At 43.8% G+C, this 71334-nt stretch overlaps 2 protein-coding genes and 1 non-coding gene across 7 annotated transcripts in view; 2 read left to right on the top strand and 1 right to left on the bottom strand.

Annotated features, from left to right (window-relative positions):
* CUEDC1 (CUE domain containing 1) overlaps positions 1–154 on the top strand; it is a 304599-nt gene extending 304445 nt beyond the window's left edge. For all 4 annotated transcript variants that reach the window (XM_060203804.1, XM_060203803.1, XM_060203805.1 and 1 more), the window contains one exon: positions 1–154. This exon is cut by the window's left edge and continues 1242 nt beyond it. The gene's annotated coding sequence lies outside the window, so the exon portion shown is untranslated.
* Positions 155–4692: 4538 nt separating this feature from the next.
* On the bottom strand, positions 4693–4748 carry LOC132542348 (small nucleolar RNA U83B). The gene has a single exon (XR_009553430.1). It is a non-coding gene; the product is annotated as a small nucleolar RNA U83B (small nucleolar RNA).
* Positions 4749–17061: 12313 nt separating this feature from the next.
* MRPS23 (mitochondrial ribosomal protein S23) lies at positions 17062–23991 on the top strand. 2 transcript variants are annotated; one of them, XM_060203789.1, is made up of 5 exons: positions 17062–17213; positions 17604–17774; positions 21641–21718; positions 22437–22563; positions 23612–23991. In XM_060203789.1, the coding sequence occupies exons 1-5, from the start codon at positions 17170–17172 to the stop codon at positions 23756–23758; spliced, it is 567 nt and encodes a 188-aa protein (XP_060059772.1). In that variant the 5' UTR covers positions 17062–17169; the 3' UTR covers positions 23759–23991. The 2 variants fall into 2 exon arrangements, with proteins under 2 accessions (XP_060059772.1, XP_007537388.1); XM_007537326.3 differs by having other exon boundaries at positions 23606–23991.
* Positions 23992–71334: the final 47343 nt, after the last annotated feature.

The raw sequence follows: 71334 nt of genomic DNA, 5'->3' as shown, positions 1-71334 counted from the left end.
TTCCAGAGCCAGAAGAGGGGCCTCTGGGCCTTTACCCTGACTCCTCCCCCACTTCTGTGTGTGTTTGGATTGTTTTTCTTCCCGTTCTGTGTGTGGGGTTATTCTTGGCGCTGTTTCAGAGGAAGTGCTGTAATAAAGACTTGGTGTTCTCTTGGTGCTCTGATGTGCCCGGCGGCGTGGGCTGGACCCACCCTCGCCCCCCCCCCCCGCTCCCGCAGTGCACTAGTGAGGTGACACCTGCTGCCCCTGCCCCCCCCGGGGGGGCAACCTCGAGACCTGACCTCCTGCTGGCCTTGCCCCGTGCGGGCCTTCCTGCTGGCGTTGGGAAAGTAAACCGCTTGCTGCTAGATAAAGGAAGCAGCCAGTGGGTTGCGAAAGCCCAGTCGATCATCTCCCTAAATAAACAAAGCTTATGGAGTGACAGCGGGGCGGCGGGGCTGGAGGCCGCAGCACTGTGACATCTCAGACTTCAAAGGGTCTGCAGAGGTCTTCCCGTTCAAATATGGCGAGTTTCCCCCTGCTGCCCCGCTCAGCTGGGCTGCCTCCCACACCAGCCAGCTCACGCCAAAAGGGAAATCATGCCATTTCCAGACAGGGCCCATGCCAAGAATGAAAAGTTTTTTCGTGTGGAGCCCAAAAGGTCTTGTAGTTCTGTCCCCCTATCTGGTTTCCGGGATCAGAGTCGCTCAGGCCAAAGCCACAGCTCGTCACTGTCCCGGGGAGATGTGTTCCAGCTCAGAGATCCGACTCTGCTCCAGGGTCAACAGTTAACACTCTTCACCGGTCCTACAGAGAGTCTCCTCGAACAGGGTCTGTCCCCACCCGTGGGGGAAGAAGGCGGGGGTGGGGGGGAGGGATAGGGGTATTGTAAAGCGTTCCAGACTGGCTGCTCTAAACTTGGGCCAATCTGGGCTGGCCTCTAGCCTTGGTTTCCTGGGGTTCTTAAATGGTCACTGTGGACCAGTATAAACCCCAAACTGGTCCTACAGCCCCACCCATAGTTCCCAAGTCAGAAACTAGGGTTGTAGCCCACTTTTTTTTTTCTTTTCTTCATTTTTCTTTTTTTCTCACCAGAGCAATACTCAGCTCTGGCTTATGGCAGTGTAGAGACATGAACCTGGCTGGGATCTTTGGTGCCTGAGGCATGAAAGTCTTTTTGCACGAGCATTAAGCTATCTCCTCAGCCCTACAGCCCAGTTGTATGTGAATCTAATATTCACTAAAGTCTGGGAGCACAGTACCTGCCTAGCCTTAACTTGACAATAGAATTATTCAGACACTGGGGGGAGGGGGAGGACGGTGGCAGAAAGAATACTTATTCTCCCCCACCCCAGCCAATTAAATCAACAACAGTGGGGTGGCTTTTTTTTTTTTTAAAGCTTAGGTAATTAAAGTTAACAACTGAATACTAAAGAAGCAGCACACTAAGCAATCTGTTAAGGTGTTTCATATCAGCTCACTTAATCTTATTTAATAATGGTTACTTTACATATGATGAAATAACATCAAAGAGAGCAAATCATTTACCCATGATCATAGAGGTATGATGCCAGAGCACAGGGGCTGGGGCTGTCTGACCCCAGTCTTTTTGCTGCTGCAGCTGAACTGCTATCCATGTGCTCTGTGGACAGGCCAGCAGCTTGGGTGCCAACTGGGAGGTTGTAAGGCACAGTATCGTGGTTCAGGAGGTGGCAGAGTGGATAAAGCATTGGATTCTCAACCATGAGACCCTGAGTTTGATCCCCGGCAGCACATGTACCAGAGTGATGTCTGGTTCTTTCTCCTCCTATCTTTCTCATGAATAAATAAATAAATTCTTTAAAAAGAAAGAAAGAGAGAAAGGCACATTATCAGGCTCCTCTTTGGTTCCTTTGAATCACAGCATGGGTGTGTATGAACAGCCTTCCAGAAGATTCTAATACATGCTCACATTTGAAGACTGCAGTTCCCCAGCTTGTCATGGGCCAGCAGCATCAATATCAACTGGGAACTTACTAGAAATGCAGAATCCCTGGGCCGTGGTTCACCCGCTAGAGCGTAATTGTTACCATGTACAAGGGCCTGGGTTTAACCCTTGGTCTCTGCCTGCAGGGTGGGTAGTTTTATGATCAGTGCTATAGGTGTCTCTCCTCTCTGTGTGTGTGTGTGTGTGTCTCTCTCTCTGTATTTTGGTTTCTCACTTACTAGAAAAAAAAAGGAAGAAAAAAAAAAGGCTGCTGGAAATGGAGTTGTGTAAGTACAAGTCCCAATGATAGCCCTAGTGGCAAGAGAGAAATACATATATACATAAACAAATAAATAAAGGCTGGGGTATGTAGCACAATGGTTATGCAAAGAGATTCTCATACCTAAGGCTCCAAAGTCCCAGGTTCAATCCCCTGTACCACCCAGTGCTTTTAGTTAGCAACATAAACAAATGCAGAATCTCAGGCTCTGCCTCGGACTCTCAAAATCTAGCTGAGCCAGAACATATACACTAACAAATCCCTCTGGGGACTGACATTCACATTAAAGCTTGAGAAACCCTCGTTCTCAAACTTGCTGTATACTGGAATCACTCCTCATGCTTGGATCCTATTCTCAGAGATTCTGGTTTAATTGGCTTGGGATTCAGCCTGGGAATATGGAAAAACTCCTTGGGGATTCTAATATGTTGCAACATTCTGAGAACCACACACCATTTTGCCTGTCCATGTGGATGAGAATAAAAGTGCTTAGTCAGAAAGGTGGCATGGGGAAAAGCAAAGGAAGATTATCAGGTCCAATAGGAATGCAGGAGATAAAACCCTTGCTTTTAAATGAATCCCTCTTGGTAGAACTGATAAGACCTGGAATGAGGGGCCAGGCCATGGCACACCCAGTTACGTGCACATAATACTAAGTGCAAAGACCTGCACAAGGATTCGGGTTGGAGTTCCCGCTCTCATCTGTGTGTGTGTGTGTGTGTGTGGGGGTGCTTCACAAGCAACGAAACTGGTCTACAGGTGTCAGTCTTTCTCCCCACCCCCTCCCTCTCCTTTCTCAATTTCTTTCTGTTCTATCCAATAAAATGGGGAAAAAATGGCTGCCAGGAGCAGTGGATTCTTAGTGCCAGCACCGAGCCTCATTGATAACCCTGGAGGCAAAAAGAAGGGGGGGGGGAGAAGAGAAGGAGAAGAGGAGGAGAAGAGGAAGAAGAGAAGACCTGAGAGACTCAAGCTGGAGCAGAGGACCATTTTAGTCGTTTGTCTTCACCCTCTGCTCACCTGCAGATCCTTGTTTTCAGCAGGTGATACAAGACTGACTCCTACAGAAATACTGGTCCAGGCTACCTGCATCTAATCCTGACATCTAGCCTCTGTCGGTATTTCTACCTGCATCTAGCCTCTGTCGGTATTCCTCTTCCTGGGGAGATTATGGGTCTGCCCAGAAGAGCAGGCCTAGTTATTACTATGCTAGGGTGTCAATTCTCACTCTGGCCTCTGAAACACTTGGTTGGGAAGCGGGAGTTGATTTGAAGAAGGCAGATGAGGTACAGAGTGATAAAGATGGTAGAGTGCTTTATTATTATTTTTTTTGTTTGTTTTTGTTTACCAGAGCACTGCTCAGCTCTCACTTATGGTGGTGCGGGGATTGAACCTGGGACTTTGGAGCCGGAGGCATGAGAGTTTCTTTGCATAACCATTATACTATCTACTCTCATGATAAGGTGCTTTACAAACATTATTTTATGGGAGTTGGAAGGCAGCACAGCGGGTTAAGTGCACGTGGTGCAAAGTGCAAGGACAGGAGTAAGGATCCCTGTTCGACCCCCCTGGGTCCCCCTTAAGGGGGCTCACTTCATGGGCGGTGAAGCAGGTCTGCAGGTGTTCATCTCTGTCTCCCCTCCTCTCTCGATTTCTCTCTGTCCTATCCAACAACAACAGCAGCAACAACAACAATAATAATAATGACAACAATGGTAGCAACAAAATGGGAGAAATGGCCTCCACGAGCAGTGAATTCATAGTGAAGGCACCAAGCCCCAGCAATAATCCTGGAGGCAAAAAAAAAAAAAAAAAACATTATTTTGCCTAGCCTCCACAACTCTTACATGAGACCAGTATTTACTACTGCCATGTCACAGATCAGGGAACTGAGACACAGAGAGGCTAGCTAGGCCCTTGCTCTATCTACATCACCCTCAAACTCCAGAGCTGGTTCCTAGATGCAAAGCTATGTATTGGAATGAGGGCAATAAGGGATAAAACCTAGAACGCTTGCATGGGCACAATTTGTGGAGCACAGAAAAGCCCACTTAAAAAACAGTTTCATTGGGAGTCGGGCGGTAGCGCAGCAGGTTAAGCACACCTGGCACGAAGCACAAGGACCGGAGTAAGGATCCCGGTTCAAGCCCCCAGCTCCCCACCTGCAGGGGAGTCGCTTCACAGGCAGTGAAGCAGGTCTGCAGGTGTCTGTCTTTCTCTCCCCCTTTCTGTCTTCTCCTCCTCTCTCCATTTCTCTCTGTCCTATCTAACAACAGTGACATCAATAACAACAATAATAATAACTACAAAAATAAAACAACAAAGGCAACAAAAGGGAAAATAGATAGATAAATAAATAAATAAATTTTTTTAAAAAACAGTTCCATTGTGGTATATAAGTCTACCTGTGCCTGGGATACACCTATCAGTGTTCTTTTATTTTTTTATTTATTTATTTATTTTTTGTTCTCAGAAGGAAGGCAGCAAGGAATATTTCCGCAGTCTGACTCGGGCGCTGTGCCCTCAGTGTTCTTTTAAAATCCTGCTCTTAGCATTGCCATTAAAATGTTTTTGAAAGAGAAGCACATGAACTCTTTCTGCTCTCTATCATAAGTGTAGTTCAATTTGTTGGGTTACCTGACTGGGCCAGTTAGAGGAAAATTTCTAACTCTGTGGAGATGGGTGTGGGGAGGGGGGGAGAGTGGGGAGGAGTGTATAATTAAAGGGTTGTGGAAATCTACTGCCACCTGGTGCCATTTTTCAGAAATGACAGTCACTGGTCATTGCAATACCAAAATACAAACAGAGGAAAACTTCCTCTTTTTATATAGTGATATGTTTTGTAACTTTTGCAAAACAAACATCTATTTTTTTTTGCCTCCAGGGTTATTGCTGGGGCTCGGTGCCTGCACTATGAAGCCACTGCGCCTGGAGACTTTTTCCCCCCTTTTGTTGCCCTTGTTGTAGCTTTGTTGTGGTTATCGTTGTTGATGTCGTTCATTGTTGGATAGGACAGAGAGAAATGGAGAGAGGAGGGGAAGACAGAGAGGGGGAGAGAAAGACACCTGCAGACCTGCTTCACCGCCTGTGAAGCGACTCCTCTGCAGGTGGGGAGCCAGGGCTCGAACAGGGATCCTCACGCCAGTCCTTGCGCTTGCGCTTTGCGCCACGTGCGCTTAACCCAGTGCACTACCGCCCGACCCCCAAAGATCTATTTTTTAATCTTTATTTATTTACATATTGGATAGAGACAGAAGTTGAGAGGGGAGAGGGAGATATAAAGGGAAAGAGACAGAGACACCTGCAGACTTGCTTCACCACTTGTGAAGCTTTCTCCCTGCAGGTGGGGAGCCTAGGTCCTTACACACTGATTGCAATGTGCGCACTTAACCAGGTGTGCAACTGCCTGGCCACAAGAGTCACAGTTCCTTTTCAGGTCAAGAATATCACTCCAAGGAGGCTGCAGTGAAGAATTGTGAAACTTCTTCAGCACAAGCGGCCTTGCCATGTCCTTGTTTTTCAAAGGGCAGGGTGACCACTATCCGGCTTTCCCAGGACAGAATGGTTCTCCTGGATATAGGACTTTTAGTACAAGAGAGGAGCTGGGTGGTGGTGCATCTGCTAAAATGCACGTTATCATGCTCGCCACCTGCAAGGGGGATGCTTCATGAGCGGAATGGCGAAGCAGGTGTGCAGATGTCTATCTTTCTCTCTCCCTGTCTATCTTCCACCCTTCCTCTCCTCTCAGTTTCTATCTGTCCTATCAAATAGAAATAGAAGGAAAAAAAAAAAAGGAAAAAAGTGGCTGCCGGGAACAGTGGATTCATGCACCAAGACTACCTCCTTGGACACCTGTCTTTATGTTCCCCCACTTCTCTGGTCTTAAGACAGCAGATTGCAAGTAGAGTCTTGCCTTCTTTTGACAAGTTGTACTTAACGTCCTCCTGATCCTGGATCTCTGCCAAAGGTGAGTAACAGGACTAAAGATTTCATCAGTAGGCTGGGATTTTCACTTTTCACTTTTCAAAGCTGTTCCGCTACTGGCGATGCTCTTCCTTTTTAAAAAAAAAAATATCTTATTGAGGTTGGGGAAACAGCACAATGATTATGTAAAAGACTTTCATGCCTGAGGCTCTGAGGTCCCAGGTTCAATCCCCAGCATCACGACAAGCCACAGGTTTATGCTCTGATCTCTCTCTCTGCATCTTCCTCTTTGAATCTCTCTTTCATAAATATTAAAAATTGGGTTGGAGTAGATATCATAACGGTTGTGCAAAGACACTCTCATGCCTGAAGCTCCAAAGTCCCAGTTCAATCCCCTGCACCACTATAAGTCAGAGCTGAGCAGTGCTCTGGTAATAAATAAATAAATAAATAAGACTTTATTTATTTATTTATTTTGCATAGAGACAAAGAAATTGAGAGGGAAGGGGGAGATAGGGAAAGGAAAGAGTCACCTGCAGCACTGCTTCACCATTGATGAAGCTCCCCCCTCCCCGCCTTGCAAGTAGGGACTAGGGGCCTGAAGCTGAGTCCTTGCACATGGTAATGTGTGTACTCTATGTGTGCACTCTATGTGTGCACTCTATGTGTGTACTCTATGTGTGCACTCTATGAGACACCTGACTGCTCTCCTCCTCATTTTGTCTAATGGACTAACTCCCTGCTCTCTTGAGGAAGGACCCTGCTTACAAAGCTCTGGGCAGAGTGTAGGGGGCCACAGTGGATGGCCCAGGCCCCAAGGTTAGTCAAAGAGGGATTCACTCAGTTTGCTGTGTCTGGACTTGTATAGGCAATGAGGGGACAGTGACTGGGACCTAGGAGAGAGCACTGCATGAGCAGCCCAGCTGGCAGAGCTGTGACAATGTAGTGAGGGATCCCGGACAAAGAGTCACTTCACTCTCCTCTTTCCATATGATCCTCACTGATGCCAAGAGAGAACGGGGCCGGGCACAGTCATAGGAGTCGGGCTCCTGTGGCACAGAGCAGAGTGACAAGGGCAAAATGGGTGTGAGTCTCTGTGGGCTGACAGAAGCTACTCAGAACAAGCACTTACCAGTCAGTGTTACTAGCTGAATGCTGTCCCACCTCAACTTCCTATGTTGGAGCCTTAAATCTCCGGTATCCTGCCAAGTGCAAAAACTGGCATAAGGATCCGGGTTCGAGCCCCTGGCTCCTCACATGTAGGAGAGTCGCTTCACGAGCGGTGGAACAGGTCTGCAGGTGTCTATCTTTCTCCCTCTCTTTCTTTCCCTCCTTTCTCCATTTCTCTCTGTCCTATCCAACAACAACAACAACATCAATAACAACAATAATAATAGCTACAATAATAAAAACAACAAGGGCAACAAAAGGGAATAAATAAATAAATAAATAAATACTAAAAATAGATAAATAAATCTCCGGTCTCCTACAATGTGGTTTGGTTTGGAGATATTTTTCTCCTCCTTCTCCCCCCCCCTTCCCTTCAGGGTTATTGCTGAGGCTCGGTGTCTGCACTACAAATCCACTGCTCCTTGAGGCCATCTTTTCCCCACTGTTGTTGCTGTTACTGTTGTTGTTGTTGCTGGATAGGACAGAGAGAAATTGAGAGAGAAGAAGAAGACAGAGAAGAGAAAGACACCTGCAAGACCTGTCTCACTGCGTGTGAAATGACTCCCCTACAGGTGGGGAACCCAGGGCTCAAATTGGGATCCTTGCACTTCACACTGTGTGTGCTTAATCTGGTGCACTGCCACCCAGCTCCCCAGTCTGCTTCTTTTAAAAATATTAATTTACGGAGTCGGGTGGTAACGCAGAGGGTTAAGTGTACATGGTGCCAAGCATAAGGACTGGCATAAACATCCCAGTTCGAGTCCTTGGCTTTCCACCTGCAGGGTAGTCGCTTCACAGGCGGTGAAGCAGGTCTGCAGGTGTCTATCTTTCTCTCCCCTCTCTGTCTTCCCCTCCTCCCTCCATTTCTCTCTGTCTTATCTAACAACGATGACATCAATAACAACAACAACAAAATAACAACAATAAAAAGACAAAGGCAACAAAAGGGAAAATAAATAAATATAAAAACATTAATTTACTTATGAGAACATCAGAGTAATTAATATTCTGGTATGTGTGGTACCTGGGATTGAGCTCAGCATCTCATGCTTGCAAATTCAGCACTCTACCCACTGCACTTCCTGAGTTTTTCAATGTTTTTTTTTTTTGTGAGAGACCAGAGAATCACCACTATTTATGGTGCAGTGTTTGGTTTTTCCTTTTTTATCATGTAGTGCCAGGAGTAGACTCAGGATCTCACACATGCAATGAGTGACTCTACCAGTGAGGCACCTCTTGACCCAGGAAATAGTCTTCTTTTATTATTATTGTCACACTCTGATTTTCACCAGTCACTTTTCTCTCCACCCTCTCTATGTCACATCCTGTTTCCACCCTACTTGGGAAGTATATATAAAGACAGCATTGTGAGCTTTAGAGTACCTTGAGTTTAGCTCAGCTCGTCTTAGATTGTGCTGTGTCCTGCATGAATAAAGAGATACTGCATACAACCCAGCCATGAGTCCCTAGTCGTCTGTTACCCGCCCGTTAAGCCAGCCCGGCGAAAACAACATAACCCGTCGAAAACAACACTTCCCCTCCTCTCTCCATTTCTCTCTGTCCTATCCAACAATGACGACCTCAATAACAACAATAATATCTACAACAATAAAACAACAAGAGCAACAAAAGAAAGTAAATAAATATAAAGAAATTTTAAAAAAAAGAAAGAAAATATTTTATTTTGTTTATTTTTTTAAGTTTTTTTAATATTTATTTTTTTCTTTTGTTGCTCTTATTTTGTTTATTTTTAATGAAAGAGGCATATGGGGGGGGAGGAGAGAGACATGGAGAGATACTAGTGCACTGCTCAGTTCTAGGACCTCAGAGCCTCAGGCATGAAAGAGAGATAGTCATTAAAGAGGTAATTATAAGTGAACTAAGTCAGAAAGATAAAGATGAGTATGGGATGATCCCACTCATCAACAGAAGTTGAGTAAGAAGATCTGAAAGGGAAACTAAAAGCAGGACCTGACCAAATTGTAAGTAGGGCATCAAAGTAAAAACCCTGTGGTGAGGGGTAGACATGCAGCTTCCTGGGCCAGAGGGGGGTGGGAGTGGGTGGGAGGGATGGGTCACAGTCTTTTGGTGGTGGGAATGGTGTTTATGTACACTCCTAGCAAAATGTAGACACATAAATCAGTAGTTGATTAATATGAGAGGGGGAAAATCAATTGTATGTCTCAAAGTTTTTCAAAACACAGTCTGAATCTTTTTAATATATAGGCTGTGTATTTGATATGCAGGCTCTCTCAAAAGCCTAGACCAAGTAGATTAGAAGCATCCAATAGCACAGCTATATACAAGATACTGGATACTGTACAGCAAACCATAACAAAAGGACTTTTCAAAGTTAACCCAATTACCAAATAATGTGATGATAACAATAACTATTGATTGTCTTTTTGAACCCTAAGACAGCAGGAACCTCACATCTCCACTATAGAGCCCCTACTTCCCCCAGTCCTGGAACCCTTGGATAGGGCCCACTTTCCCGTATGCCTCTCCCAATCCATATCAAATAATATTGCATCTGCTGATCACAACCTAACTAACGCAGCGATTGCCACCTCAACATGCTTCACCTCAGACTGTGTCCAGAGACTTCACTTGTGGAATGACAACCCTTCAGCTTCATTACTCGGGTGAGACCTCTCCTTATATAGTACACTCTAATTTCATCTCAGGTGGCTCACTTTCTAACAAAGTCCCATAACCTAGATATACACCAGTTTCTGTGAGAGAGAGCTTATGTTCACACGTATCCATAAACTACTGCAAAATATATACCTGAGAGCAGAAGTACACTAGAGTTTGCAGTGAGTACCCCCCTAACACTTCCTCTCCACTATTCCAAGCTTTGGGTCCATGATTGCTCAACAATTTGTTTGGCTTCGTATGTTAACTCTTTTTTCAATCACCAGGTTCCAGATGCCACCAGGATGCTGGCCAGGCCTCCCTGGATTGAAGACCCCACCAATGTGTCCTGGAGCTCAGCTTCCCCAGAGACACACCCTACTAGGGAAAGAGAGAGGCAGACTGGGAGTATGGACCGACCAGTCAATGCCCATGTTCATCGGGGAAGCAATTACAGAAGCCAGACCTTCTACCTTCTGCAACCCTCAATGACCGTGGGTCCATGCTCCCAGAGGGATAGAGAATGGGAAAGCTATCAGGGGAGGGGGTGGGAAATGGAGATTGGGTGGTGGGAATTGTGTGGAGTTGTACCCCTCCTACCTTATGGTTTTGTTAATTAATCCTTTCTTAAATAAAAAATAAAAAAAGGAAAAAAAGAAAAAGAAAAAGAAAAAAATAAATAAAAAATAAAGAGGTAATTAACTAAAATCAGGTCATAAGGCTGAGTCTTTCTTGGACTTCTATCATAAGAAGAGGATACAGATATATGTAGAAAAGAGACCTGTGAGGACACAGGGAGAAGGAAACATCTGTCTACAAGTCAAGGAGAGAGGTGTCCAAAGAAACCAATTTTGCTGAACAGGGGGAGACAGAATATGGTTATGCAAAATACTTTCATAACTGAGACTCTGAAGTTCCAGGTCCAATCCCAGGTACCATCATAAGCCAGCACTGAGCAGTGCTCTGAAGTGAGAGAGAGAAGAAGAAGAAGAAATAGAGGAGGAGGAAGAGGAGAGGAAGAAGGAGGGGGGAGAGGTGAATAAAAAGGAGAGGAAGAAAGTAAGGAAGAAAGCCAATTCTGCTGACACCTTGATCTTGGACTTCTAGTATTCTCTGGAATAGTGAGACTATGTTTCTGTTGTTTAAGTCCCTTGGTCTGTGATACTTTGACGGTCCTAGGAAACTGTTAATAGTCAACAAACTTCAGCACTCAAGCTCATCAAGGATAAAGCAGCCATATCCCCCACAGGAAAGTAAAGCAGGAAGGCAATCTATGTAATGTCATCAAAGTGCTGCAGGCCCAGCGGCAATCAGTGGATGACGGGACACAGCAGAAATCACGATGCTGTAACAGCCATCAGACTTGCTCGCCAAGAGCACTTAATATGTGCCAGGTGCTGCCATTAGTGCTTTGCAACGACATCACTTTTACTCTGGCAATAAGCCAGGCAGATAGTTGAGGTGACACTGTCATCCACATTTTTTTTTTTTATTGCTACCAGGGGCTTGGTGCCGGTGCTATGCATCCACCACATTTTATTTTCTATTTTATTCGATAGGATAGAGAGGAATTGAGAGGGGAGATAGGGAGAGAGAGAGAGAGAGAGATGTGTAGAGCTGCTTCACACCCCTGTCCCTGTCTTCCTCTACTCCTCCTCCTCTATTTCCTGTAGGTGGGGACTGAGGGCTTGAGCCTGGGTCCTTGCACATGGTTAACATGTGTGCCCAACTGCGTGTGCCAACAATTCCCCCTTTCATCCCTTGCCATCCACATCTTAAGAGATGGGAAACAGAGGCTTGAGAAATTTAGTAGGTCACCCAAAAGGATAAGATTAGCCAACACCTCTTACAGTGGGACTGAAATAGGGCTGGCTTGTAGTGAAAGGAACAAGGTCTTTTGGAGAGCTTACAAACTACCTGTAAGAATGCTGGGCCCTCATTAATGGCACTGGGCAGTTGGACAGTTGAAGTGAGCTAGGGTTCTGGTATAGTACCTGTCACTGATGCCTCAACCCCTGCAGCTTGTGAGAGGCTGTCGTGAGCAGGCACATCTTGAATGTCTACTCTGCCTGCCCCCAGCTGCCCAGTAGTCTCCTCTTATATTAGGAACGAATGTTCTCCTGGGCCTTGTGCTTCCAGCTGCTAGCTTCCTCTTACTCCCTATCTCCATGATTCCCCTACTCTGCCCACAAACATACTGCTCTCTCAGCCCCAGAAACCTTAAATATGCTGAGAAGAGAAACTTTCAAGGCCCAGGAGGAGGAGTTCCCTTTAAGATTAATTGAGAAAGCACTTCTTCCCTCTCAGAAGGTTTGGGTTTTGGGTTCCCTTCCTTGAACTTGGAATTAACCTTTCTGATCCTTTTTTTAAAAAAAAATTTATAACAATATTTTCTTTTTTAAAAATTTATTATTTATTTTACCTTTTGTTGCCCTTGTTTTATTATTGTTGTATTGTTGTTGTTGATGTCGTCATTGTTGGCTAAGACAGAGAGAAATGGAGAGAGATGGGGAAGAGAGAGGGGGAGAGAAAAATAAACACCTGAAGACCTGCTTCACCACCTGTGAAGGGACTCCCCTGCAGATGGGGAGCCAGGGCTCAAACCGAGATCCTTACTCCAGTCCTTGGGCTTCGCGCCATGTGTGCTTAAACTGCTGTGCTACCGCCTGACCTCCCCTTTCCCCCTTTTTAAGAGTCTCTCTCTCTCTCTCATACACACACACACACACACACACACGACAGATCTCTCTCTCTCTCTCTCTCATAGGACAGAGAGAAATCAAGAGAGGAGGGGAAGACAGACACCACTCGTGAAGCGACGCCCCTGCAGGTAGGGAGCTGGGGGCTCGAACTGGTATCCTTCAGCCAGTCCTTGCGCTTCACCGGCTGCGCTACCGCCTAACTCCCAACCTTTCTGATTCTTGAGAGCTTGTTTGGAGGTTCTAGCAGGGGAACGCAGCTACTCGTATACCCTTAACCAAAGACCTGTCCGTCTCTATTCGGGGAAGGCCGACCTCTTCCACTCAGCGGGCAGCTTTGGGAGAGACGCACATGGAGCAGTCAGGGAGGAAGGGGACACCCGCCTAGCTAGCCAGATCAGCCGAATCAACCCTGGCAATCAATGAGATGATAGATGTAGCAGCCAGATCGCCCTCACATCCCCTTTCTGATTCTTTAGCAGCACCAACTACAGATGCCTGGAGTGCAGGAAGAGGCAGGCCTGAGGAGAAAGGAAGTGTGTCTGTGGTCTGGGCCAGCTCTAACTTGGGTAGAATTAGAATCTTCTAAAGACTAGGAGTCTATATTTAGGTGGTAGTGTGTGTGCTTCCAGACCTCCCTAGGACTGGGGGACCAAAGCCTCTACACTGAACCCAGAGACCACATCCATATTGTTTCTTCCATGTTCCAGGTGGCCCTGAGGCAGCAATAAAACTCACTTGTCAATTTCGCCCTAGGCCTCAAACTCTTGGCTTCCTGTTTCTGGGGCTAGTTTTTCCTGACTTCCTTAGTCCACAGCTAAGGAGTCATTATGGAGTCCTGGACTGGACTGGACTGGAAGGCTCACTCTGTCCCCTACTCATTATATAAGATATGTGACTGCTGGTGGCCTCACTTTTTCTACAAGGAGAATGGTAATAGCTACCTTGTGAGTGGGTGTGTGGCTTTAGTGGGATAACAAGTAACTGCTCATTAAACATTCTCTCCTTTCCTCCTCCCCACAAGGCTCCCACAGAGCAGGAGGGCTGGGATGACTGGACAAAGTTTTTTCCTGCTTACCAGATTAATGGGCTCCCTAGACAGTTTGTATATATATGATTCAAAACATTCCACTGGATTAAACAGTTCAAATATGAATAAACTCTGCAGGTGAATCTGAGGGATATGCAGAGGGGAAGATGTCTCTTTCCTGCAATTTCACTGTACATAACTAATATTCACAGTCTTGTCTCTCTTTCTACATAGTTCCTATCTTATAAACCCAAGCATATATGAGGTGTTTTATTTTTTAAAATATTTATTTATTCCCTTTTATTGCCCTTGTTGTTTTATTGTTGTAGTTATTATTGTTGTTGTTGATGTCACTGTTGTTGGATAAGGACAGAGAAAAATGAGGGAGGAGGGGAAGACAAAGAGGGAGAGAGAAAGATAGACATCTGCAGACCTGCTTCACAGCTGGTGAACTGACTCCCCTGCAGGTGGGGAACCGGGAGCTCGAACTGGGATCCTTACCCCAGTTCTTGTGCTTTGCACCACCTGCGGTTAACTCGGTGTGCTACCGTCCAACTCCTGAGGTGTTTTATTATTGTCTTCTTCTTCTCTTATTGTCGTTTAACAGATTAAAATCCTACTAAGAGGGTTGGCTAAATGGCTCCTTTACATACTGGATAGTGTGCTGCTTTACCTTGTGCATCGCCCTGGTTTGAAAGAGTCTCTCAGTGCCCCTTTCCAAGACAAACAAAGCAACAAAAAGCCAAACAACCAAAGCTTTGGCGTTGTGGCCATTCTTTCTCTGCTTCTATCTAAAAAACAGAATAACAAACAAACAACCCCCCCCCCAAAAAAAAAAACCCACACCAAACAACCACTAAGGGTTCTCTACAACTTCAACACTCATTAAGCTGTAAGGCATTCATATACTTGAGTCTAAGTGATTCATTTTATACTTTATTAGCACCAGCCATTTGCATCTATGTGATTCCACCTCTCTTGGTTGGCTCTCCTTTAAAAAAAAATTTAGGGGGTCGGGCGGTAGTGCAGTGGGTTAAGCACATATGGTGCAAAGCACAAGGACTGGCATAAGGATCCCTGTTCGAGCCCCCGGCTCCCCACCTGCTGGGGGGGTCGCTTCACAAGTGGTGAAGCAAGTCTGTAGGTGTCCATCTTTTTCTCCCCTCCTTTGTCTTCTCCTCCTCTCTCGATTTCTCTCTATCCTATCCAACAATGATATCAATAACAATAATAACCACAATGATAAAAAAAAACCCCAAAAATTTAGTAATTAGGGAGAGAGAGAGATGGCGCAGAGGATCACTCTGGCACAGGGCATATTAGGAATTGAATTCAGGACCTCATGCTTGAGACTCTAATACATTATTCACGGTATCACCTCCTAGATCACTGGGCTTTCTTTGTTTGTTTGGTTTTTTTTTCTCATTTCCCTCTTCCTTCTTACTCCATGCTTTTAAATTTCATTTGAAGACACAGAAAAAAAGGAAAGGTGCTACCCACTACTCCACTGTTGATGGAGCTCTCCCTGGGGCTCCAGTGTCCTGCTGGGGCTTTTTTTCCCCTTAAAATTATTTAAACTATTTATTTTCCCTTTTGTTGCCCTTGATGTTTTTTATTGTTGTCGTTGTTAGACAGGACAGAGAGAAATGGAGAGGGGGGGGGAGAGACAGATGTGAAGCGACTCCCCTGCAGGTGGGGAACCGGGGCCCAGCTCCAACCGGGATCCTTATGCGGGTTTTGCGCTTCGAGCCACCTGCGCTTAACCCGCTGCACTACCGCCCAACTCCACTGGGGCTTTTAACCTGGTGGTCCTGCATGGTGCTATATCCCCAACCGACTATTGTAATGACCGCATAGGATTTCATAGACTATATGAACCATATATTTTTTTGAAATTTTGATCTTTATTATTATTATTTTAATATTTACTTATTTATTTCCTTTTTGTTGCCCTTGTTTTTATTGTTGTTGTAGTTATTGTTGTTGTCATCGTTGTTGGATAGGACAGACAGAAATGGAGAGCGGAGGGGCAGACAGAGAGGGGGAGAGAAAGACACCTGCAGACCTGCTTCACCGCCTGTGAAGCAATTCCCCTGCAGGTGGGGAGCCAAGGGCTTGAACCGGGATCCTCTCACACCGGTCCTTGCAATTTGCGCCACGTGCGCTTAACCCGCTGCGCTACCGCCCGACTCCCTCTTTATTTATTATTACATAGAGACAGAGAGAAGTTGGGAAGGGGAGAGGGGATAGAGAGGATGAGAGACACCTGCAGCACTGCTTCACCACTTACAAAGCTTCCCCTTGCTGGTGGGGCCCAGGGACTTGAACCCAGGTCCTTAAGCACTGTAGTGTGTGCGTAACCAGATGTGCCACCACCTGGCCCCTGAACCATAATTTTCCATCTGATTTTTTTTTTGTCGGTCTTGCTTGCTTTGTGCGTGGACAGGCATTGCAAATATTTCTATCAATTGTGCTTACATTTTAAAAATTACCTTTACTTATTTATTGGATAGAGACAGCCAGAAATCAAGAGGGGAGGGGAGACAGAAAGTCATCTGCAACACTGCTTCACCACTCGCAAAGCTTTCCTCTTGCAGGTGATGACCAGGGGCTCGAACCCGCGTCTTTGAGCTTTGTAACAAGTGCTCTCAACCAGGTGCGCTACCACCACCCGGGGCCCCATTTGTTGTGTTTTAATTTCCCCGGAGTGTGTTAGTTATCCGAATCACGATTACTGGATCAAAAGGCAACACTGGGAGTTTACCTTCCCCAGATTGTTTTTCGTTTCCTCCTCGGATTTGCTTGCTCTGGACACTTTCACTTTTCGGGCAGCAAAGAGGAACTAACTAGCAAGGCCTCCTGCTGAGAAAACCGGGGTTCCCGCTAGGCACCCTCCCCGGAGCCGGAGCCGGAGCCGGAGCCGGAGCCGGAGCCGGAGCCGGAGCCGGACGGGCGGCGCTGGGGCAGAGCGGTCAGCGGGGACGGGGAAAGGCCGGAGGAGGAGCTGTGCCCTTCCCGCCTGGGCTGCAGCTTGACCCGGGAGAGACACTGCCTGGCCAATACAACTTTTAAATATTCATTACCCACGAGGCTCCCACAGGACGTGGGCTAAGTCTTTCCCCTCTTTCTCCTTCCCTTTACCTCCCGGCAGCCCCATCCTCTAGGGAACACTTGGTCCTGGAAGGCTAGAAAGCGTAAAGCAACCACCAGAACGAACCCCGCCCCTAGATCGGTTATTAATTGCTTCTGCCCGGTCCTTGGCCTCCCTCGCATTCTCTTGCTTCGGTCATCGAGTGCTCCTGTCTGAATCTGGCAAGTTGCTTAGAACCAAGCCAACTCGGTGTATCCTTTGCTTTTGTCTGGCTCGCTCTTTCGTTAGTCGCGTAGCTCAAAGATCCGCGGTTCGGCCAGCAACTTGTATTCCCTTTGACTGCTGCTTCCGGTTCCGGTAGTTGCGGGTGGGGCTTGGCGAGAGGCGCGGATCATGGCTGGGAGTCGGCTGGAAACCATAGGAAGCGTTTTTTCCAGGTGTGTGCTACGGGCTGGGTGATTTCAGGGTGCCTCCCCCCGGAGGGTGCAGTCAGTGGGTGTCGCTCTCCCGTGGGTGCGTCTGTATAGGGTGAGGCGTTCTCCAGGGTGCCCTCCTGTCTACTGCGCTTCGTACCTTTTGCAAGCACGAGGTTGCAGCTACCCTTCGGAATGGAGGTTTCTAGGCAGAGGAAGAGGCTGATGGGCAGCACCCAGGGTGGGACTGCACCCCTGAGCTTTGCTAGGCAGGCTTCTCACCTGGAGATGGGAGCACCCCAGCGCCGCCCTCCTGGTACCGTGTTGCTGACGCTCCGGGCTGTGCCAGTCTGATTGCGGGGCCCAACGAGGCTCTCGTGGTTGGATGACCTTCGTTCTTTTCCCGCCTTTAAGGACTCGGAACCTGATTCGGGCTGGGATACTGAAGGAGAGGCCCCTCTGGTTTGACATATATGAAGCCTTCCCCCCGCTGAGAGAACCGGTTTTCCGAAGGCCCCGCTTGCGATATGGCAAAGCCAAAGCTGATGTTCAAGACATCTTCTACCACGAGGATCAGATCAGAGCGTGAGTGCAAAGCTGGTGTGGTGTTCAGGAGCCGGCACAACTGAAGAAGGAAAGGTTCAGGCAGTCAGCTGGTAACTTAAATAGGAATTGAACCAGGTTTCCACTGCTGTAAAAGCAATATTAAAAAAAAAAAAAAAGGATGTACACCACTATCAAGTGATTTTCCGAGTCCAGTTTAAAAGGAAAAAAAAAATCAGGCTGGGTGACAGCATAATGTTTATGAAAAAGACTTTTGTGCCTGAGGCTCTGAAGTCCCAGGTGCAATCCCCAGCACCACCATGAGCCAGAGCTCAGGTTGCTCTCTGTGTGTACCTTTCTTTTTGTCATTAAAAATATAAAAACAAAATATTGGGAGTTCGGTGCCAGCACAAATCTATTGCTCCTGGTGGATTCCCCCCCCCTCCCCATTTTATTGGATAGGACAGAGAGAAACAGAGAGGAGGGCTAGATAGAGAGGGAGATGGTAAGTTAGACACCTGCAGACCTGCTTCACCACTTGTGAAGTGTCCCCCGTGCAGGTAGGGAGCGGAAGGGGGCATGGGATGGGGCTTGAACTCGGATCCTTGCACTTAGCACTATGTGCACTTAACCAGTTGTGCTACCTCCCGGGCCTCTCCAAAGTCATTTTAAAAAAGAATTCTTTTTTTAAAAAAACTTTTATTTATTTATTTATTCATTCCCTTTTTTTTGCCCTTGTTGTTTTATTGTTGTAGTTATTGTTGTTGTTGATGTCGTCATTGTTGGATAGGACAGAAGTGGAGAGAGGAGGGGAAGACAGAGAGGGGGAGAGAAAGACAGACACCTGCAGACCTGCTTCACCACCTGTGAAGTGACTCCCCTGCAGGTGGGGAGCCCGGGGCTCGAACCAGGATCTTTACACCTGTCCTTGCGCTTTGCGCCATGTGTGCTTAACCCACTGCGCTACCTCCTGACTCCTGAAAGAAAAGAATCCTATGAGAGAGACACAGATATCAAAGCCTCACGCTGTCACCTCTGGAGTTCACTTGTGTCTGTCTTTGGTGCTTCCATGAGGTGGTGGATCCACTGAGCCCCAGGACCTCATGCATGTAAAGCATGCTCTGTATTCACAGAGGCCTACCTCTGTGACCTGAGTTTGCTCTTAAACTGAGGCTTCATGAAATTGCAGTCTTGAACTCACTGGGCTACTTTTGTTTTTCCCTCATTTAGATAGAGGGACATACAACACAGCACCAAAGCTTCCTCTGTTGCCATAGCACCTCCCATGTGGTCCCAGGGCCCTATCCTAGGTTGTGTACATGGTACCGTACCTGGTGAGGGTGAGCTATTTTGTAGGCCCAAGAAGACATCCTCTCTACATATATAATTTATAGATATAATAACGTTGAGTTATAGTTTAATTCATCAAATTGACAAAGATTTAAAAAGTTGGAAAATATAATTTCATCATGGTATGGGGAAATAGACACTTGCAGTAGATATTACTGCAAATGTAAATTAGCACAACTGCTTTTGAAAGTATTTTGGCAATTTGGAAGACTATCATAACTCATTAATACTACTTTTTTTTTTTAGCCAGAGCACTGATTAGCTCTGGCTTATAGTGGTGTGGGGGGTTGAACCTGTGACTTTGGAGCCTCAGGCACGACAGTCTGTTTGTTATGCTCTCTACCCCTGCCCTCTGGCAGCCACTTTTTCCTCTTTATTTTATTTTTTTCCTTCTCTCTGTTTTCTTTGGATAGCACAGAGAGAAACTAAGAGGGGAGAGGTGGAGAGAAAGAGAGCCACCTGCAGACTTGCCGCACCACTGTGAAGTGTCCCTCTCTGCAGGTGGGGAGCAGTGGGCGAACCCAGGTCCTTGTGCATAGTGATGTGTTGTTAAAATTCAGAGGCTCTTGCCGGCGGGGTTAGTTTCACGGCGGTTACAGAGACGCGTTTGTGCCAGTTTCTTTTTTTAAAAATGCCTGTATGATATATGTTTCTGTTCACCCCACACCCTTGATACTATAGTCATTTAGTTAAAAAGAAAAGGGGGAATTGTCGTATGCTTTACATTGGTTTGTTCTAGCCCTCCCCCGCCAAGAGAATTAGATCAGTCCAGTTAATTTCGCTGCCGTTTGGCCCCGCCCCTAGGGACCCCGCCAGAGTTGGAGAGTGACAGAGTTAGAGAGTCCCAGAGTTGGAGAGTTCCTGAGTGCTAGAGTAAGGGAGAGTGTTTGTGCCACCGCAAAGAGACAGCAGAGTTCTGTTTGGTGATTAGTTTGTCTTAGTTTATGAATCGTTGTTCCTGAATAAAGAAATACAGCTTCCCTGCCCAGCCGTTGCCCTGCCCAGCTGTTGTCTCCGCGTCTCTGTAACCGCCGTGAAACTAACCCCACCGGCAAGAGCCTCCGAATTTTAACAACAGTGATGTGTGCACTCAACAGGGTGTGTCACTCCCTAGCCCCTTCCTCCCCACTAATAGCACTCTTATGAAAGTCAGACTTACTTGCCAGTGAACAAGAAGATGTAGAGAGGGCCGGGTGGTGGCACATGTATTACAATGCGCAAGGACCCAGGTTCGAGCCCCCAGCCCCCACCTGCTTTATGAGTGGTAAAGCAGGGCTGCAGGTGTCTCTCTGTCTCCCTCTCTGTCACCCCCCCTCCCTCTTGATTTCTGGCTGTCTCTATCCAATAAATAAAGATAAGAAAAAAAATTTTTTTTAAAAGATGTAGAGAAAAGTAGTCATAACAGCCCTGTCTAGAGTAGCAAAGGACTGGAAACAACCTGTAAGCACTGATTAGAATTGATCTCTAAACAAAATTCAAAAGACAAAATGTCGAACAGTGTTTAATGTCCTTGGGGTTAAAAAATGTTGCTAGGCAACCAGGAAGGTGGTGAAGTTGATAAAACATTGGACATAAGCTTGAGGTCCTGAATTTGATCCCTGGCATGACATGTACCAGAGAGATGCTCTAGTCTCTCTCCATCTGTATCTCTCTCACTAACAAACAAAATATTTTAAAAATGTGCTTAAGGGGAGTCGGGTGGTAGTTCAGCAGGTTAAGTGCACATGTGCAAAGTGCGTAAGGATCCTGATTCGAGACCCTGACTCCCCACCTGCAGGGGAGTCGCTTCATAAGTGGTGAAGCAGGTCTGCAGGTGTCTGTCTTTCTCTCCCCCTCTGTCTTCCCCTCCTCTCTCCATTTCTTTCTGTCTTACCCAACAACGACATCAATAACAACAGTAACTACAACAATAAAAAAAAGGGCAACAAAAGGGAATAAGTAAATAAATTTTTTTTTAAAATGTGCTTAAGGGCATGAAATGAATTTACCATGTGCATGTATTAATTTATAAGTACATAAGGGTGGGGGAGACAGCATAATTGGTTATGCTAAGAGACTGTCATGCCTGATCCTCTAAAGTCTCATGTTAAGTCCCCCACACCACCATAAGCAAGAGCTGAGCAGTGCTCAGTAAACAAAATAAAACAAACAGGCTGAATGATAGCTTGCTGAATAGAGTGCACACCTTAACCATTCATGAGTCTCTGGGTTGGAGCCATGGCACCAGATGGGAGCATCACAGATAACAGGCAAGCTCTAGATGTTGGGGTAGTCCAGTGGTCTTTCTCCCATCTACATGTCTTTTCCTTTCTCCTCTCATCTCAGAAATAATAATTTAAAAAAAGTTGGTCCAGGGAGACTACTCCGTGGCATTCTGCCTGTACTCTGAGTTCATGCCTAGGTGATGTTTAAAAATAAATAAACACAAACCACGAAAGCAAAACTGTTGGATCAAGTTAACTGTTAGGTCATGTTAAACTTAACTGCCTAGAGTTATTCTCAGTTCTTGGCTGTGAGCTAAAATAAATGATTTATATTGTGGTGTTTGTATTTTCTAGGAAGTTTTATTTAGTCTATGGACCTGGTCAAAGAGCTGTTGATCTGTTCAATCCACATTTCAAGTCTACCTGTCAACGGTAAGATAATTTTTTTTTTAATATTTTATTTATTTTTTTACTAGAGACAGAAATTGAGAGGGTAGGGGAGATAGAGAGGGAAAGAGACAGAGACACCTGCAGACCTGCTTCACCACTTATGAAGCTTCTCCCCTGCAGGTGGGGACCAGGGGCTTGAACCTGGGTCCTTGTGCACTGTAATGTGTGCGCTTAACCAAGTGCGCCACCTCCTGACCCCATGGTAAGGCATTTTATCAGTCCCAAGTTACTTACAGTTTTTTTTTTTATAGTTTTTAAAATTTGTTTTTATATTTATTTATTTCCTTTTGTTGCCTTTGTTGTTTTATTGTTGTTCTTGGTATCTGGATAGGACAGAGAGGAATGGAGAGAGAAGGGTAGGGAGAGAATGACAGACACCTGCAGACCTGCTCCATCGCCTGTGAAGCAACTCCCCTGCAGGTGGGGAGTCGGAGGCTTGAACCGGGATCCTTATGCCGGTCCTTGTGCATTACGTCACCTGCGTTTAACCTGCTGCGCTATTGCCCGACTCCCCCCTTTTTTTTTTTTTTAAGAATTAATAGTTTTGAATTAATCTATTTTCAATTTTGAATTACTTTGTTGAATTCTACTTGAAGGAAAAAAATATTCTTATAATATTAAGGGAATGTTTGATGCTATCTAACAGGACATCTTTACAACTCAAAATGCAGACCTAAGGTGTGACTGCTTGGAATTCTAGGTTTGTGGAAAAGTACTTTGAGCTACAGAAACTTGGAGAAACAGATGAGGAGAAGTTATTCATGGAGACAGGGAAGGCTTTATTGGCAGAAGGTGTCATTTTAAGACGAGTAGGAGGAGCAAAGACTGTGAGTATTATTTTAAAATTGTTACTAGGATTAGTTGCTTATTTTTTAAATAAAATTATTTAATTTTTTATCACTGGATGTAGAGAGAAATTGAGAGGGGAGAGGGAGATAGAGAAGGAAAGAGCTGTCTGCGGAAGGTGGCACAGTGGATAAAGCATTGGGCTCTCAAGCATGAGGTCCTGAGTTCAATCCCCGGCAGCACATGTACCAGAGTGATGCCTGGTTCTTTTTTTACTCCTGTCTTTCTTATTAATAAATAAATAAAATCTTTTTATAAGGGGGGGGCAAGAGGTGGCGCACCTTGTTAAGCGCACACATTACAGTGCATAAGGACCTGGATTTCATCCCCTGATCCCCACCTGTAGGGGGAAACTGAATGAATGGTAAGGCAGGGTTGCAGATGTCTCTCTCCCTTTATCTCCCCCTCCTAATTTCTCTTTCTCCAATAATAAATAAATTTTGAAAAATTTTCATAAAAAAAGAAAGATACCTACATCCTTACTTCACTACTTGTGAAGCTTTCTCCCTGCAGGTGTTGACTAGGGGCTTAAACCCTGGTTCTTGCACACTGTAATGTGTGTGCTTAGCCAGGTGTGCCACTACCTAACCCCATTAGGTGCTTAAATATGTCAGGGATTAAAAGGAGGCTTAGAGGGCCCAGGAAGTGGTGCAGTGGATAAAATATTGAACCCTCACGCTTTATGTCCCGAATTTGACCCCCAGCATTGCATAGAGCAAAGCAATGCTCTTGTTTTCTTTCCCCAACCTTAGTTCATGTCACTAAATACCAGGTCAAATACTATTAGATTGAACATACTGGAATTTTATTAATAGTGATTGCTACCTGGAGCCAAGTGAGTTGTCATTTGGGTTTTTGAAATTATGGTTCTCTAGAGAATCCATTTTAGCCATCCTTTTTTTGTTTATAACGGAATTTGATACAGTAACATTAAATGTTTGACTCAGCGGTAGAGTATGTTTAGTTATATAGCTTCAGTCAGTTAGTGGAATGAAGCCTCTGTATGCTATATTGTCTTTTAAGCAACAGGAAGGCAGTCATGTTTCCTGGAAGACTGAACAGAAGAATGTCAACCTCCAAACTGTGCTGAAAGAAAACCAGTCTCTGGAGGAAGTTCCACAGGACCAACCTTTGGAGGCACCCACAGAACCATCAAAAGGCCCCTCACCTTCCTGAAGGACTTGTATACCATGTACACTGATGTGCAAACTGTCTTCACTAGATGAATGTTGAACTCTGTTTAATAGTTGGACTTGTGTAAATGTTTCTTGATCTCTAAGGTACTATGTTTTCCTTCTTTTACTTCCTATTTCTAGGTTGTCACAAAGCTCCAGTATCACAGTTTGCAAGAAGCAGTTGTGTAAACTTCTATGTTAGGGTAGTATTAAATAAATAATTCCCTAACTGCCTGTAAAGTAAATTTACTTTAAACTTGTAAATAACATGAGGAAACCTTTATGATTATTGTTTGAGTGGGACTCATTCTGCGTAAGTTTGCTTAGATTTTTCTCTTGACACGTAGACGCTACATATTCTCTGGAATGTTGCTCTTCTGCGGACCCATCCTTATACTTGTACAGAAGGTGTGGTTCCTTGCCCGGCTGCTTATGTTGGTGCAGGGGATTGAACCTGGGACTTTGGAGCCTCAGGCATGAGAGTCTCTTTGCATTACCATTATGCTGTCTCCCTTGCCCTGCTTTTTTTTTTTTTCTTTTAAACTACAGATAATCTTTGTACTTTTTGCTGTAAAACTGTTGATCTTCAACTTGAGAGGCCAAGTTGAATTGTGCTTTGCCATAGATTGAGGACCTACCATCGATGATAGACAAAGGCCAGAAGTGATTTTAATATCATGTTGGGGCAGGGAGATAGCATTAATGGTTATGCAGCGACTCATACCTGAGGCTCCAAAGTCTCAGGTTTAAACCCCTGCACTACTAGAAATCAGAGCTGTGCTTTGGTTAAAAATAATAATCTCAGGGGTTGAATGTGCTGGAGACAGTGAGCATAGACCTGCCATGATAGATAATTGTACATATGGCAAAAATTTGTTGGTTAAATAAATGATGATGACATCCAGCTAAAGTGAATTTTAATGTTTATTCCCTTTTGTTGCCCTTGTTTTATTGTTGTTGATGTCATTGTTGGATAGGACAGAGAGAAGTGGAAAGAGGAGAGGGGAAGACAGGGGGAGAGAAAGACGTGCTTCACTGCTTGTGAAGTGACTCCCCTGCAGTTGGGGAGCTGGGGGCTCGAACCGGGATCCTTAAGCCGGTTTTTGTGCTTTGCACTGTGTGCACTAAACCCGCTGTGCTACTGCCTGACTCTCCCAGCTAAATTGAATTTAAGACACGTTTAGGTAACTGAATTGCCAAGAGGTAGGCAGCTAATAACGCTCCCTACTAACATCCTCCCACTTATCTTATGTTGAGGTATGCTTACAAGTTTTCTTCAACTGTCCTGCTTTCCTCGTTTCCATCTTTTTTATTTAATTTTTATTTATAAAATGGAAATATTGACAAGACTATAGTATAAGAAGAGTACATTTGCACACAATTCCACCCCCAGAACTCTGTATCCACCCCCCTTGCCTGATGGTGTTCTTATTCTTTATCCCCCTGGGAGTGTGGACCCAGGATCATTATGAGGGGCAGAAAGTGGAAGGTCTGGCTTCTATAATTGCTTCCCCGCTGGACATGGGCATTAACAGGTCAATCCATACTCCCAGCCTGTCTCTCTCTTTCCCTAGAGGGCCAGGGATCAGGGGAGGTAGGGTTCCAGGACATATTGGTGGGGTCATTTGCCCAGGGAAGTCAGGTTGGATCGTGGTATCATCTGGAACCTGGTGGCTGAAAAGAATTAAGATATAAAGCAGAACAAATTGTTGAATAATCATGAACCTAAAGGCAAGAATATTGAAGGTGAAGATTTGGGATCTCTGTTTTGGAAAAGCTAGTAGGTCTATTTTAGGTATATTCCAGAGGGCTTAGACTTTACTAGTTTTTGCCTGAGCCTGAAAGCTAATATGCTGGTGGACCCAGGTTATTGTGTGGGGTCCATTTTTTTTTTTTTTAAGTAATTTTTAAAAAAATACTTATTTTAGTGAGAGACAAGAAACACCAGTTCTGGCTTATCGTAGTGCTAGGAATTGAACCTGGAACCTCAGAGCCTTGGGCATGAAAGCCTTTTACATAACCATTATGCTATCTCCTTAACCCTCTATATCTTTCACTAAATTAATGAAATACTCCTCTGAGGTTGTTGAGGGTTTTTTAATTGTGATCAAGCCAGTGGCTTTTAGCTACTACTAGTAAACTGTCTCAGAAATTCAACACTGTGGCCTAGAAAGTGGCGCAGTGGCTAAAGCCTTGAAGCTTAGAGCATGGCGTCTTAATTTTGATCTCTGGCACCAGAGTGATGCTCTATACCAGAGATGGGGAAGACAGAGGGGGAGAGAAAGACAGACACCTATAGACCTGCTTCACCGCCTGGTATTTCAGTACATTTACCTGTACTGTTGGTAATTGTTTAACTGCATAGTTTTTGTCTCATTAAAAACTCTGAACCTTGGGCTATGAAGACAGCATAAAGGTTATGCAAAAGACTTCTATGCCTGACATCCACAGGTTCCTGGTACAGACTCCAACATCATCATTATACCAGAGTGATGCTCTTTCTTTCTCACGCTCTCATAATTAATAAATGACTACAAAGAAGAAGAAATAGTAATCCTACTTGTGTAAGTCTCTTGTAGTTTAAGGATGGAACCAACAGTTCTCACAGCCCAACGTCTCCTTGCACAACAGCTGCTCAGTGGCAGGTGAATAAATGCACGAAGCATAAGCAATTCTCAGCCATGCTGCTTCCTTCAACTCCCCAGCTCCACCATCGTTTTATAATTCCTCATGTTTGAAGTGTGCTCAGAGAGGGGGATTCATCCATTCAACATTAAGCAACCATTGTGTGCCAGACACTAGACCAGGTCTTGAGGGGAGGATTAAACGGGCTGGAGGTGATTCTGTTCTCAGGTAAACTGGAGGGGTTGTTTTCTCTACAACTTTGGTTGAGGTTTAAAAAGGCAATTTCTTTGACACAGTGCTGAAGATTTTGAAAAACTTGCGTAAGCATTTTTAAAAAAAAAAATTTTCTCTTTTGTTGTCCTTGTTGTTTTTCATTGTTGTTGTAGTTATTATTGTTATTGATGTTGTTGTTAGATAGGACAGAGAGAAATGGAGAGAGGAGGGGAAGACAGAGAGGGGGAGAGAAAGATAGACACCTGCAGACCTGCTTCACCACTTGTGAAGCGACTCCCCTGCAGGTGGGGAGCCGGGGGCTCGAACCGGGATCCTTATGCCGACCTTATGCTTTGCGCCACCTGCGCTTAACCCTCTGAGCTACAGCCCGACTCCCTTGCGTAAGCATTTTAAAAGAATGTATAGGGGCCGGCAGGAGAGCACCTGGGCAAGCGTACATGTTATAATGCACAAGGACCTGGGTTTAAGCCCTCAGTCTCCACCTGCAGGAGGAAAGCTTTGTGAGTGGTGAAGCAGGTCTGCCTCTTTCTCTCCTATTTTCCCCTTCCCTCTTGATTTCTGTCTATCCAATAAATAAAATGAAGATAATAAAATTATATATATCTCTCTATATATATATATGCACATGGTTCAAATTTAAGGTTGGGAAACCAGTCTCTTGTTCACCTGTTTTCTCTCCCCTGAAGAGTTACTATCACAAATTTTCCTGTATGTTATGTATGTGTAAGTTTCAGAAATTTTGGGGACATAATCATGGAGACATAGTGCATAGTGCTCTGTACCTTGCTTATTCCATGACTGAGTCAGAGGTCTTTTTCTATGGATGCATAATGATGCAGTCAGTGCCCAATTGACAAATGCATTTGTTGTTTTCATGTTATGCTGCAGTGACAATAGGGGTTGCATTCTTAACAGTGGTACTGCTAGCTCAATGAATAGTTCATCTTCAGTTTTGACTTTATTCTTCATGGACTGTGTTATTCTGTGACTAGCAGTGTGTGAGAATGCTGATACACATCTTCACCGGTATATTCTGAGCTTGTCAAACCGGGCAGGAATTTTCAGGACTGAAGTCTGATAGGAAGGAGAGATTGGGGCCAGGTGGTGGCGCACTTGTTTGAGTGCACATGTTACGGTGCTCAAGGACCCAGATTCGAGCCCCTGGTCCCCACCTGCAGGGAGAAAGCTTTGCAAGTGGTGAAGCAGTGCAGGTGTCTCTCTCTCCTTCCCTATCATTTCCTTCCCTCTCAGTTTCTGGCTGTCTTTATCCAATAAATAAATAAAGAAAAGAGAGACTATCCCTTTTAGCAAACTTTTTAGGTTGTATCTGAGTGATTAAAACATTGAAATATGGGAGTCGAGTGGTAGCACAGCGGTTTAAGTGCACATGGTGCGAAGCGCAAGGACCAGCAGAAGGCTCCGTGTTGGAGCCCCCGGCTCCCTACCTGCAGGGTGGTCGCTTCACAGGCGGTGAAGCAGGTCTATAGGTGTCTGTCTTTCTCTCCCCCTCTCTGTCTTCCCCATCTCCATTGCTCTCTGTCCTATCAAACAATGATGACAACAACAACAACAATAATAACCACAATAATAAACATCGAAAGGTGTTTACTTGAGGGGAATTGAGAACTCTTACACCAGTGGTGTGGGCAAAAGCCACCCTTAGGTTCCTTTGTGGTTAGAGAGGAAGCAGATTTCTAGCATGTTTAGAGAGGCACTGTTTGCAAATTTGACCTCACTTTAAAATTTTTCTTTTTTTATTTTATCAGAGCACTGTTCAGCTATGGTTTATGATGGCGCAGGGAACTGACCTGGGAATTTTGTACCTCAGGCATGAGAGTCTTTTTGCAGAACTATTATGCTATCTACCCTTGCTCTGACCTCATTCTTGTTTCTTAGGAATTTAAATTATAGTTGGGAAGAATGACTTAAAAAAAAAAAAACTGAACTGGAGTTTTTAAATTTTTTCCCACCAGAGCACTGTTCATTCAACTCTGGCTTATGATGATGCTGGGGATTAAATGTGGGAGCTCAGACAGTTGCTTTTTCTCTATTTCTTTATTATTATTTTTAATTTAATTTTTATTTATTCCCTTTTGTTGTCCTTGTTTTTAAATTATTGTTGTAGTTATTATTGTAGTTATTGTTGGACAGGACAAATTTTTTCTTTTATTTTTTAAAATATATTTTTTTAATATTTATTTTCCCTTTTGTTGCCCTTGTTTTTTATTGTTGTAGTTATTATTGTTGTTGTTATTGATGTCGTTATTGTACAGGACAGAGAGAAATGTAGAGAGGAGGGGAAGATAGAGAAGGGGAGGGAAAGATAGACACCGCAGACCTGCTTCACCGCCTGTGAAGGGACTACTTTACAGGTGGGGAGGCGGCAACCTGGAACGGGATCCTTACACGGGTTCTTGTGCTTTGCGCCATGTGCGCTTAACCTGCTGTGCTACCACTCGACTACCTCTTTATTATTGGATAGAGACAGAGAGAAATTGAGAGGGAAGGGGAAGACAAAGAGGGAGAGAGAAAGACACCTGCAGACCTGCTTCACCACCTGTGAAGTTTTCCCCCTGCAGGTGGGGACCAGGGGCTTGAACTTAGGTCCTTTAGCGCTGTAATGTGTGCCTTTAATCAGTGTGCTACCACCAGGCCCCCAGTTGCTTTTGTTATCTTTAGGGCTCCATCACTAGCTTTTTCAGATACACACACACACACACACACACAGAGAGAGAGAGAGAGAGAGAGGATACCACATCACCAAAACTTCCTCTAGCGCGGTAGGGGCCAGGCTCAAACTTGGGTGGCATGCATGACGAAGCAGGTGCATTATCCGGGTGAGGTATATTGGGCCCTGATTACTCATTATAAGTAGTGGAAAACAGGTTTGAACAGATAGGATGTATTTAGGTTGTGGTGGCTTCAATATCAATGCAGAACAGTTCAGCTGGGTCAGGAAAGTGAGTGGGGGAGCAGTGGAGTGAAAGCAATGTCTGGCCAAAGGAAGATCAACTTAGACACGATATAAAGAAGGAAGTGGGGGATGGCTGGTGGTACACCCAGTTAAGCACACATAGTACTATGCATAAGGACCCGAGCAAGGACCTGGATTCAAGTCGTGCTCCCCATTTGCAGTGGGAACACTTCTTGAGTGGTGAAGCAGGTCTGCAGGTGTTTCTCTTTTTCCCCTTTTGTCTTCCCTTGCCCTCTAAATTTCTCTCTGTCCTATCGAATAGAATAGAAAAAAGAAAAGAAAAGGAAAAGATGGCCACCAGGAACAGTGGATTCATAGTGCTGGCACTATGCCCCATGGATAACCCTGGAGGGTGGTGCGGGGGGGGGGGGAGAATGGAACAGAAGGGCAGTGTAGAGTGCATGCCTTATTATGCATGAAGTGCTGGATTTAATCTCGAATAATATACAAGACCACCTAGAACATCACCAAGGGAGCTCCATGAATGGTGGAATGGTGCTTTGGTCTCTCAAAATACAGAATAAAAGTTGGGCTGGAAGGTGGTGTATGTGTGTTGTGCACTTATGCGACCCTGGCATTAAAAAAATGGGGTGAAGAAGGATGTCAGAAGATGGTCCACTTAGATGAACACATGCTGTGCACCGGTCCTGGTTTTGAGCACCCGCATCACAACTGGATGGCTCACAGCCGGTGAGTTCCATGGATGGTGGAGTAGTGCTGTAATGTCTCTCCTCTCTTTATGTAAAACATTTTTCTTGTTACAAAAAAAGAGAAGAAAAAAATGGCCAGGAAGGGCAACAAAAGGGAAAATAAATATTAAAAAAGAAAAAGGGGGGTCAGGAGACTGCTCACTGGTTTAGTGCATGCACCAGTTTCTGAGTTTATTCCCTAGGCATAAAAGAAGAAGGGGGAGTTGGGCGGTAGCACAGTGGGTTAAGCACAGGTGGTGCAAAGTGCAAGGACCGGTGTAAGGATCCGGTTCCAGCCCTGGCTTCCCACCTGCAGGGGAGTCGCTTCATAGGTGGTGAAGCAGGTCTGCAAGTGTCTATCTTTCTCTCCCCCTCTTTGTCATCCCCTCCTCTCTCTATTTCTCTTTGTCCTATCCAACAACAACGACACCTGCAACAACAGTAATAACTACAACAACAATAAAAGGGAAAATAAATAATAAAAAAAAGGAGAAGGAGAAGAATGGGACTGATGAGTGGGTAGGGATGGGGCCAGGTGGTAGCACACCTGGTTAAGTGCACACATTACAGTGTGTAAGGACCCAAGTTCAAGCCCCTGGTCTCCATCTGCAGCAGGAAAGCTTTATGAGTGGTGAAGTAGGCCGGCAGGTGTCTCTCTCCCTCTCTCTCTCCCACATCCCTCTTGATTTTTTACATTTTTAAGAAAAGAAGTGGGCAGGGAGGGGAGGAGAGGATGCCTATTAGAGAGACTTTGCTCTTGGGTGGGAGTCAATAGCATATGAGCATATGGTTTTACAAAGAGACTCTCATGCCTGAGGCTCCAAAGTCCCCTTGCACCAACATAAGCTAGAGCTAAGCAGTGCTCTGGTAAGAGTGAGAAAGGAGAGAGAGAGAGAGAGATTCAGATATCACTCTGTTGGGACTTGAACTCAGGACCTCACACCTGAAAGTCCAATGCTATATCCACCGTGCCACCTCCCAAACCACACATGCCTGACTCTTTAACTTTGTATATTTATTTAGCACCATGTCCTCTGATAACGAAAGTAGTAGTACAGAAAAAAACTCCTGATTTTATTAAATAGTGCCCTTCTCTCCAAATAAATGATGGCTTGCCATGTAACCTTCAAGCTCCTTTCTTTTTTCTAAGGCAGGCATTCAAGTGAGATGATAGGATATTCTCTGAGACTGGCTCTGGCGTCTGCCTCTGCTTTTCGGACTCCGGATGAGGCTTGTTGGCACTGCCTGGCCTCATCTGCCTTTCTAGACTCTGGGCTGTGACCATGCCTAACTTGGAGCTGGACTTTTGGTTTTCCTGAGTAGGTAGGAGTCAGAGCTGGTAACACGATGTGCCTCTGATAGTGGAAGCAAGCTGGCACTGCCTTAGCTCGAGAACAGCAGAAGTTGGGACAAGGGTGAGTTGAGTAAGGGCATGGGGCAAGATCATTACTTTGTTCCTAAGCTTTATTTCAGAATAGCCCAATCTACTAATTGGGCTAGAACTGTGAATTGAACCTTTGATGGTACTTGGTGAAATAAGGAATCCAGTTAGGTGAGCCACTTGCTTGAGGTCACGTTGGTTGGTGGAGGAAGGGCATGTACCCTCCTGTGGAAATAAAGGAAATGGTGTTCTGTCACTCCCAAGGTAGCGCTTGGTGTGGTAGCGGGCCTCTGACTGGATGAGCCCATCCCTGGAGCAGTCTCGGTGGCGATGCTGAAACACACAGGTGGTGCTTGCTGCAGTGGAAAAGTGAAAAGGTTGCTGGGGAAGGCAAAAGAGGCAAGAAGTTAAGTGTGATGTTCCCTACAAAATGCCACCGCCACTTTTCCAGCCATTTGTACAGATTCCAGAGAGGAAGGGATTCTTGTCGAGTGCTAGCTAACAATGAAATTACATTTTGGATATAGTTTTAGCCTCAAAGGATGCTTTTCTTGGACTGGGACTTAAATGTCAGTCAACTGACCTTCTAGTTGCTCAGTTCTTTTAATTAAAAGATGGTTCTAAGCAACACCCAGTTGTGGTCTATTTATTATTTATCAAGCAGTTTCCTTCCAGCAGTTAGGGAAAGGTCAGTGGTTTCAATGGATGCTTTGTTTTTGGTGAGCGGCTTAGATGCTTAGATGAAAAAGATAGACAATCTCTCCTCCCTCCTGTTTGCTCATGGGTAGGGCACTGTTTAATAGTCATTGCGGCATTTAAGATCGCGGACCTCTGAAACATGCAGAAAAGTGCACGTGCATCCCTGGCTGCCGAACATTTCTCCAAAAGTAAACATCAGGTTGTGATTATGGTTAATAATGAGATATTGATTGTTTGAAAATGCCACCGCCTGGGAGCCTCTGGCCTCGTCACCGCTAGATGGCGCTGCCCTCTCAGGCTGCTCAACTGGAATCATTTTTCATTTCCTTGCCTCTGGGTACTTTGCCTTTCAAGGTTGGCGAGTGTCCTTGTAAAATAATGTTCTGGAGGAGATTTAGGAAGCTGAGGTCCTGAGATTGGAATAGGGTAGAAGATGGGAGAGGTCAGCCGCCAAGAATAACACAAAGCCCAGGGGGAGGGGACAGGGAGGGGCAGCAATTGTGGGCACCATCTTAGGAGCCGGAAGGAAGCCAGGAGCTAATGGTGCTGAGACCTGGGCTCCCTGACCTGTTCCTGTGTCAGCCAAACAGCTGTGGGTTTGCTTTGGAGGACGGAGGCCCAGAGAACAGAGGGCCCTGCAGGCAGGGAGGCTGAGTGTGCTGAGGGGTTGGGAAAAAACCCAGGCCTGGTACGAGAGGCCACGGTTTGAAACTGATCTATTGCCTTGTCTTATGACATTAGAGGATTTAGTGACTAACCTGAGTCCCGCTTTTCCTATCTATCTGTAAGAGAGGAATACTAACGTCCTTCTCGTGGAGCTATTCAGAGGATGAAATGAGAGCGGGAACAAAGCACTTGGCACAGACTCAGGATTTTCTCTCTGCTTCGAAGGCTCCCAGAAATTGTTGCTCCCCACCGGAATTAGATTAAGTACATTAGATTAAAATGGAGAAGGGGGGAAAAAAAGTCTGGATCTTTTCACTCGCTTGCCACTTGTTTGAGCACTTATCTTTTTCCAGCCCCTGACTGCTAGTAATAACTGTCTCCTTAACCACCCCCCAACCTTCCAGCACCAAATAAATAAATGAATCCATCAAAAAATAAAAGGAGAAAACCAAAGAATATTGTGGAAACTCATCTACTATTGGAATTTAACCAACACTGATAGACTTCACCAGCTAGCTTGCTTTTATTTAGCTATTTCTCAGGCAGGCCGGCAGGTTGTAGATATAGAAAGCGATGTTTTCATAGTATTCCTTTTCTCTTTCCTTCTTTATTGTAACTCCCCCATGCCACTTCTTTAAACTTTTCTCTTTGATGCCATGCTCTGCCCCAGCTACCCCCCAGCCCCCAGTCCAGATTGTAGGGGGGAATCAGAAGTCAGCTTTTAGAGACAAAACAGAGTAAAATAGGCTCAGGGGAGGGGTGGTAGCACACCAGCAGAACACAAATGTTACCATGCATGAAGTCCCAGGTTCAAGTCCCCGGTCCCCATGTGCAGGGGAGGGAAACTTCGTAAGTGGTGAAGCAGTGCAGCTTCATCCTCTCTGTTCCTCTCTATCACTCTCTGTTTCTCTATTTCAGAAAAAAGGAAGGAAAAAAAGAAAATAGGCCAGGAGAAGTGGTTAAGTAAGTGTAGGCAACAAACCCCAGTGATAACTCTGGTAGCAAAAAAGAAGAGTGAAAGAGAGGGAGAGAGAGTGAGAGGGAGTTAAAGAAAGAAAATAAAATGGATGGGCTGGGCGGTAGAGCAGTGGGTTAAGCACACATGGCACGAAGCGCAAGGACTAGCACAGGATCCTGGTTCGAGTCCCTGGTTCCCCACCTGCAGGTGTGTTGCTTCACAAGCTGTGAAGCAGGTCTGCAGGTGTCTGTCTTTCTCTCCCCCTTCTCTCTTGATTTCTCTCTGTCCTATCCAACAACAACAATAACAACGACAATAACTACAAGGGCAACAAAATGGAAAAAATGGCCTCCAGAAGCAGTGGATTTGTAGTGCAGGCACCGAGCCCCAGCGATAACCCTGGAGGCAAAAAAAAAAAAAGAAAATGGGGGTTCAACCTCAGAGATACTTTTCCTGGGAGCAGGGACTGCTCTGCAATTGAAACAGGACTTTCTTACTCCTTCTGGCCCTCCTCCCAGTGCAAGGCAGGGTTTTGGGAGTTGGGAGCTGCACATGTCAGAGATGAAATGGCAGAGAGAGAGTGAGATCTAGAAGCCCGTAAAGACCCATTCAAGTCTTCCCCACTGATACACTGCCCTCATTCTCTCTTTATTGGTCGGCAGGTGGCCTATCAGACCCTTCTGTCTCCAGTCACTTGGGATGTTAGGACAAAAGAACACAGAACTCGGGCGGTGCCATCCAGGTGAGTTTCAGAGGAAGAATTCCGGCTTGTTTTGTTATCAGTCAAAAGACCTGCGAATGAAACCAGGTGATGCCACTCCCTGTGTGGCTGGAACTTGGGACTTAAATCTTCTGAGCTCTATCCAGCCCCGGCACAGCTTGGAGTCTAGGATAGCCTTGAAAGTGTATTTGCTGAGTGGATGAAGCAACATGTGAGTGGGTTCCCACTTATAACATGGGGACAACAGTAGCTGCTCCAAGTCCATTTTGGGATGCAGAACCCAAACAACATGCTGTCTGTGGGAGAACTTTGTAACCTCTCAAGCCTTCTAAAATTACACAAAATAAAAATTTGGAGGGGCCAGGCGGTGGCGCACCTGGTTAAGCGCACACATTACAGTGCACAAGGACCCAGGTTCGAGCCCCTGGTCCCCACCTGCAGGAGGAGAGAGCTTCATTAGCGGTGAAGCAGGTCTGCAGGTCTCTGTCTCTCTCCCTCTCTATCTCCCCCACCCCTCTCGATCTCTGGTTATCTCTATCCAATAAATAAAGATAATTAAAAAAATTTATAAAAATTTGGGGGAGCAATAAAGAAAAAAATTGGGGGGGGAAGAAGGTGGTTGTGTAATTGCTTATACTGGATAGGGGCTCAGAAAAGATACAGAGGGGCAGGAATGGGTGGTCTCCTTGCTGTTTGCTGTAGAATCCCCCAGAAATGCCAGATTGATCTTCAAAGCACCTCTTGGGGTTGCTTGGTTTCAACGCCAAGCAGGCTGTGGATTGTATCTTGAATATTAAACACAGAGATAGGGGGATCCTGAGCTTTGTCACCAGTGTGCCTGGGCTCCTGCCAAATGAGATAAAAGGGCCCTAGTCAAGGTAGTGGTCAAGGCCTCCTCCCTCCTGGAGCTCAGGGTCTCCTGCAAGGAACCAGCACCACCTGGCATATGTCACTGTGGCTTCTCAGTCTTCAGCAACGCTCTCCCTTTTCAGACTTGCCCAGGGGTCTCATCACCTCCTCTCTCACTTGCTGTCTCTTCCCAGGCACATTAGTGGGACCTAGGGGACTAGAATCAGAGGCAGTGGGGCTACACTGATAGGTGACTTCATGAAGAAGTGATAGGAGAGGCCAGGTGTTAGTGCAGCGGGTTAAGCACGCATGGTGCAAAGCACAAGGACTGGCGTAAGGATCCCGGTTCGAGCCTCGAGTTCCCCACCTTCTGGGGGGTTGCTTCACAGGCAGTGAAGCAGATCTGCAGGTGTCTATCTTCTCTGCCACTCTCTATCTTCACTTCCTCTCTCGATTTCTCTCTGTCCTATCCAACAGTAGCAACAACAATAATAACAACAACAGTAAACAAACACGGACAACAAAAGGGAAAATAATAGCCTCCAGGAGCAGTGGATTCATAGTGCAGGTACCAAGCCACAGCAATAACCCTGGAGGCAAAAAAAAAAAGTGATGGAATATATACTCCTTGGAATACTACTATGTGATAAACAAAACAAAACAAAACACGATATTGTGTCCTTTGGGAAGAGGTGGGTAGAACTTGAGGTGATTATGCTATGTAAGATAAGCAAAGAGGTGAAACTGGATGGTTTCACTCATATGCAGAATCTAGAGAACTGAAGCACATGAAATTTGCAAACAGACAGACAGACACCAGGAATAAATTGTCTCTAAGATTTTGTGAGAACTATAGTGGCTATTGTTCGGGCTGGGTTCAGAACTTTTTTGGTGGTGGATACAGTGTGGAACTATCCTCTATAATCTTGTTATGCTTTAAACTACTGTTAATCACAAATAAAAATGACTGGGCAGGTGGGGGGGAAGACAGTGGGGTTTAACCTGCAGAAAACCCGCAGTTGAAACTTGAAGAAGGCAAAGCTTGTGTTTGGCAGCCCTGCCTCATCGCTGCCTTCTCCCCTGTCAGCAGTGAGAGAAGAGAAAGGGTCAGCGGACACAGGCCAGTCAGAAGGGTCTTGGTAACATGACCACCAGGTAGATAAAGGGCACATTCGTTCTAGTCCTGCAGCGTTTGACTGGGTCTCTCCTGGCTTGTTGGGTAACCTAAGCTCCTATACAGCATATTCACAGCCTTGGAACTATTTATTTCTTCCCTTTTTAAGAATTTTTCATTTTTCATTAATTTATTTAATTTACCAGAGCACTGCTTAGCTCTGGCTTATGGTGGTGTCAGGGATTGAACCTGGGACTTTGGAGTCTCAGGCATGAGAGTCTCTTTGCATAACCGTCATGCTCCCTAGCCCCTGTCCTATTCCTTTCCTTTTGATTATTAAAGCACCCAAACTGGTTGCTTGAAAGAACCACTGTGAATACTTGTACAGTCAAGAAGGTCAAATTTAGGGAAATCTTATCAGCAGGACATAGTTCCCTTGAGCCATCAGCTACTTAGAGTTAATATTAATAAAAGATAGATGACAGATGCTTATTTCTCAACCAACATACGCACTGCCAAATCCCAAAGGGGTTACTTTTCCATCTGAAGGACTCGAGTGTACTTTACTGTCATGTTGAAGGGAACAAAAGTTTCAGAGTATAATCAAGAATTCTTAACATATAAAGATGCAATGACTCATAGGCAATGCCCGCCCCCAAATAAAAGAATGGAGTGTGCTTATGTTGCTTCACAACTTTTCAAAAACAATTCCCTGGAGGAGTTGGGCGGTAGCGCAGCAGGTTAAGCGCAGGTGTCGCAAAGCACAAGGACCGATGTAAGGATCCCGGTTCGAGCCCCCGGCTCCCCACCTGCAGGGGAGTCGCTTCACAGGCAGTGAAGCAGGTCTGCAGGTGTCTCTCTTTCTCTCCCCCCTCTGTCTTCCCCTCCTCTCTCCATTTCTCTCTGTCCTAGCAACAACAATGACATCAATAATAACCACAACAATAAAATAACAAGGGCAAAAAAGGGAATACATAAATATTAAAAAAAAAAATTCCCTGGGCCAGGAGTTAGCTCATGTGATACAAAGCATACTTTATTATGCATGAGGACCCAGGATTGAGCTCCAGTCACCATGTGAGAGCATCATGCAAAGAAGAATTTCAGTAGTGGTAGAAGTAGGGCTCTGATGTCTCTCCTTCTCTTTGTGTCTCTCCCTCTCTGTCTTTCATCCTCTATAGGGGCTGAGGGAAAGTCTACTGGAAGCAATAGAATTGTATTGTAGGCATGAAGCCTCAGCAAAATCAAACTAAACTACGATGAGACAAAATAAAACAAATAAAAGACAAACTCCCAATTCTTTTGGCTTTCTGAATGAGGAAGAAGATGATGTGGGACACAAAATGGGCCACTAGGTGAGAAGACTGAGACTCAAGTCCAGCCTCAGCTCACCTACTAATTGGTTATGTGACCTTTTTTTGCCCTTTGTAAAATAAAGGAGAAGAACCACAAAGTCTGGGAAGTTCTAGTCTTTTAATCTATGGTCCCAGGAAGAACTGCAAAGGTGGGAGAGCACACACATTCTAAGACTTAATAAATACTCATTGAAGTGGCCCGAGAGCTGGTGCAGTGGGTAAAGCACTGGACCCTCAAGCATGAGCTCCCTAGTTTGATAACCAGTATCACATGTGCCAGAGTAAAAAAAATAATAATTTCATTAAAACTTTTTGGGCTGGGGCACGGGTAGATAGCATAATGGTTATGCAAAGAGATTCTCATGCCTGAAGCTCCAAAGTCCCCTGCACCACCATAAGCCAGAGCTGACCAATGCTCTGGTTAAAAAAAAAAAAAATTCTGGGAGGAGGTGGGTGTGCAGTGGGTTAAGCGCACACGGCGCAAAGCGCACGGACTGGCATCAGGATCCTGATTTGAGCCCTGGCTCCCCACCTGCAGGGGAGTCGCTTCACAGGCGGTGAAAACAGGTTTGCAGGTGCCTATCTTTCTCCCCCTCTCTCTGTCTTCCCCTCCACTCTTGATTTCTCTCTGTTCTATCCAACAACGACATCAATAACAACAATGATGATAAACAAAGGCAACAAAAGGGGGGAAAAATGCTTATGCAAAATGTCTTTCATGCTTGAAGCTCCAAAGTCTCAGGTTCAATTCCCCATACCACCGCAAACCAGAGATGAACAGTGTTCTGGCCTTTCACTCTGTATGTCTCATTAAAATAAATAAAAAAAAATTTTAAAATTGTATGTTTCTCTTTCTGTTTCTATGCCTTTCTTTCTTCCCCTCTTTTCTTCCTTTCTTTCCTCCTTTTTTTTTCTTCTAAAACATTTTGCTCATTTTATTTTAATGAGAAAAATACAGAGAGAAAGACAGACAAGACCAGAGGACTGCTCAGCTCTGGCTTATGGTAGTGCTAGGGATTGAACCTGGGACTTTTGGTGCCTCAGGCATGAAAGTCTTTTGCTTAACCATTATGCTGTTTCTCCAGCCCTTTCTTTCTTTCTTTTTTTTTTTCTTTCTCTCCTTTTGTTGTTATTGTTGGGGCTTCATGCTTCAAACCAGCTTCCCCCCCCCATAGTGAGGGTGGGGGAAAGTGGCTGGGGGCAGTGTACACAGCTTTTCCCCGTGCCATGGGGGTTGGGGAATCAAACTTGACACTTTTAAAATTTCAATTATGGAAACACTCATAGAATTAGAGGTTCTTTATTCTGTCCTCTATTTGTTCAACATATAAACTGAACCATTATTAATGGTTTTACAATATTTTTTTTCCTAAAGTATTTTGTACAAATCAGATATGACCCGTCTTTCTCAAGCTTCAGCCTGATTTACTCGAAACCATAATCTTTTCTTTGCACCAATGCTAAACTATTATTAAACCAAACTGTTAGCTAACTGATTTTTGCAACAAAGTAAAAGACTCTGGGGTTTGTGTGTGTGTGTGTGTGTGTGTGTGTGTGTGTGTGTGTATGGAGAGTTCAGGTCCTAGAACATGATGACAGAGGATCTAGTGGGGGTTGTATTGTTATGTGGAAAACTGGGAAATGTTATGCATGTACAAACTATTGTATTTACTGTCGACTATAAAACATTAATCCCCCTTGGGAGTCAGGCGGTAACACAGCAGGTTAAGCGCATGTGGCATGAAGTGTAAGGACCAGTGTAAGGATCCTGATTCGAGCCCCTGGCTCCCCACCTGCAGGGGAGTCGCTTCACAGGAGATGAAGCAGGTCTGCAGGTATCTGTCTTTCTCTCCCCCTCTCTGTTTTCCCCCCCTCTCCATTTCTCTCTGTCCAATCTAACAACAATGGCATCAATAACAACAATAATAACTACAACAAAAAGACAACAATGGCAACAAGAAGGGAAAATAAATAAATAAAATTTAAAAAGAAAGTCTTAAAAACAACATTAATCCGGGAGTTGGGTGGTGGCACAGTGGGTTAAGCACACGTGGCATAAAGTGCAAGGACTGGTGGAAGGATCCCGGTTCAAGCCCCTGGCTCCCCACCTGTAGGGGAATTGCTTCACAGGCGGTGAAGCAGGTCTGCAGGTGTCTATCTATCTCTCCCCCTCTCTGTCTTCCCCTCCTCTCTCCATTTCTCTCTGTCCTATCCAAAAATGACATCAGTAACAACAACAATAAGAACTACAACAATAAAACAAGGGCAACAAAAGGGAATAAATAAATATAAAAAAACAAAACATTAATCCCCCAATAAAGAAATAATATGTATATATTTATTTATTTATACCCAATCCATATTCACATTTCCCTACATTTTCCTGAGTCTGCTCTTCCCTTCGTCCTACCCCAGGTTTGTTCCTGGGGTCAGTATCACTGTGAATCAATTGTTTTGTTTTTAATGCTTCTGGTGATGATTTTCAGTCAGTTCACACCACCATTTTTGCGTTACCTACTGCTATGATACATAAGGGTTTGGCTAACTTGGATTCTCTTCCTTCCACTGTGGTATATTCTCTTTTACACTGTTGTCCTTCTGCATAGTTAACACTTTTAAGGCTCTGTACTGGGTTTAATTGTGTCTCCTTAAAAGATATGTTTAGTCAGATCCTGCTTTTAGTTCCCCCTTCTGTTCTTCTTTCTCAACTTCTGTTGATGAGTGAGATCATCCCATACTCATCTTTATCTTTCTGACTTAGCTCACTTAACATAATTCCTTCTAGCTCCGTCCAAGATGGGTCAGAGAAGGTGGGTTCATTGTTCTTTTTTTTAAATTTTATTTATTTATTCCCTTTTGTTGCCCTTGTTGTTTTTTTATTGTTGTAGTTATTATTGTTGTTGTCGTTGTTGGATAGGACAGAGAGAAATGGAGAGAGGAGGGGAAGACAGAGAGGAGGAGAGAAAGATAGACACCTGCAGACCTGCTTCACCGCCTGTGAAGCGACTCCCCTGCAGGTGGGGAGCCGGGGTTCGAACCGGGATCCTTATGCCGGTCCTTGTGCTTTGCGCCACCTGCGCTTAACCCACTGCGCTACAGCCCGACTCCCTATTGTTCTTTTTTTTATTTCTTTATTGGGGAATTAATGTTTTACATTCAATAGTAGATACAATAATTTGTATATGCATAACATTTCCCAGTTTTCCATATAAAAATACAACCTCCACTACCACTAGGTCCTCTGTCATCCTTCTTGGATCTATATTCTCCCCACCCACCCACCCCAGAATCTTTTACTTTGGTGCAATACACAAAATCCAGTTCAGGTTCTACTTGTGTTTTCTTTTTTTTTAATTTATTTTTATTTATTTATTTATTTTTTAATTCTTTATTGAGGAATTAATGTTTTACATTCAACAGTAAATACAATAGTTTGTACATGCATAACATTCCCCAGTTTCCCATTTAACAATACAACCCCATTATGTCATTTATCATCCTTCATGGATTTGTATTCTCCCCACCCACCCACCCCAGAGTCTTTTACTTTGATGAAATACGCCAATTCCATTTCAGGTTCTACTTGTGATTTCTTTTCTGATCTTGTTTTTCAACTTCTGCCTGAGAGTGAGATCATCCCATATTCATCCTTCTGTTTCTGACTTATTTCACTCAACATGATTTTTTCAAGGTCCATCCAAGATCGGCTGAAAACGGTGAAGTCACCATTTTTTACAGCTGAGTAGTAATCCATTGTGTATATATACCACAACTTGCTCAGCCACTCATCTGTTGTTGGACACCTGGGTTGCTTCCAGGTTTTGGCTATTACAAATTGTGCTGCCAAGAACATATGTGTACACAGATCTTTTTGGATGGATGTGTTGGGTTCCTTAGGATCTATCCCCAGGAGAGGAATTGCAGGGTCATAGGGTAGGTCCATTTCTAGCCTTCTGAGAGTTCTCCAGACTGTTCTCCACAGAGGTTGGACCAATTGACATTCCCACCAGCAGTGCAGCAGGGTTCCTTTGACTCCACACCCTCTCCAGCATTTGCTGCTGTTACCTTTTCTGATGTATGACATTCTCACAGGAGTGAAGTGATATCTCATTGTTGTCTTGATTTGCATTTCTCTGACAATCAGAGACTTGGAGCATTTTTTCATGTGTTTCTCGGCCTTTTGGATCTCTTCTGTGGTGAATATTCTGTCCAAGTCCTCCCTCCATTTTTGGATGGGGTTATTTGTTGTCTTGTTGTTGAGTCTGGCAAGCTCTTTATATATGTTGGTTATTAAACTCTTGTCTGATGTATGGTATGTAAAGATCTTCTCCCATTCTGTGAGGGGTCTCTTGGTTTGGTAGTGGTTTCTTTTGCTGTGCAGAAGCTTTTTAATTTGATGTAGTCCCATAGGTTTATACTTGCCTTAGTCTTCTTTGTAATTGGATTCGTTTCATTGAAAATGTCTTTAAAATTTATGCGGAAAAGAGTTCTGCCAATATTTTCCTCTAAGTATTTGATAGTTTGTGGTCTAACATCCAAGTCCTTGATCCACTTGGAATTGACTTTTGTATTTGGTGAAATACAGTGGTTCAGTTTCATTCTTCTGCATGTTTCAACCCATTGTTTCCAACACCATTTGTTGAAGAGACTCTGCTTTCCCCATGTAATAGTCTGGGCCCCTTTGTCAAAGATTAGATGTCCATAGGTGTGGGGGCTCATTTCTGGACTCTCAATTCTATTCCACTGGTCAGTGTGTCTATTCATGTTCCAGTACCAAGCAGTTTTGATGACAATGGCCCTATAATACAGTTTGAGATCTGGGAGTGTGATGCCTCCGGTTCTGTTCTTTTTTCTCAAGATTGCTTTGGCAATTCTAGATCTTTTCTGGTTCCAGATAAACATTTGTAGAATTTGTTCTATTCTCCTAAAAAATGTGGTTGGGATCTTGATGGGGATAGCATTAAATTTGTAGATAGCTCTGGGTAATATATTCATTTTGATGATGTTAATTCTTCCAACCCATGAACATGGAATATCTTTCCACTTCTTTGTGTCTTTTTCAATATCTTTGAGTAGTGACTCATAATTTTCAGTATACAAGTCTTTCACTTCCTTGGTTAGATTTACTCCTAGATATTTTATTGCTTTTGTTGCTATAGTAAAAGGAATTGTTTTCTGGATTTCAATTTCTTCTAACTTAGTGTTTGCATAGAGGAATGCCACTGACTTTTGAATGTTAATTTTGTATCCTGACACCTTACTGTATTGCCTGATGATTTCCAAAAGCTTCTTGCTGGATTCCTTAGGTTTTTCCATGTATACTATCATGTCATCTGCAAGTAAGGAGAGTTTGACTTCTTCTCTTCCAATCTGTATGCCTTTAATTCCTTGCTCCTGCCTGATTGCTATGGCAAGAACTTCCAACACCATGTTGAATAGTAATGGTGATAGTGGGCATCCCTGTCTAGTACCTGATCTGAGTGGAAATGCTTCCAGTTTTTCACCATTGAGTATGATGTTGGCTGTAGGTTTGCTATATATAGACTCCACTATCTTCAGGAATTTTCCATCTATTCCCATTTTTTGTAGTGTTTTGATCATAAAGGGGTGTTGTATTTTGTCAAAGGCTTTCTCTGCATCTATTGATATGACCATGTGGTTTTTGGTCTTGCTTTTGTTGATGTGGTGGATCACATTGATTGATTTACGTATATTAAACCAACTTTGCATGCCTGGGATAAACCCCACTTGGTCATGATGGACAATCTTTTTGATATACTGCTGTATCCGGTTGGCTAGAATTTTGTTCAATATTTTCGCATCTATGTTCATCAGAGATATTGGTCTGTAGTTTTCTTTATTGGTTGTGTCCCTGTCTGCTTTGGGTATCAGGGTGATGTTGGCTTCATAGAAGCTGGCAGGGAGTATTCCAGTGTCTTCAATCTTCTGGAAGACTTTTAAAAGTAGAGGTATTAGTTCTTTGAAGGTTTTGTAGAATTCATTTGTAAAACCATCTGGTCCAGGACTTTTATTTTTGGGGAGATTTTTGATAACTGTTTCAATTTCATTAGCTGTGATGGGCCTGTTCATGTTATCCACTTCCTCTTTACTTAGTTTTGGAAGTTGGTAGGTATCTAAGAAATCGTCCATTTCTTCCCGGTTCTCTAGCTTGGTGGCATATAGTTGTTCATAGAAGCCTCGCATGATATGTTGAATTTCTGCAGTGTCTGTTGTGATATCTCCTCTTTCATTTACTAACTGATTTATTTGGGTCTTCTCCCTTTTTTGTTTTGTGAGTCTGGCTAAAGGTTTGTTGATTTTGTTTACTCTTTCGAAGAACCAACATTTACTTTCGTTGATCTTTTGTATGGTTTTCTTATTCTCAATGTTATTTATTTCTGCCCTAACTTTAGTAATTTCTGACCTTCTCGTTGCTTTAGGGTTCCTTTGTTGTTCTTCTTCTAGGTCTTTAAGGTGTGCAATCAGGCTGTTTATTTGTCCTTTTTCTTGTTTCCTAATGTGTGCTTGTATAGCTATGAACTTCCCTCTTAGGACTGCTTTAGCTGTGTCCCAAATATTTTGATAGCTTGTGTCTTCATTTTCATTGAACTCTTGAAACATTTTGATTTCTTCCTTGATTTCCTCTTTGACCCAGAAGTTGTTAAGAAGTGTACTGTTGAGCTTCCACATTTTGGGACTGTTCCTAATCTTTTGTAGATTGTTAAGTGTTAGTTTCATTCCACTGTGGTCTGAGAAGATGCTTGGGATGATTTCAATGCTCTTGAATTGGCTGATGCTGTCTTTGTGGCCTAACATATGGTCTATCCTTGAGAATGACCCATGTGGATTTGAGTGAAATGTGTATTCCAGTTTCTTGTTATGAATGACTCTGAAAATGTCCAATAGTTCTAGTTTATCTATCTCTTCATTTAGCTCCCTTATGTCTTTATTGATTTTCTGCCTGGATGATCTGTCAAGTTGAGAGAGTGGGGTGTTGAAGTCCTCTACTATGATTGTGTTACTGTTAATATATTGCTGTAGCTCTTTCAGTAGAAGTTTGATGTATTTAGATGGCTTCTCATTGGGTGCATAGATGTTAATAATTGTTAAGTCCTCTTGATTGACTGATCCTCTGAGCATTAAGTAGTGTCCATTCCTATCTTTTTAAATCTTATCTATTTTCAAGTCTATCATGTGAGATATGAGAATAGCTGTTCCTGCCCTTTTTGTGGGCCATTGGCTTGTATGATAGTTTTCCATCCTTTCACTTTAAGTCTGTGTTTGTCTTGTTGAGTTAGGTGGGTTTCCTGTAGACAGCATACTATTGGGTTGTGTTTCCTGATCCATCTTCCCACTCTGTGTCTTTTAATAGGTGAATTCAGGCCATTGACACTTATTGATATCAAAGATTGAAGGTATTTTAACGCCATTCTTGTAGAGTTTTAGAGTGTTTTGATATATGTCCTATTTGTGGTGGTCTGGTTGTTTATAGGAGACCTTTCAGAACTTCTTTCAGGGCAGGCTTGGTGATGGTTGCTTCCTTCAACTGTTGCTTGTCTGAGAAGGTTTTGATGCCTCCCTCTAGTCTGAATGACAGTCTAGCAAGATATAGTATTCTTGGCTGAATGCCTTTCTCATTGAACACTCGATAGATATCTTGCCATTCTCTTCTGGCCTGTAGTGTTTGTATGGAGAAGTCTGCTGCTAATCTTATGGGTTTTCCTTTGTAGGTGACTCTTTGTTTTTCTCTTGCAGCCTTGAGGATCCTTTCTTTATCCTTATTCCTTTCCATTCTAAGTATGACATGTCTTGGTGTCTTTAGGTCTGGGTTACTTCTGTTTGGGACCCTCTGGGCTTCTTGAATCTTTATGTCTTTGGTGTTGTCTAGACTAGAGAAATTTTCAGCTATTATGGCCTGGAGAATGCTCTTCCTCTCCTTCTCTTTCTTCCTCTGGTAAGCCAATAATGCGTATATTGTTTCTTTTGAAGTCATCCCATAGGACTCTGTTGTTGTTTTCAGCATCTCTTAATCTCTTTTTGAGATCTCTTACTTCTTTTTTAGTTGTCTCTAATTCATCCTCGATCTTGCTAATTCTGTCTTCAGCCTCATAGATTCTATTTTCTCTGCCCTCTACTGTTTTCTGGATTTCATCTATTTTGTTGCCTTGCTCTGATACTGTTTTAGCTTGTTCAGCTAGTTGCATTCTTAGCTCAGCGATTTCAGCTTTCAGCTCTCTAATAACCATGAGATAATTAGTATTTTCTTCCATATTCTCATTTGTTATTCCTGCATTTCTGATTACAATTTTTTCAAATTCTTTACTCACTCCTGTTATTATTTCCTTGGCTAATGTTTGGATGTTGAACTCGGTATTTTGTGCTTCACCCTCTGGAGGACTTTTAGCTGGACTCTTGTCCTGGTTCGATTCTCCAATATTTTTTCTTGTTGTTTTAACCATTTTTTATATTATGTTATGAGTTCCCTTTATCAGTACTTTTCAAATTATTGATCACTATTGCCTGGATTGACTTGTGTCTAAGTAAGTTAATTAAAGGGTTCACAGTGGTGGAAGTTAACAGTTATTTCAATCCCTGAGTTGGATCTCAGTGGTTTAAAAGCCTCTTTTTTTTTTTCTCCTTCCCTGTAGGCTATGGGAACCTGAGGGCTTTTAAATTATCTATAAGCTTCTTAGCTTAATCACTGACTCCTGATCAAGAGATAAAGCAGGGTGTGGCGGAGATAATCCAGTGGTTATGCAAAGAGACTTTCACAGCCCCTCAGCTATGCCACCGAGGTATAGGTCTTCTCCTGAGTTTCCCAGTTAGATCTCTGTCCCTTGGTGTCCCTCCCTGTTGCTGTTCCAGATTCTGAGGGTAGTAGCAGTGGAGACTCAGAGTTGTACTTGGTGAGTCTCTGGGGTGTCCTCTCCTCCCTTAAGCTGTCCCCTTGTTGGTGGAGCAGATTGGAGGTGGTGTCTCCACTGATAAACTGCTGAACTGTTAGCAGTCACTTAATCTCTCCTTAGGCTCCTGTCTTCTCTCTGTCACCAGCCACATGTGTTTGTACTCATCAGTGATTTACTGGGTTCCTGTGGTCATTCTAGTCTTGTCTTGTTCTGGTCCCGGGTGGTCTCCTTTGGTATTCCTAGTTGATCCGGGAGAGGAGAGGAGAGGAGAGAGAGAAAGCGATCTGCTGCTCGTAGCTCTGCCTCCCGGGCTCATTGTTCTTAATAGCTGTATAGTATTCCACTGTGTATATATGCCACAGCTTTCTCAGCCACTCATCTGTTGTTGGGCACCTGGGTTGCTTCCAGGTTTTAGCTATTATGAATTGTGCTGCTATGAACATAGGTGTACACATATCTTTTTGGTTGGGTGTTATGGAGTCCTTGGGGTATATCCCCAGGAGAGGAATTACTGGGTCATATGGAAGGTCCATGTATAGCCTTGTGAGAGTTCTCCAGACTGCTCTCCAGAGAGGCTGGACCAATTTACATTCCCACCAGCAGTACAGAAGGGTTCCTCTGTCCCCACAGCCTCTCCAGCATTTTTTGCTACTGTCCTTTTTGATATATGCCATTCTCACAGGAGTGAGGTGGTATCTCAATGTTGTCTTTATTTGCATTTCTTTGACAGTCAGTGACCTGGAGCAGTTTTTCATGTTTGTTAGCCTTTTGGATCTCCTCTGAAGTGAATGTTTTGTTCATATCCTCTGCCCATTTTTGAATGAGGTCATTTGCTTTTTTGTTGCTAAGTTTGCTGAGCTCTTTGTATATTTTGGTTATTAGTCTCTTGTCTGATGTACGTCATGTGAAGATCTTCTCCCATTCTGTGAGGGCTCTCTTTGTGTGATAGTTTCTTTGGCTGTGCAGAAGCTTTTTGATTTGATGTAGTTCCATTGGTTTGTTTCTGCTTTAGTCTTCCTTGCAATTGGGTTTGTTTCATCAAAGATGTCCTTGAGGTTTAGGTGGGAAAGTGTTCCACCAATGTTTTCCTCTAAGTATTTGATAGTTTCTGGTCTAACATCCAGGTCCTTGATCCATTTGAAGTTGATTTTTGTTTCTGGTGAGATAAAGTGGTTCAATTTCATTCTTCTGCATGTTTCAACCCAGTTTTCCCAGCACCATTTATTGAAGAGAGCCTCTTTCTTCCATTTAATACTTTGGGCCCCCTTATCAAAGATTAGATGTCCATAGGTGTGGGGGTTTAGTTCTGGGCTTTCAATTCTGTTCCACTGGTCTGTGTGCCTATTTTTGTTCCAGTACCAGGCTGTTTTGATGATGATGGCCTTGTAATACAGTTTGAGATCTGGGAGTGTGATGCCTCCATTTCTGTTTCTTTTCCTCAAGATGGTTTTGGCAATTCTAGGTGTTTTCTGGTTCCAGATAAATGATTGTAGTTTTTATTCTATTCTCTTAAAAAAGCTTGGTAGAACTTTGATGGGTATCACATTAAATTTGTATATAGCTCTGGGGAGAATATTAATTTTGATACTTATTCTTCCAATCCATGAGCATGGGATGTCTTTAGGGCACCAAAGTAAAAACCCTATGGTGAGGGAGAGGGTGGACATTTGGTTTCCTGGGGCGGCTGCAGGGGGGTGGGGTGGGGGTGTGGGTGGGACTGGGACACAGTCTTTTGGTGGTGGGAACAGCGTTTATGTACACTCCTATTATATTGTAGTCATATAAATCACTATTTAATTAATACGAGAAGGGAGAATTGATATGTCTCGAACTTTTTAAAACACAGACTGAGTCTTTTTAATACATAGGCTGAGTCTTTGATATGTTGATTCTCTCAAAAGCCTAGACCAGGTAGAACAGAAGCAACCAGTGGCACAGCTATATACAAGATGCTGAGTATTATACAACAAACCCCAACAAAGGGACCTCTTAAAGTTAACCCAATTACCAAATAATGTGATGATAACAATAACTATCCATTGTCTTCTTGAACCCTAGGACAAGAAGAACCTCACATTTCCACTATAAAGCCTATATTTCCCCCAGTTCTGGAACTTTAGGGTGGGGCACACTTTCCTGCATGCTTCTTTCAATTCATATCAAATAATATTGCATCTGCAGCTCGCAACCTAATCAACGCAATGAGTGCCACCCCAACATGCTTCACTTCAGATTGTGTCCAGATACTTCAGGTGTGGAATGACAATCCTTCAGCTTCATTACTCGGGTGAGATCTTTCCTTTCATAGTATTCTCTAATTCCATTCCAGGTGGTTCACTTCCTAACAAAGTCCCAAAACCTAGATATAGACCAGGTCCCCTGAGATAGAGCATATGTTCACACGTATCCATAACCTAGGGCAAAATATATACTGAAAGCAGAAGTACACAATAGTCTGCAGTGAGTACCCCCCAACACTTCATCTGCACTATTCCAGCCTTCAGGTCCATAATGGTTCAACAATTTGTTTGGCTTTGTATGGTAACTCTCTTTTTAGCCACCAGGTTCCAGATGCCAGCATGATGCCGACCAGACTTCCCTGGACAGACGACCCCACCAATATGTCCTGGAGCTCAGCTTCCCCAGAGTCCCACCCTACTAGGGAAAGAGAGAGGCAGACTGGGAATATGAATCAATGCCCATGTTCAGCAGGGAAGCAATTACAGAAGTCAGACCTTCCACCTTCTGTAACCCACAATGACCCTGGGTCCATACTCCCAGAGGGATAGAGAATGGGAAAGCTATCAGGGGAGGGGATGGGATAGAGATCTGGTGGTCGGAATTGCATGGAGTTATACCCCTCCTATCCTATGGTTTTGTTAATGTCTCCTTTTTTAATAATATAAAAAAATATTTTAGGCGGTTGGGCAGTAGGTTAAGCACATGTCGCTCAAAGCGCAGGGACCAGCATAAGGATCCTAGTTTGAGCCCTCGGCTCCCCACCTGCAGGGGGGTCGCTTCACAGGTGGTGAAGCAGGTCTGCAGGTGTCTATCTCTCTCTTCCCCTCTGTCTTCCTCTCCTCTCTCCATATCTCTCTGTCCTATCAACAACATCAATAACAACAACAACAATAATAATAAAGATATGTTCCATATTTTCACTTTGAGTCTGTGTTTGTCTTGTTGAGTTAGGTGGGTTTCCTGTAGACAGCATATTGTTGGGTTGTTTTCTGTGATTGTTGAGCACGAAGTAACCACTGAGCTAAAGCCAGCCCAGTTGGGTTGTTTTCTGATCCATCTTCCTACTCTGTGCCTTTAACAGGTGAATTCAGGCCATTGACATTTATTGATATCAAAGATTGAAGATATTTTAATGCTATTCTTGTAGATTTTAGAGTGTTCTGATAGATGGCGTATTTATGGTGGTCTGACTGTTTATAGGAGAACTTTCAGAACTTCTTTCAGGGCAGGCTTGGTGATAGTTGATTCCTTCAACTGTTGCTTGTCTGAGAAGGTTTTGATGCCTCCATCTAGTCTGAATGACAGTCTAGCAGGATACAGTAGTCTTGGTTGAAAGCCCTTCTCATTGAGCACTCGATAGATACCTTGCCATTCTCTTTGGGCCTGTAGTGTTTGTGTGGATAAGTCTGCTGCTAATCTTATGGGTTTTCCTCTGTAGGTGACTCTTTGTTTTTCTCTTGCAGCCTTCAGGATCCTTTCTTTATCCTTATTCCTTTCCATTCTAAGTATGATGTGTCTTGGTGTCTTTAAGTCTGGGTTAATTCTGTTTGGGACCCTCTGGGCTTCTTGAACCTTTATGTCTTTGATGTCTAGACTAGAGAAGTTCTCAGCTATTATGTCCTAAAGAATGCTTTCATCCCCTCCCTCTCTTTCTTCCTCTGGTAATCCAATAATGTAAATATTATTTCTTCTATAGTCATTCCATAGGTCTCTCTTATTGTTTGCAGTATCTCTTGATCTCTTTTTGAGATATCTAACTTCTTTTTTAGTTGTCTCTAAATCGTCCTCCATCTTGCTAATTCTGTCTTCAGCTTCATTGATTCTATTCTCTCGCCTCTCTACTGTTTTCTGGAGTTCATATATTTTGTTACCCTGTTCTGATACTGTTTTAGCTTGTTCAGCTAGTTGTGTTCTTAGCCCAGCTATTTCAGCTTTCAGCTCTCTAATGATCTTGACATATCCTGTAACCTTTGTTTGGGTCATCACTGGAACTTCACGGCTCCAGGATGACTATTTCAGATAGGAATAGAGAGAAAGAGAGAGAAAGACATCACAGCACTGATGCTTTCCGCAGTGCTGTGGGACCAGGATCAAACTTGGGTTGTGCCCATGACAAAGCAAGCACACTCTCCAAGTGTGCTATCTTACCCACTCCAAAGTTGTCTATGGTTATTTATTTACTTAATTTTTAAAATTTTTTAATATTTATTTTCCCTTTTGTTGCCCTTGTTGTTTTTCATTGTTGTTATAGTTATTGTTGTTATTGATGTTGTCATTATTAGATATGACAGAGAGAAATGGAGAGAAGAGGGGAAGACAGAGAAAGGGGAGAGAAAAAGAGACACCTGCAGACCTGCTTCACTGCCTGTGAAGTGACTCCTCTGCAGGTGGGGATCCGGGGGCTCCAACCAGGATCTTTATGCCAGTCCTTGCACTTTGTGCCACGTGAACTTAACCCGCTATGTTACCTCCTGACTCTTGTTAATTTTTTTATTATGATGGAGACAGAGAGAAACAGGATGAGTGAGGGAGAGAGAAAGAGGAACATCTGCAGCATGCTTCACCTCTCTCTCTCTCTTTTAAAATTTATTTATTTATTCATTATTGGATAGAGACAGAGAGAAATTGAGAAGGGAGATAGAGATAGAGGGAGAGAGACAGAGACACACCTGCATCCCTTCTTTAGCACTCATGAAGTTTTCCCCCTGTAGGTGGGGACCAGTGGCTTGAACCCGGGTCCTTGCACATCGTAGTGTGTGCGCTTAAATAGGTGCACCACTGCCTGACCCCTGCTCTCTTGAAGCTTCCTCTCTTGCTGGACTCAAACCTGGGTCCTCTTGAATACTAACTTGTGCACTTTACCAGTTGTGCTACTGCCCCAACCCTCAGAGTCTATGCATTTAACCTGCACAGGGCTGGTCTGTGAGGTCACTCATGCTACACATTGCACAACCCTAGAGGGCGCCATCTTCATGGACTGCAGTATGAGTCATGCCAGTTGGACCTGGGCAGTGCTGCAGCCTAGGCCTTCTATAGAATGCAAGCTTTAAAAAGTGCCTTCTGCCTGACAGGCTCAGAAGGGTAGATTCCCACTACCCACAGAAGGGCTTTTCTGCTTTAGATTTATAGGTCTTTCTTCAGGTCATAGCTCTTCATGAGAGCCCTCCCACCTATATAAACATTTGTTTAGGGAGGAAGAGCCCAGCATGGGCCCCGTGTGATGACACCAACCATGTAAGGGCACAGACTCGGCCGCTGCTCGTGGCTTTCCCCCTCTGCCACCGCAGACTTATTGAGCAATATATTATGAGAGTGCCTCACTCTGATGATGTGTTATGGATAAATCATTAAGGAGGCAGCTCACCGTGGTGATGTATTGGTGTAATAGATCATCAGAGTGAAGTCTTCTGCCTATATTCGGGCTGGCTCAAAGGGTGGTGTCATTCAGGGAAGAATTAGCCCAGCAGCAGATCTGGTTTAATTACAGGATAAAAGGTTTGTGAATGATAGGCTGAAGTCTGCAGCACCAGCATTTTGATTCTTGATACAAAAATATAATTGGGCTTCCTGAGAGAATTTTTGATTATTTTCAAACAACCTTCTGCTTTATCACAACACAACTTGCTTGCTATGTGGTTTCAGGGGCACCTTTCATGGGGGCTAGAAGGGAGGTCTCTAGGCTTTTTCTGCATCTGAATTATTATTATTGTCATCCTTTCATATGTAGGCTACAGAATGAGTTAAGGGGGACAGAATCCAGGAGGTCCACTTTTAAAGGAAGATCTTCAGAATAATCGCCTTTGCAAGCAGACCATTGGAATTAAGTGATACATTCAGATCATCATTAACTAAGGCAGTGGCCTTCACTATATGTGCATGGAGAGTATGAGACCAGCCTGGTGACCACTGTGAGCTGTGGAGGACATTGGCACTTTAGGGTTAGTAAAATAATAACAATCATGTTTAGTGGATACTTACCATTGTGCTAAAGGCTTTGCATGTATTATTTAATCTTACTGATTTCTTAGGATAATACTGTAAGACAGGAATTCTTTTATTTATTTTTTCTTTAACTTTTAAAAATATTTATTTATTCCCTTTTGTTGCCCTTGTTGTTTTTTATTGTTGTAGTTATTATTGTTGTTGTTACTGGTGTTGTCATTGTTGGGTAGAACAGAGAGAAATGGAGAGAGGAGGGGAAAATAGAGAGGGGGAGAGAAAGATAGACACCTGCAGACCTGCTTCACCATTTGTGAAGCAACCTCCTCCCCCACACCCCCCGCAGGTGGGGAGCTGAGGGCTCGAACACGCATCCTTAATGCTGGTCGGTGCACTTTGCGCCATGTGCGCTTAACCCGCTATGCTACCACCCAGCCCCCGGATTCTTCTTTTTTCTTCCCATTTTCCAGATGAGAAAGTCTGCCAAGAGTCAGCTTATTGGTTAGGGCTACACAGCTGCCCAGTGGCAGAGCCAGTGAGCCTGGTGCTGCTGATGACTTAAAAGTGTCCTTTCAGGAGTCGGGCGGTAGCGCAGCGGGTGTGTCGCAAAGTGTAAGGACCTGCGTAAGCATCCCGGTTCAAGCAACAATGCCAGCAATGACAAAACAATAATAATAACAATAATGACAATAAACAACAAGGGCAATAAAAGGGAAAAATAGCCTCCAGGAATAGTGAATTTATAGTGTAGGCACCATAACCTAGTAATAACCCTCTGGAGGCAAAAAAACAAAAGTCTTTATTTTCACTTTGGAAGCACACATACTAAAAGATAATCTTAAATATTTATTTATTCCCTTTTGTTGCCCTTGTTGTTTTATTGTTGTAGTTATTATTGATGCCGTTGTTGTTGGATAGGACAGAGAGAAATGGAAAGAGGAGGGGAAGACAGAGAGGGGGAGAGAAAGACAGACACCTGCAGACCTGCTTCACAACCTGTGAAGCGACTCCCCTGCAGGTGGGGAGCCGGGGCCTTGAACTGGGATCCTTATGCCAGTCCCTGTACTTTGCACAACCTACTTAACTTGCTGCGCTACTGCCCAACTCCCACTAAAAGATAATCTTAAAGAGGTTCAAGTACCTGGCTACTACATGGGAGAACCAAGCAAAGGGGAAGCTTCATGAATTGTTGAATGGTAACATGGCTTCTCTCTATTTTCCTCTCCCTCCTATCATTTATTTGGAAAAAAAAAAAAGCTTTTGGAAGCTATGGAAATTGTGAAGTCTCAGCAGAGCCCTAGTGGCAAAATATAAGCCCCACTAGGGAAAGAGAGAGGCAGACTGGGAATATGGATCGACCAGTCAACGCCTATGTTCAGCGGGGAAGCAATTACAAAAGCCAGACCTTCCACCTTCTGCATCCCACAAGGACCTTGGGTCCATACTCCCAGAGGGATAAAGAAAAATAGGAGGGAGTCGGGCTGTAGCGCAGCGGGTTAAGCGCAGGTGGCGCAAAGCACAAGGACCGGCATAAGGATCCCGGTTCGAACCCCGGCTCCCCACCTGCAGGGGAGTCGCTTCACAGGAGGTGAAGCAGGTCTGCAGGTGTCTATCTTTCTCTCCTCCTCTCTGTCTTGCCCTCCTCTCTCCATTTCTTTCTGTCCTATCCAACAATGACGACAACAACAGTAATAACTACAAGAATAAGACAACAAGGGCAACAAAAGGGAATAAATAAATAAAATAAATATTAAAAAAAACAAACAAAAAAAAGAAAAATAGGAAAGCTATCAAGGGAGGGGATGGGATACAGAATTCTGGTGGTGGGAATTGTGTGGAGTTGTACCCTTCTTATCCTATGGCTTTTGTCAATGTTTCCTTTTTATAAATGAAATTTTAAAAAAGATGAAAACAAAAATCCACCTACATAGGATCTACCCTGAACAGACTAAGTTGGCTTCTAGCTTTTACACTTACAATATTTACACTGTACTTTTGGGCAAATTACTTCTCAGAGCCAGATTTGTCCATGTGCCTACTACCTGTGTTTCATAGGGTTGTAAGAGTCCAGAGACATCCTGGATGGACAGAGCTTTGTGTTCTGTGGACACATGAAACTTGCCATGGTTGATTTTGGTTTCTTGTCCAACTTTCTTTACTCCACCCACAGGAGATTGACATGTGCCATTTCTTTTTCTTTATTTTATGATTTTTTTCATTTTTAATATTTATTTATTTTTCCCTTTTGTTGCCCTTATTGTTTTTCATTGTTGTTGTAGTTATTATTGTTGTTGTTACTGATGTCGTTGTTGTTGGATAGGACAGAGAGAAATGGAGAGAGGAGGGGAAGACAGAGAGGGGGAGAGAAAGATAGACACCTACAGACCTGCTTCACCAATTGTGAAGTGACTCCCGTGCAGGTGGGGAGCCGGGGGCTCGAACTGGAATCCTTACAGTGGTCTTTGTACTTTGCACCATGTGCACTTAACCCCTGCACTACCGCCTGACCCCCTATTTCCTTTTCTTTATTGAGGGGATTAATGGTTTAGTTGACAGTAAAATACAGTAGTTTATATGTGTGTAACATTTCTCAGTTTTCCACATAACACTCTCACCCCCCCCACCCCCACCTAGGTCCTCCTCTGCCAACATGTTCCAGGACCTCAACACTCACCCTTGTCCCAGAGGCCTTTACTGTGGTGCAGTACAGCAAATCCAGTCCAAGTTCTACTTTGTGTTTCCCCTTCTTTTCTTATTTTTCAACTTCTGTCTAGAGAAGGAGAATCCCATGTTCATCCTTCTCTTTCTGGCTTATCTCACTTAACATGATTTCTTCAAGCTCCATCCAAGATGAGGTAAAGAAGGTGAATTCACCACTTTTGATAGCTAAGTAGTATTCCATCAAGTGTATATACCACAACTTTCTCACCCACTCATCTGTTGTTGGACACTTAAGTTATGATATACAAAACCTGGTTCCAGGTTTTGACTTTTACAAATTGTGCTGCTATGAACATAGGTATACACAGATCTTTTTGGATGGGTGTATTTGTTTTTTTAGGATATATTGTCAGGAGAGGAATTGCAGGGTCATAGGATAGGTCCCTTTCTGGCTTTTTAAGAGTTCTCCAGAGTGCTCTCCATAGGGGTTGGACCTATTTACATTCCTACCAGCAGTGCAGGAGGGTTCCTTTGCCCCCACAACCTCTTCAGCATTTGTTGTTGCCATTGTTTCTGATGTATGATATTCTCACAGTGATGAAGTGGTATCTCATTGTTGTCTTGATTTGCATTTTTATGACACTGACTCAGAACATATTTTCATATGTCTGTTGGTCTTTTGGATTTCTTTGGTGAATATTCTGTTTATAGCCTTTCCACATTTAAAAAAATTATTTATTTATTTATTCATGAGAAAGATAGTAGGAGAGAAAGAACCACACATCACACTGCCAGGGATTGAACTTGAGACCTCATGGTTGAAACTCCAATGCTTTATCCACTGCGCCACTTCCCGAACCACTCCTCTTCCCATTTTGGGGTGGAGTCATTTTCCTTTTTTTTTTTTTTGTTGCTGATTTTAGTGAACTCTATATATTTTGGTTACTAGCCTTTCCTCTGATGTATGTCATGTAAAGATCTTCTCCTATTCTGCAGAGTCTCTTTGAAGTTACCTTGCCTGCACTCCATACTGTTTTTAATTGCTTTGTCAAGGATAAAACCCCTACTATGGGAGAAGTGTGTGAAGTGATGAAGCACCTCTATAGACAATATGACCATTGTCTCTAGAAAATGTCTCCAGGTGAGACAATTCTGTCAGTGAGATTCATACTCTGGACTAATCCTGACCTAATGTCACAGGCTGACTGACTTTTGCTGTGCAGAAGCTTTTTAATATGATGTAGTCATTGGTTTATTTTTGTTTTAGTCTTCCTTGCAATTGAATTTGTGTCATTGAAGATGCGTATAAAATTTAGATAGGAAAGAGTGCTGCCGGGAGTCGGGCTGTAGCGCAGCGGGTTAAGCGCAGGTGGCGCAAAGCACAAGGACCGGCATAAGGATCCCGGTTCGAACCCTGGCTCCCCACCTGCAGGGGAGTTGCTTCACAGGCGGTGAAACAGGTCTGCAGGTGTCTATCTTTCTCTCCCCCTCTCTGTCTTCCCCTCCTCTCTCCGTTTCTCTCTGTCCTATCCAACAACGACAACAACAACAATAATAACTACAACAATAAAACAACAAGAGCAACAAAAGGGAATAAATAAATAAAATTAAAAAAGAAAAGAGTGCTGCCAATACTTTCCTCCAAGTATTTGATAGCTTCTGGTCTAACAGCCAAGTCTTTGATCCATTTGGAATTTACTTTTGTGCCGAGTGAAATGTAGTGGTTCAGTTTCATTCTTCTATATGTTTCAACTCAATTTCCCCAAAACCATTTGTTTAAGAGACTGCTTTCTCCATTTAATAGTTTGGATCCCCTTGTCAAAAATTAGATGTCCATCATAATATGGACTTTTATGCATTTCTAAGGCCCTGCCTGCACTTCCTTTCTAAGCCATGCCCATACCTGTTACCACTCCCATTTCTTCTGCAATATTTAATTTTTCCTACTGGCATTCAGAACATGTGTGTAGGCAAGGTGCAGCAAAGTGTCCAGGTGCTTGTGGTTTCCATGCCTATGTCTGTCCCTGCACTGACTCCAACATTTCCTCCTTTAGAAGTATGGACTAAAAAATTATTTTTTGTGGTGCTGAAGAAGGGAGTTTTGAGCTTCTGTAATTGCTTCCTGCTGGGCAGGAAGGGAACATATTTCCTGGTTGGTCTATATTCCTTGTCCCTGTCAAGGTGAGGTCCTGGAGAGGTGGTTCTCTGAAATAGGCCGGAGCATGGTGTGGTATTTTTGGACAAGTGGAGACATGGTGGTATTAATGATGCATCTTTTGGAACTTGAGAGATGTTAAAGCTTCCAGGTAGGCAGAGAGCAAGAAATGGCTGATTTTTAATGTGTAACTAGTCAGAAATGTAGAGACAGACTCTCTCTTTAAAGATTTTATTTATTTACTAATGAGAAAGATAGGAGGAGAGAGAGAGAGAGAGGGAGAGAAATATCACTTTGGTACATGTGCTGCTGGGGATTGAACTCAGAACTTTATGCTTGGGAGTCTAATGCTTTATCCACTGTGCCACCTCCCAGACCACTAGAGACTGATCCTCAATATGTAACTCGTCACGGAAAGGTAATGAGCCATAACTATTAGAAATGACCAGCTCCACCTGCTCGGGTTCAACTCTTTATAATGAGCTTTTTGTTACCGAGCAGGTGGTTCAGTGAGCAGAGCTCATTTCTTATATGCATGAGCCCTGAATTTTATCCCTGGCACCACATGCTGGAGTAGAGGACGCACTCAGGCTCTCTTCCTCTTGTAAAAGTAAATACACATAAAAAAAAAATACAGTGAGACATTTGATAAAGAAATCACCTCTAAAAATCAAGGCTATCTGTTTGTGAAAGGTAGAAATCCAGGTGAGATAAGATTGGTAATCCTGCATTGCAGAGTTTATTAAAGATGTCCAGATTAAAAATTAGGTTGTCTGTCAATCAGCCTACTTTTTACATTTTCCTCTGTCATTTACTAACAATATTCCTGCATAGCATTATAGCACTACCCTCCCTCCACTTGCCCCCCACTTCCACCCTGACATTATGGATGCTAGTGAATCTCCCTTCTTGTCCCTTTGGAAGGACAAACTTGGTCATGTTCCCTTGTAGAGACCCCTGGATTTGTCCTTGTATGGTTGAATTTTTTGATATGGTTATTGAAAATTTCCCATGTCATATAATTTCAAGTGAAGAGGAAGGGCATATGAAGTGTGGTTTGGGCAGCAGTCTCCTTTCTTTGGATAATTTCCTTGAATTCCGGTGAGAGGGGACTGGTTTAAAATACCAACCTGCAGCTCCATCTGAGGCTTAACTATTAATCGATAATTCTGTGCAACTGTTGGAATTTCTTCTGTTAAGGAACCAAATCATCTTTAGGGTTTCTTAATATCTCAGTCCAAGCCTGGGGGGGGGTGTCAGGTAGGGTTCCCTGGAAAGATTTGCTAAGATGGAGAGTTTTCTCAGGAGATATACCTGCTATGGGGTAAGGAAGACAGGCTGGGTAGAAGGAAAAACTATCCCTCAATGTGGTTGTCATGGAGACTCCAGCTTGTTGTCCGTGGAACTCCAAAGTATAATGACTTCAGGAGTTATCCCAAGGTAGAAGTCTGGGATCCCATGGCACATCAACTAGCCATTGACAAGGTCACTCCTTATAGAACCTGTTCCGTGATGAAAAAGCAAGTTCCAGTGAGGGATGAAGCTCTGGACTGCCTGTGTTCTCAGCTAGGGATGGAAGGGTAGACCTTGAGGAAGGGGATATTGACAGACTGTATTCATGACAAATCATCCTTTGGACTGTTCGTATTTTCTTGCCTCTTATAGTAAGCTTGACAGTGACAGTATTTGATCTTGATCTGTTGGCCAGATTTAGTGAATAGGGCCAGTCTAAAAGTACCCAGTTCACCTACATGAGGTAGTAGATTTCAGAATGGCCCAAAGAGAGAAGAAAACCATTCATGTCATATTGGGAGAACAGGGGGTGCTTATGTGGCCAGAAAAACTACACAACTCATATGCAGTGAGGAATCAGAGTTGAATAGAAAGAAAAAGCAGAACTTGAATATAAAGCAGGCTGCATGGAGTGGGCCATGGGGAGAGGGCAGGCTCATTCTAGGACTGGTCATGATCCAACTGGAGCCTAGCTATGGCATCCTGGGTATGTGTGAGCAGTCATAGAATTATATCTTTCACTGTCATTCAAAGAGTCTTGGAGGCAGGGGGCATTCTCAGTTGAGTACACACATCACCATACACAATGATCTGAGTTCAAGCCCCCAGTCCTCACATGTAGAAGGGGAACTTCATAAATGGTGAAGCAATGTTGCAGATTGCAGGTGTCTCTCTTCCCCATCCCTCCCCCATCTTCCCCATTCCCTCTCAATTTCTCTCTGTCTCTATCAAAATAATAATAACAATAGCCTCTAGGAGTAGTGAATTCATAATGTAGGCACCAAGCCCCAGAGATAACTCTAGTGGTAATAAAATAAACAAGATTAAATATAATAAAAACAAAGCCCTGGGTTACCCATTCAAACCTTGTATATAAATACATGTATATATTAAAATTAATATAAAAACACACACACATTATATATTAGAGATAATCTTAATCCAATTCCATTGCAATATTTATTTTAACATAACAACTTGATAACAATGAGAATGGCCAATAAAAATTTTGAAATATTGCAGGGGTAGATAGCATAACAGTTATGCAAAGAGACTTTCACATCTGAGGCTCCAGTGTCCCAGGTTCAATTCCATACCACCATCAGCCACAGCTGAACAGTGCTTTGGTTAAAATTTTTTTTGAATGTGATATTATCTGTTAGCCATCTAATGTGTTATAAAAACAACAGTTAAAGCAGCATGATACATGTACAGGAATAAGCAATTAGAACTTGGCACAACAGTAGAGAGTCTAGAAAAAAGTCAGTGTATGTTTGGGTAGTAAGTATATGACAAAAATAGTATTTCATATTGGCAAGAAGAGGAAGGATTAGTAAAGCTTGGGGAATAGGTTGTGAATTTCAGGGAAAGTTTTAATTTGGTTCTCTATCTGGCACCATACTCTAAATAAATCCCAGATGAATTAAAGCTCTAAAAATAAAAAGTCGGGGGCTGGGCACCAGGTTAAGCACACATAGTGTAAAGCACAAGGATCCTGGTAGGAGCCCCCAGCTCCCCACCTGCAGGGGGGTTGCTTCACAAGTGGTGAAGCAGGTCTGCAGGTGTCTATCTTTCTCTCCCCCTCTCTGTCTTCCCCTCCTCTCTCCATTTCTCTCTGTCCTATCCAACAACAACAGTAGTAGCAGCGGCAACAACAACAACAATAATTACAACAACAACAACAATGGAAAAAAGAAAGAATGGCTGCCAGGATTTGTTGTGCAGGCACCAAGCCACAGCAATAACTCTGGAAGCAAAATAAAATAAAATAAAATAAAATAAAGGTCAAGGGGGCTGGGTGGTGGTGTACCTGGTTGAGTACATATGTTGTCATGTGCAAAGACCTGGGTTCAAGCCCCTACTCCCCACCTGCAGAGGGGATGCTTCATGAGCAATGAAACAGGTCTTTGTCTGTTTTTTCCCCCTCTCAGTTTATCTCTGTCATATCAAATAAAATAGAAAGGAGAAAAATAAAGGAAAAAATGGCTGCTGGGAGGAGTGGTGGATTTTTAGTGCAGCGATAATCCTGGTTTAAAAAAAAAGTCAAAGTGGGAGTCGGGCAGTAGCACAGCAGGTTAAGCACAGGTGGTAGAAAGTGCAAGGACTGGCATAAGGATCCAAGTTCGAGCCCCCAGCTCCCCACCTGCAGGGAGTCACTTCACAAGCAGTGAAGCAGGTCTGCAGGTGTCTATCTGTCTCTCCCCCTCTCTGTCTTCCCCTCCTCTCTCCATTTCTCTCTGTCCTATCCAACAACAATGACATCAATAACAACAATTATACAACAACAAGGGCTGTCAGTCAAAGTTCAGGGTGCCAGTATGCCGGGCTAGCTTCACTGCAGGAGACAGATGACCAGGGACACATGGCTGAGCGGAGAAGCAGTATTTCTTTATTCACAAGTGAACAGTTCAAAAAACTAATCTAATCTAATCACAACCCAATTTTGTCCTCCATCTCTCTCCTCCGGCGGAAGAGTCAGGAACCAAGGAAGTATGTACTATAGGGGGCGGGGAGAAGGAAGAAGTGCGAAAAGGCAAGGGCTAAACCAAAATCTCCCGGAGGCAGGGGGAGTGAGACCAAACCAATGTAACAGAATGACCATGTAAACAGACCACAATGTCAAGCAATGTAACAGAAGGGATCCCAGAAGCAGAACTAGAAGCATACCAACAAAGGGCAACAAAAGGGAATAAATAAATAAATATTAATATATTTTTTTAAAAAGTCAGTTTCAAAATCACTAGAAGAAAATAAAAGTTTCCTTTTAAACAAAATTTATTTATATATTTATTTATTTTTATTTCAGACAGAAAGGGAGAGAGAGGGAGATGCTGGGAAATTATGCCAATGCAGTCACATCTGCCATGTTGTCTCCTCAGGCTACTGCTAGTTTCCGCAGGAGTTGGGACATTCTAGGAGTGCCTGTTCTGCCATATTGTGCCCTCAAGGCATTGTCTATATCCCCGCGATATCCGGAGTGCTTTGGTTACTCCTCCCCCCCTCCCATTCTCATGAGAGTTATCATCCTATCCTGGAGTGGTATGGTTACTCCTCCCCTTTCCCATTCTCCCGAAAGCTGCTCCTATAAAAGCTTTTCTTCTTCCGCACCTCTCTCTCTTGCCAGAGCTCCACTCTGGTGTTCAGACGCAGGAAAGGTTACTGCGTGAGGCGGCCATTTTCGCTACCTCCACGTGGCCCAACCTGCTTCTCTAGCACCCAACTCTGAGGTGCCAGCGCAAATAAAGATTTGTGTTTCCTCTTCGCTCCGGATCCCCTCTCTCTTCTCTGCGGCCCGCGCACAACAACATCTGGCTCAACAACAGGGAGAGATAAATAGAGAAACATCACAAGATTATTCCACCATCCATGGGATCGATACCATAGTGCTCTCATGTGGTGATGTGGTGTCAGGGCTTAAACTTGGGGTTTTAAACATTAGATAAGGTGTGCATCATATCAGATATCCACCCCCCCCAAGTGTCCTTTTTTGAGTATGGTGTGAAATCCAGATGACAGCAAGAAGTGTGTCAGTTCATATTACATAAAACAGTGATACTGGGGGTCGGGTGGTAGCACAGTGGGTTAAGCACACATGGCACAAATTGCAAAGAATGGTGTAAGGATCTTGGTTTGAGCCTCTGGGTTCGAGCCCCCCCCCCCCCCCGCAGGGGCTTTGCTTCACAAATGGTGATGCAGGTCTGCAGGTGTCTATCTTTCTCCCCCCCATTTCTCTCTCTGTCCTATCCAACAACAACAACACTAATAACAACAATGATAACAAGGGCAACAAAAGGGGGAAAAAAAGCCTCCAGGAGCAGTGGATTTGTAGTGCAGGTACTGAGCTTCAGCAATAACCTTGGAGGCAAAAAGAAAAAGAAAGTTAATTAAAAAAAAAGTGATACCAACTTTTGTGTAGTAAAAACATCAAAAGAAACAAAAATGAGAGGACAGGAGAAATTTATTTTAATCACGTATACTAGACAAAAGCTTACCATCCATAATTATACAAAGAGCCGCTGCAAATCAAGAGAGAAAAACTATGAACAAACAAGCCAGAGCAATGAACTGGCAATTCCCTGAAGAAATATATGGGCATATTAAGAAAAAAAAATTCTCAACTTTAGCAACCATTAAAATAGCATACAACAGAATACAGTGAAATTTCTTTTTCCTGTCAAAATTAGCAAAAGCTAACCAGATTGCTAGCACTCAATGTTTGGGAGGATATAAATAAAAAGGCATACACAAACTTGGTGAAACTAAAACTTGTTATAGATTTTTTTAATTTCTTTATTGGGGAATTAATGTTTTACATTCGATAGATATTTTTTCTCCTACTGTAAACATGAGAGTGCATACGTCTCTTCAATAACTTGTTTTCATTTCCTTTTGATACATAACTAGAAGCTAGATCACATGGAAGTCCTATTTCTAAACCCTCCCCCCCAACTTTAGTGTCACTTTACTGAGGGAATGTTAACTTACAGGATTGTTGTTGTTGTTAGGGTATATTTCCAAAATTGGTGTCAGTACATTTCAACCTCCAACTAGTTCTATTGTTTGTTTGTTTTTTGGCCTCCCTGGTGCCTGCACTATGAATCCTCTGCTCCTAAAGGCCATTTTTTCCATTTTTGTTGCCCTTGTTGTTATTGTTATTATTGCTGTTGGATAGAACAGAGAGAAATCAAGAGAGGAGGGGAAGACAGAGAGGGAGAAAGACACCCACAGACCTGCTTCACCGCTTGTGAAGTGACCCCCCCTGCAAGTTGGGAGCTGGGGGCTCGAACCGGAATTCTTATGTTTTTCTAATTTTTTGAGGTAACTCCACATTGTTTTCCATAGCAACTGAACCAATTTTGAATCCTACTAACAGCATGTAAGGGTTTCCTTTCTCTGTGCTCTCACCAATGCTTATTATCTTTTGTCTTCCTTTTTTTTTTTTTAAAGTATTTTTTAAATTTATTTTACCAGAGCACTGTTCAGCTCTGGTTTATGGGAAAGAGGGGATTGAGCCTGGGACCTCTCAGCCTCAGGCTTGAGAGTCTTTTTGCATAACCGTTATACTATCTCTCCCTCTTTTTGTCCTACTGATGGCAGCCATTCAAACAGGTAGTTCTCATCATAGTTCTGATTTGCATTTCCCTGACTTTTCAGACACCACCTGGAGATAGTATCAGCTTCCACAGGTGGAACTTAGTCTCCTAAGACCCTTTTCCACTTCAGATACCAGTAAGTAGCAAGCCCCCAGGTCCCCCACTGGAGCTTCCCAAGGCCCTTGCCTCAGACTTCAGGTGCCTGTTGCAAGCCCAGATGATTCCTTATGTTCCTGACAGGGTGATTTCATCAGAGGTCCTCAGAGCATCCACTTCAGGCTCAGTTCACTTGCTAAAGAGGCAGAGTGGTTCAATCAGCTGAGACCAGGGAGCATGGGGTTGTTTGTGGCAGGGGAGATGTGCCCTGGGCATACATGTCTATGGGTGTTCCTGCCCTTTTATGGTGTTTATTTATTTGTTTATTTAATATATTATTTATTTTATTTTTGAGAGAGAAAGAGAAACACCAGAGGACTGCTCAGATCTGGTTTATGGTGCCGTGGGGTTTTGAACCTGGAACTTTTAGAGCCTAAGGCATGAGAGTCTGTTTGCATAACCATTATGCTGTCTATGCCTGCCTAGTGTTTATTTTTTGAGGTTTACTTATTTATTTATCTATTTTGCCTCCAGGGTCATTGCTGGGGCTCGGTCTGCACCACGAATCCACTGCTCTTGGAGGCTTTTTTTTTCCCCATTTTGTTGCCCTTGTTGTTTTATTGTCATTGTGGTTATTATTGTTGTTGTTATTAACGTCATTGTTGTTGGATAGGACAGAGAAATGGAGAGAGGAGGTGATACAGAGAGGCAGAGAGAAAGATCGACACCTGCAGACCTGCTTCACCACCTGTGAAGTGACTTCCCTGCAGGTGGGGAGCCAGGACTCCAACCGGGATCCTTACGGCGGTCCTGGTGCTTTGTGCCACCTGCGCTTAACCCGCCGCGCTACCGCCTGACCCTCTTGTTTATTTTTTTTTTAATTTTTTATTATCTTTTTATTTCTTTATTGGATACAGACAGACAGAAATCAAGAGGGAAAGGGTGAGATAGACACCTGCAGCAGCACTTCACCACTTGCAAAGCTTTCCCCCTGCAGGTAGGGACCAGGAACTTGAACCCAGATCCTTAAGCACTGTAACATGTGCTCTCAACTAGGTGCGCCACTACCCGACCCCTTTATTTATTTATTTCCACCTGAGATTCAGAGGCAGAGACAGCTCTGACATATGGTGGTGTTGAAGACTGAACTTTTCACCTCTGGGGCTTCAGGCAGGAAAACCTGGTGCAGTACCTCTCCAGCCCCTCCTTCCCTGACATTTATTTAGGGATAAATATACAGCTGGCAGGTGTGTGGAAAGAAGATGATGAGAGCATACAAAGATAGGGGTTTGGGTGGTAGTGCAGAGGGCTAAGTGCACATGGCTCAAAGAGCACAGACAGGCGTAAGGATCCTCGTTTGAGCCCCTGGCTCCTCATCTGCAGGGGAGTCGCTTCACAAGCGGTGAAGCAGGTCTGCAGGTGTCTATCTTTCTCTCCCCCTCTCTATCTCTCCTCCTCTCTTGATTTCTCTGTCCTATCCAACAACAACAACACTAATGGCAACAATAATAACGACAACAACAAGGGCAACAAAATGGGAAAAAATGGCCTCCAGGAGTAGTGGATTCATAGTGCAGGCACCGAACCCCAGCAATAACCCTTGAGACTTTGAAGGCAGACAGTCTGGGTTTAGAGTGATCTTAAGCAGCTTCTTGTCTGTGGGACTGGTTCCTCACTCAATGAAGGATTGTCAGGAGGAAATTATCTCATGGTGGAAGAGTTCTAGGACATGCCTGGAACAAAGTTGCCTTTCAACATCCTCCACCCTCCATTATCAAGCATGAGCCTGGGCTTTTCATCCAGGATGTGGCCCTGGAACATTCTGGTGAGGAGGCTCTGGAGTTGCCACAGTGACTGTCCTGTTACTGGCAAAGACCTCTTCAGTGGCCTCCCTAGAGGGCCAGCAGGAGCAGGCATGCCCTCAGGCATAGTCACAAACAGCACTGTTTTTACAGCCAGAGCCTCCTCAGCTCTTCCCTAAAACCTTGGAGTCCAGCCCCCCAGGGTATGGACACACAGGCCTGATGTTCCCACTCAGGCCCAGCTCCCCTCACCACAGGCCTCTCCACGAATTCACTCAGATATGCACTAATGCCATTATCTTCCCGAAATTAAAATCAAGCCTCAACGTATAATGTTTCACCGAGAGGGAATTGGGGTTATATATTCCTGTGTTGAGCAGTATTCTATTTCAGTCATAGCATTTAATTATGATTGGTATGTTAGTGCCCACCGGAGCATAACAAATTGTCATTATGTTATTCTGCTGAGTCTAATTTAATTGGCAAGTTGTCACAAAAGCAATTATCCATCATTTATTTTGTTGCCATAACCACATCTAGAAGAGCACCTGCTGTCTGTGAGGAGAAACGTGCTGCAGTCTCTCAGCCCTGGATGCAGGCCACTTATCTGACACAAAGACATTGCTTCCCCTCCTGATTTAAAAATATGTTCCTCATTTCCTGCTGTGGTCCAATGAATCCTCCTGAGAAAGCCTCCAAGTGCCAAAGGAAATTCACCAGCTGGGAAGTCACCCAGAGCCCTACCAGGAGGTAGGAGGTGTGCTCCACTCTGTCAGAGTGTGGCTGGTGAGGTGACATCAGAACACAGACCCCATGGAGTGCCCGGGACTGACTGCGTCAGTCTCTGCTCTGCCAACTGTCTTAGCTGCTGCCTTAGTGATGAATTTATAAATATTTGTTGCTCTTTCCTTCTGAGGCCACGCCACAGGCTGGCTCCCTGGGAAGCATGGCTGTTTGGCCATTTCACAGAGAGGGAGCCTGAGCCTTGGGGAACAAGAGGCCCATACCACGAGGGGAGCCTGAGAAGAGCCAGGATCACAGTGGTGGTCTCCAGGATCCAAGACTGGTTCCCACTCTTTGACTCCAGCACATGCAGGCAAAACTAAGGAGCTCACTGTTGACAGAGCCCTGGGCTGTGCCTCTGGTGCATGAGGACATTTCTCTGCCCTCCTAAGCGTGAGACTTTATCAATTTGCTTCACAAGGACACATCTGATATAGGGGCTGGGGCTGGGGCTGGGGAGTCAGTGGAAAGAAGGGGGAAGGGGAAGGGAAAGGAAGAGCTGTCAGATTGCCTGCTTACTGTAGTCTGAGCCAGGAGCAGCCTACTTGTCCAGCAGCCTCTCTTTGCAAAACTCTCCAGGAACCCCTGTTTGCCCCTCATCTCCATCCAGAGCCCCAAAAGACTTTTGTGAGTGAGGAAGCAGAAGCAAGCTAACTATGAGTCTCAGGAGTCTTTCCATCCCTGAAGCAGAAAGACAAGTCATTCCTAAGGGAAGTTGTAGCCTGCTGATCCTTTTCTGTCCTGCAGGCTGGAAGCAGGTGGAAAGATGGCTAATCTTGTTCCTGCTTCCGAGGGGGCTCTTACTAGCACAATCAAGAAAAGGCTCATTAAAACAAAAACAAACCCCAAAGCTTACAACTGCTCTATTGCAAAGGGGAGGAAAGAACTGGATCTTTAAATCAAGCGGTTTTACCCTCCGGGGTTAGTTAGATACAGTTCCCAGACTACCAATGTGGAGACACTGGAAAATTACCAGCTTCCTGAACACATCTCACATCTTTAAATATATATATATATATATATCTTTGTAAGGGCTGGCTAAAAATAAACTAGGGATGTGTCAAGTTCTTCCCTCTTGACCAGTGTTATCCCTAAAGATGTTTCACCTGGCTCTGGGCAAAGTTGCTTCTGCCACCACAGCCAAGAGCCCAGGATCTCTGTTCACTGTAGGATGTTCCATTGTATACCAGGGGCCAGAGTATACACCATTGGTATCAGAGCAGGGAAACAGTCAATATTTCGGGAGGGGGACTGGGATGAGGTCCCTGCTGGGCTCAGCAGCAGTAGACAGTGGTGTTTAATCACAAGTAGGTATGTGAAAATTAGTTCAAAACTCTCTGGAAAAGTAAGCTGGCTAAATGGGTCAGGAGCTATAAAAACCATCTATCATCTTTGGCCCAGGAGTTCTGCTTAGGATAAGCAAATTGTTTAAAAAAAAATGGAGAAAGATGTTTGCTCTATTTATAATAGCAGAAACAAAATCTCTGCTGAGTTGCAAACTATCTTAGAGCAGGAGACTCCAAACCCATGGATGTTGATAGAGTTTGATTTGTGTTTTTTGGATATTGGTAAGTTTGTGTTTTCTGGGACCGATGTTGAGTCATGAGACATTATTTATGTGATTTCATTAAGTATGCTTTTATTGAACACCACAATGAATGGAGTCAAGTCATATGTTCATGTAAATTCAGATGAGACACAATCCCTTCTGTGTAAATTACCTATTGCTGTTGTAACAAGTTACGTCTGATGGACAACATACTCTATGCTACACCTGAGGAAGATGGGTCAATATTGGGGCATCTTGGAATGTTCCTACTCATGACCACAGAATGTGAGCTCAGATCTAGAGGGATGCAGAGGTCACATAGGCTCCTAAGCTAATTATGGGCCCCAGATCACATCAAATTGATGGGGTTTACAGTAATATTTATACTCCTTTCCCATATTAGGGAGCTACCCTCTTCCCTGATCTGACTTGAGGGAGTACTGCATTAAAGTACTCAGGGGGTTGGGTAGTAACGCAGCGGGTTAAGTGCACATGGTGTGAAATGCAAGGACCAGCATAAGGATCCCAGTTTGAGCCTCTTGCTCCCCACCTGCAGGGAGTCACTTCACAAACGGTGAAGCAGGTCTGCAGGTGTCTATTTTTCTCTCCCCCTCTCTGTCTTCCCCTCCTCTCTCCATTTCTCTCTGTCCTATCCAACAACAATGACATCAATAACAACAGCAATACTAACTACAACAATAAAACAACAAGGGCAACAAAAGGGGGAAAAATTTAAAAATATTCAGAATATACTATTTCTTTTTTTTAATTTTTAAAAATATTTATTTATTTGCTGGATAGAGACAGCCAGAAATTGAGAGGGAAAGGGGAGATAGAGAGGAAGAGACAGAGAGACACCACAGCCCTGCTTTACCACTTGCAAAGATTTCCCTCTGCAGGTGGGGACTGGGGCCTCAAACCTGGGTCCTTGTACATTGCAACATGTGCACTCAACAAGGTGCGCCACCACCCAGCCCCAGAACATACTATTTTTAAGGAAATCTGCAGCCCTGTGTTCATAGTTGTATTATTCACAAAATGAATGGAGTCTATTTTTAAAAAAGATGATATTGTGTCCTTTGGGACAAAGTGGATGGAAATGGAAGTGACTATGTTCAGCCAAATAAGTAAGAAACGAACAATAACTACCAGATAGTTTCATAGGTATGTGGAATGTGGGAAATTAAAACACATCAACTTGCAAAAAAAAAAATAGCCAAACTACTTCTAATACTTTGTGAGAATAGCAATGAATACCAGGGTGAATGTCTGTGTGTGTGTTTGGTGGGGGTGGGTGTGGGGGTAGGACACAGAACTTTGCTGGGTGTGTTGTAATTTTATAATCTTGTAACTCTCTATTAAATTATAATAAAAAATAGAGTAATATAATTAAAAATAGAAAAACGTTGCATAATGGTCATGCAAAAGATTTTCATATCTGAGGCTTCAAAGTCCCAAGTCCAATCCCCAGCACCACTATAAGCCAGAGATGAGCAGGGCTGTGGTGAAAACAAAACAAAACAAGCAAACAAAAAACCAAAATCAATCAAACAAACTCAGACTCAGACTTGAGGGGGAAGCCAACAAGAAAATCACTGGGTGATGATGTAATGTGATACGAGCTAGAATAGAATTACACACAGGAAGAAAAGCTTGTAGGTGGATCAAGGGAAGTTTGTCAGAGATGGTAATGCTCAAGTTAAACTCTGAAGGATGAATAAGAATAAGCCAGTATGGTTGAGTGCATGTATTACAATGTGCAAGGACCCAGGTTCGACCTCTGGTCCCCACCTGCAGGGGGAAAGCTTTACAAGTGGTGAAGCAGGGCTGTAGGTGTCTCTCTCCCTCTCTATCACCCCCCTCCCTCTGGATTTCTGGCTGTCTCTATCCAATAAATAAAGATAATTATTATTTTTTTTTAAAAAAAGAGTAAGCTAGTGGACCTGGCAGTGGCATAGTGGGTAAAGACTGGACTCTCAAGCATGAAGTCTGAGTTCAGTCCCTGGCAGTACATGTACCAGAGTGATGTCTGGTTCTTTCTCTCTCTTACCTTTTCATTAATAAATAAATAAATAAATAAATAAATAAATAAATAAAATCTTTAAGATAAAAAAGGAGTAAGCTAGATGAACAAATTTGGGGGAAGGGTTATACTCCAAGAGGAGGAGGGGCATTTAAAACAGAAAAAAGGGGAGGCAGGTGTGTTGTTAAAATTTCGGTGGCTCTAGCTGGCTGGGCTAGCTTCACGGGCGGGTAACAGAGACGACCAGAGACATACGGCTGGGCAGGGAAGCTGTATTTCTTTATTCAGGAACAACGATTCATAAACTAAAACAAACTAATAACCAAACAGAACTCTGCTGTCTTTTTGCGGCGGCGCAAGCACTCTCTCTTACTCTGGAACTCAGGAACTCTGGAACTCAGGAACTCTCTGCTGCCTCTTTGTCCCTGCGGCGGCACCCCGCACTCTCTAACTCTGCCACTCTCCAACTCTCGAACTCTGGCAACTCTGGCGGGGTTCCTTGGGGCGGGGCCAAGCGGGCCGCCAAACTAACTGGACTGATCCAATTCTCTT

The sequence above is a fragment of the Erinaceus europaeus genome, chromosome 12, assembly GCF_950295315.1.
Source record: "Erinaceus europaeus chromosome 12, mEriEur2.1, whole genome shotgun sequence".
Lineage (NCBI taxonomy): Eukaryota > Metazoa > Chordata > Mammalia > Eulipotyphla > Erinaceidae > Erinaceus > Erinaceus europaeus.
Note: the sequence above shows the minus strand (reverse complement) of the source record. Positions and strands in the feature narration are given on the sequence as shown.

Excerpts from the sequence above, each read along its gene's own strand:
- MRPS23 (XM_007537326.3), top strand. The coding sequence starts at position 17,170 with ATGGCTGGGAGTCGGCTGGAAACCATAGGAAGCGTTTTTTCCAG. Across the intron at positions 17,214-17,603 it reads ATAGGAAGCGTTTTTTCCAG|GACTCGGAACCTGATTCGGG; the intron begins GTGTGTGCTACG and ends CCCGCCTTTAAG. Across the intron at positions 21,719-22,436 it reads TTCAAGTCTACCTGTCAACG|GTTTGTGGAAAAGTACTTTG; the intron begins GTAAGATAATTT and ends TTGGAATTCTAG.